This window comes from Myotis yumanensis, unplaced genomic scaffold (genome assembly GCF_028538775.1).
Source record: "Myotis yumanensis isolate MYYU_CA2020_CCGP unplaced genomic scaffold, mMyoYum1.0.hap1 SCAF_1, whole genome shotgun sequence".
NCBI classification, from domain to species: Eukaryota; Metazoa; Chordata; class Mammalia; order Chiroptera; family Vespertilionidae; genus Myotis; species Myotis yumanensis.
The window spans coordinates 94,536,431-94,608,160 of record NW_027223752.1 but is presented as its reverse complement, the minus strand read 5'-3'; the positions used below and the strand labels follow the sequence as shown (position 1 = coordinate 94,608,160).

The window sequence follows — 71,730 nt, the reverse complement described above, 5'->3', positions numbered from 1 at the left end:
TCAGATGACAAATCTGAGTGTAAATATCCCACGCTGTAAATAGTGGTTATCGCTGGGTGGTTGGCAGTGATGGCGAACCTTTTGAGCTCGGTGTGTCAGCATTTTGAAAAACCCTAACTTAACTCTGGTGCCGTGTCACATATAGAAATTTTTTGATATTTGCAACCATAGTAAAACAAAGACTTATATTTTTGATATTTATTTTATATATTTAAATGCCATTTAACAAAGAAAAATCAACCAAAAAAATGAGTTCACGTGTCACCTCTGACACACGTGTCATAGGTTCGCCATCACTGGATTAAAGGGTGGGCCTTTGTTTGTGTGTTTGTTTTTGGTAACTTGTTCTGGAGAATTTCTAACATACTAGTATACCAATGTAGAAAGAATATTAAAATGAACCCCCGTCTCCAGCTTCAGTTATCAGCTTATGGCGTTTTTGTATTTACACTCCCATTCACCTCCTTCTCCCCAGCTTATTTGAAAATAAACACCAGTCACCATATCATAGAAGTGTATCCTCAAATATCTTAGTACATATCCTTACAAGATAAGTACTATATTTTAAATGCATAACTTTAATGTCATTATCACACCTAAAAAAAAAAAGAATTAAAAATATTTCAGAGAGATTTCTTTTACTTTCTTCTTTGTGTATTTCTTTTACTTTAATTATCAGGGAAAATATAGCTCTTCCCATTTTTAATAAGTTTTCAAAAACAAATTAACCTACAGTTGAGCATGCCCAGCAAAACCAGGCCTAAGGAGAAAGGCCAGTCAGGGGACACCAACGTGTAACCCAGGAGACGGCGGGCATGATTTTAGTTACAAGTAACAGAAGCTCCTGTTCCCATGGCTCTGGAGGCCAGCGATGCTGAGGACAGTAAAGCAGCGAAGCTGAAGGCCATCAGAAGCCACCTGGGCCTCAACCTAGTCTCCTCTCTAAGGAGGAGCTTTGCCTGTTTTCTCTCTGTGTGTCCTGTCACCTGGCAGGGGATGCTGGCTGTGGCTGCCAAGATTACAGGTGATAGGCATGGAATGGAGACAGGCCAACCCCTCAACCAGCCTTGCTCTCTCTCTCACACACACATACCCTCAGACATATACACACGCTAATACACATACTCACACACTCACCCCATACATTCACATTCACACACACACACATACACACACACTCACACACACTCACTCACACACACTCACTCATACACTCCCAGGGAGAGGACTCAGACCAGTCTAATTATATCCTGAGAAGTGGGGCATGTTTATGTCTAAGCCCTGAGAGCCAGCCCTGAATCCCTGGGTGGATCCAGGCAGATCAAAGACAGTGAGCAGAAGGAGGGCCACTGTGAGCTGAGGAGCCAGCCTCGGGGTGCCCAGCTCACACAGGTCTGTGTGACAGACAGCTTGGATTTAGGGAGAAGACCTGGGTGCCAATAACAAAGAAAGCCATATAGAGCAGCAGGATGCAGGGTCAGGTGGTAGCCTGTGCAGCAGCTCACACGGGGGAAGGTTCTGTGGACTCCAGCATCACCCATTGTAGACTCTAAACCCTGGGCGGGCCTCATCCATGTGGCTGGAGTCGACGGTGAGCCTGTCTTTGGGGACCTGAGATCGATGTCTGTCTCCTTTTTTTCTGAGGCCCAACAATGCAAGCCCAACTGTGCGTATCTGGCCCACAGGGCTGTAATGACTAAGGAAGGAGAGAGAGGAAGAGGGCCTTTGGGTGGTCCCTCCATGTCCTCTGCCAGGGCTGGGGCCTCACAGAGAAAAGAGGTGAACAAAGGTGGGCGGGGCTTTGCATAGTATTTGTTCCATTGGGAACTATACGGAACCACCGCCAACCCCCTGATCCAACCCAGGCCTCCCAGATGACAGCAGCAGCCCTCAGGAGGGTCAGTGCCTGCCCCAAACCAAGGCAAGTTCCTGGGAACAGTAAACCAGATCCAGAGAGCCAGCTCCCAGCCCCAAATTCTTGCCAAGGTTTGGACAGACAAGAAGGGACAAGGTTTTCCCTCAGGGGAAGGTATTAAGGTGGGTGTTCATCTGGAGCCCCTCAAGGACAACACAGGGCTCCTATGGTGAGATGGCAGGGGCAGGACCAGGTGACAGAAGGTTATGGACGTCTGACTTGACCTACAGGCAACAGAGACCCACACTAGGTTCTCGAGCAGGGAAGTCAAGGATAAAGGGCAACAGTGATATTTAGCAGAGCTTGGAATGCAGAGTGAGCTGCAAGGGAGCTCAGCTAAGAAGCTGCTGCGGAAAACACAGATCTTTAAAGAAAGGCAGCTCTCAGCGAGGAAGAAGCTCCACTATCAAACAAAATGTTTGTGTATGTGTACATGTGTGTATGTGCGCGTGCATGCAAGCAAGAAGTAACCCAGCCTCAGAAATCCCCCCCCCCCCCCCCCCTCCTGCCAGTCCCAAGCTCTTGTGGTGCAGCAGTGCTGGGCTCGGTCCCCAGGCTCAGAGACCTTTTTAGGATTCACTGACAAGGCTTGAACTTCCTCAGATCTTCTAGCCAGGTCCACAGCAAACCATGCTGTGGTTGGCATCAGCAAGTGGGTGACATGATGTGACATGCACAGCTGGGATGTTCTAAAGTTGATTGCACTCTGGTTGACTGAAATACACCATATGTGAGGCTTGTGCAAAATTAGGACAATTATAGCATTGGTAAGGAAGGCATGACATCTGGAAAAGTCCTTTTTAAAAATATACAACTTACGTAACTTTGCAAAACAAGCTACTACAAAAACATAAAACTTTATTTTCATCCTTCCAATTTCTTGACTAATTATAGTTAGTATCCATATATGTTTTACAAAATACATTTATAAGAGCAAATGGATGTTAATGGAAAAACTGAAAAAAACATTGATCATGCTGTGAATGAGAGCTTTTTTTGGACACTTGCTTTTGATTGTGATTTCATGTCCTATTCACAGGCAGAATTTTGTTGGCAGTATTGCTTCTGGTTCATGAGATGGATTAATCGCTCAACATTGCCCTAGCCGATTTGGTTCAATGGATTGAGCATCTGCCTACGGACTGAAGGGTCTGGGTTCGATTCCGGTCAAGGTACATGCCTGGGTTGCTGGCTCAATCCCCAGTGTGGGGGTGGGCGGTGTGCAGGAGGCAGCTGATCCATGATTCTTTGTCATCATTGGTGTTTCTATCTCTCTCTCCCTCTCCCTTTCTCTCTGAAGTCAATAAAAATATATTTTAAAACATAGTTCAACATTTCCTGGTGTTCCAGAGGACGCCCTGCTACCAGGCCCGAGCCAGCCGGAGGCCCTCTGCAGAAGCGCGGCCTGTCACTCAGCCATCCTGGACTCAGCCGTTTCCGAAAAGGTGGAGCCCTAGTCCTATCAGTCTGAAAACTGACCCCTGGGTCTTCAGCAAAATGTTTGTACCAGTCTCCTGGTTTGATCCACTTATTTAGAGGGAACAATATTGTGTCTGCAAAATTTCTGGTTCCCTTTGTGAAATGAAGAAGTACTGAGTCACCTTACTGAAATATTCTTGCACTGTGTTTTCTAAATTTCCCGAGACTTTTTTATTTCTTTTTCCCTTGATTAAGAAATTAGTACAATGAATAGTCCAGTAAATGTCACAGAGGTAGAAAGACATTGGTGTGGACAGCTGGGACAGCTTCAGGTTTAGGAGGTTCCCAGCTGAACAGGCCCCTCCTGTTGGCTCCAGGCTCCATTCAGAGGCAGGAAAGATCGCCGTGTCCTGGGAAAGGGGCGGACTGGCTACCCCGTATACTTTCCTCCCAAGTTGTCTCCTTCAATGGCTACTTTGAGTTTTAATTGGAACTTTTTGTTCCAGCTGCTCAGTGAACCAGGCCTCCTGATCTTGATAAGAGAAGGCACCTTTCCTATTTTTTTCTGGATTCCTGGCACTGCATCCTGGCTTGGTTTCCAGCCTTGTTGTTTCAGTCTGTTTGAAGAACCAGGGACTCGGGCCAGGGTTTTATGGCCTACTCTCCAGTAGGCAGTGCCAGGGCCCTGCTGGACACCTTCCTCACAGTGTCCTCTTAACTCCCACTTCCCACCTCAGAGGCCCACTGGGCACCCAAGAAGGTAGGCCGGGCAATGACTTCTCATAGCTCAGGGGTCACTGGAACTATTGGAGTCCTATGGTGACAAAACAAATAAAAAGCTCCTTAACCTTGCAACCCAGCTTGCCCAGGCAGCCTTTGTAACTCTGCTCAGAGGACCCCTAAGCACCCCAACAAGGGCAGAGAGGCCCCCATGGAATCACTTTGGCGGGAGGCGGCAGTAGAGCATAGTGGTTAATGGCAGGCTTCTGGCCTTACCACCTGCCAGCTGTGAGACCTTGAGCACATCACTCATCCTTCCTGTGCCTTGGTTTTCCCATCTTTAAATTTGGGGTTTTGGTAGTTCCTACCTATGGGATTGAAAGAAACAATCCAAACATCTGACACCTGGTAAATGCTCACTAATACAACCATTAACAGTAGTTGCAGGGTAGTGGGGGAGAATAGGAAGTCTTTTCAGCTGCCCTGCTTCAGAAAATAACCTCAATTGGCCCCTGTTATCTGGCACCAACCCCCACCTTTCCCCCTCCAACCCTTCCTGGGTTGTGGAAGCCCTTGTCCCAGCTGGGAGGGCCCAGGCATCAGTGCTCAGACCTTCTGCAACCCCAGTCCTTGGAAATCTGTGGCTTCTGCCCCAGAAGGAGTGTCCATCCAAATTCAACACATACTTCTGAGGGTGGGCATGAAGGGGAAGGTGGGACTCGCTCAGGAATCGGTGCTCTGAGCAGGAAGCAGCAGCGTGACACAGAAGACATGGATTGATAGAGATGAATGAATGTTAACGTTTAAAATCTACCTTGGAAGACCCTGAGAAGCAGGAATTCAGAGAAGGGAACGATCGCTCCAGTGGGTGTCCCGAGGAAGGGCCTCAGGAGGGCACTGACTTTCTTTAGCGCCAGGCCACCCGCCTCAGTTCTGAACAGTCAGTTTCCAACTAAGCTTCTTGGGCTTGCGCCTCCAGGCCGTTGGCAAGGGGTTTGGAGCACAGCTCAGTGCCAGCGGAGAGCAGGGTTCACTGGGAGGTGCTCCGAGAGCTGGCCCTGGGTTCTAGCCCGGCTCTGCAACTCAGCCCCGCACCCCCCCCCCCCGCCCTTTTTTTTCTTTTTCCTTTTTTAAAGTTTCACTCTATTTATTTATTTAATACATTTTATTGATTTTTTTACAGAGAGGAATGGAGAGGGATTGAGAGTTAGAAACATCTATGAGAGAGAAACATCGATCAGCTGCCTCCTGCACACCTCCTACTGGGGATGTGCCCGCAACCAAGGTACATGCCCTTGACCGGAATCGAACCTGGGACCCTTCAGTTCGCAGACCGACGCTCTATCCACTGAGCCAAACCGGTCAGGGCCTCAGGGCCCCCCCCACCCGCCGCCTTCTTGTCTTAGGGTGATTAGGAAGTTGGTCAGAAGCACCCCAACATCTCTTCCTCTTGCAAAGTCTAGATCCTTTTCTCTCGTGTCCCTGCCCCACGGGCCCCACCCGCAGCCACCTCATGCACCGGGAAGAAGCCCCAACAGGGCTCAGCTGACTCACGTCAGGGTAACCGGATGCCTTTCATGTTGCTCTCCGGACCTGGAAACAACCGGGAGTGGCAGGGGCGGGCCGGCCTGTGAGCGTGTCCTGTTTCCCCGGAGCTGACAGGCCGCCCGCCAGCCAGCATCCCGGGAGCAGCTGCCAAAAGGACAGCATCTTCTGGGGCGGCCTCCTCCCGGCCTCCCGGGTTCCCCGGCCGCTCACGGGCCGCTGAGCGACACGGTGCAGGGAGGCGGGGCGGGGGTAAGGGAAGGGGGTGCGTCCGCAGCCTGGAGGCGCCTGAAGGGTCCTGTGCGCTCGGGCGAAGCACTGGGCCCCCCGCGAGGAGCTTCCTCGGGCCTGAGGTCTCCCGCCGACCCCGCTGGCCCCGACGGCGCCACCGCAGGAGGGAAGCACGCTCCGCACACGCATTTGTCCGCCTCCTGCCGGGCCTCCGGTTCGCCGTCCGGATGTGTTCACGCTTCCAGACACCAGGCCCATCACTTCCTTTAAAACACGGAGCTGGGATTCCCCGGGCTCGGGCCCCTCCGGCAGGGAGGGGGCGCCCGCGGAGGCCCCTTTGGCCAGGGTGCGGGGGGATGGGTGCGGGGGGATGGGTGCGAGGGGGATGGGTGCGGGGGGATGGGTGCGAGGGGGATGGGTGCGGGGGGATGGGTGCGGGGGGATGGGTGCGAGGGGGATGGGTGCGGGGGGATGGGTGCGAGGGGGATGGGTGCGAGGGGGATGGGTGCGGGGGGATGGGTGCGAGAGGGATGGGTGCGGGGGGATGGGTGCGGGGGGATGGGTGCGGGGGGATGGGTGCGAGGGGGATGGGTGCGGGGGGATGGGTGCGAGGGGGATGGGTGCGGGGGGATGGGTGCGAGGGGGATGGGTGCGAGGGGGATGGGTGCGGGGGGATGGGTGCGAGAGGGATGGGTGCGGGGGGATGGGTGCGGGGGGATGGGTGCGAGGGGGATGGGTGCGAGGGGGATGGGTGCGGGGGGATGGGTGCGAGGGGGATGGGTGCGGGGTGATGGGTGCGGGGGGATGGGTGCGGGGGATGGGTGCGGGGGGATGGGTGCGAGGGGGATGGGCGCGGGGGGATGGGTGCGAGGGGGATGGGTGCGGGGGGATGGGTGCGGGGGGATGGGTGCGAGGGGGATGGGTGCGGGGGGATGGGTGCGGGGGGATGGGTGCGAGGGGGATGGGTGCGGGGGGATGGGTGCGGGGGATGGGTGCGAGAGGGATGGGTGCGGGGGGATGGGTGCGAGGGGGATGGGTGCGAGAGGGATGGGTGCGGGGGGATGGGTGCGAGGGGGATGGGTGCGGGGGGATGGGTGCGGGGGGATGGGTGCGAGGGGGATGGGTGCGGGGGGATGGGTGCGGGGGGATGGGTGCGGGGGGCGGGTCTGGGCTGGCGGCCGTGCACACCGCGCGCCTCTCTGCGCAGAGGCAGGGCCGCTGCCACCGCACAGGGGCCGGGAGGGAGATTCACAGCGCGGTTGTCAGAAAGGCCAGGCGCCGGGCGGGGGGCCGCGAGGCCGGTGCAGGTCGGAGCTCGCAGCCGCGACTGTGACCCGGAGCGCGGCCCAGGGCGGAGAAGGGCCCGGCCCGACGAGCGATTGCTCTGTGGCGTGGTTTTGTCTGTGCCGGCAAGAGGGAGCCGGATAAAGTTAGCTGCATGCAGAAGTCTCAGGAGTCCAACACAGTCCCCCGAACGCCCGGCCCCGCGCCGGGTTTGCCGCGGGCCACTCCCCGAGGGCGCGGGCGCGGCGGCCTCCTCTCTGGCGAGGTCTCCGCGGCTCCGTCCGCAGCCCCTCCTCGCGCGGGGCCCAGGGCGCCGCTCCTCCCGCAGCAGCAGCACCGTCTCAGCCCCGAGCGCCGGGCCCTCCGGCCAGGAAAGTCCCGAATCACAAGCCCCCTGAGCGGCTCCGTCACCGTCCTTTCTCCGGCCACCCCCTGCAGAGGCCAGCTGAAGGAGGGAACCTAAAGACAGACGCAAACATACCTCTTGTCCCCGAAACATGAGACGGTACATGCTTGCACAAAATCGAAGAAGTCACCCGCAACCGTACCTCCGCAGCAAAGGCACACCTGTCTGCAGCCCAGGAATGAGGAAGCGGATGAGGACACCGACCTCATGTCCGCCGCCTTGAGGACCAGTCCTAGCTTCTGCCCACGGGACTGGCCTAAAAAGAGCTAGGGAAAGTAACATGTATTGGATACTTCCGAGCTGTTTGGCCTCCGACAAGTTTCTTTTTTCTCTTGTCAGTCCTCACCAGAGGATATTTTCCCATTGATTCTTGGAGAGAGGGGAAGGGAAGAGGAGAGACAGAGAAACATGAATGTGAGAGAGACACAAGGATTGGTTGCCTCCTGCACGAGCCCTGACCAGGGCCCGGGTCAGGGAGGAGTCTGCAGCTGAGGTACTGCCCTTGACTGGAATCGAACCTGGGCCCCTCGGTCTGCAGGCCGATGCTCTATCCACTGAGCCATACTGGCTAGGGCAAGGACAAGTTTCTTCATCTCTTTGTGCCTCCATCTTTTTATCTGTAAAGTAGGAATAATCATATTGCCTTTTAGGGTTTTGTGAGGATTAAAGGAGTCCATTTCTGGACAAGCTGTTCTAGATGTAACATCACAATGTGGAGTCTCCACTGTGCCTCCAACCCCTGACTGTGCTGTCTAATGCTCAGCTGGGGCTGGGATGGATTAAAATAAACCGGCTGCAGTGTGTGTGCAGGGGCCCCAGGGGAGCTCCTTAGCCATGCGGTCTGTCGCCACTGTAGGCTGCTGCAGGAAGGGGGCCCTTAGCCCAAGTGACCCCTTGAACTGCTGGTGGCAGGGACAGAGGGAGCAGATGCCCCATAACAGGTGGGTCCCCGGATCCAGGAAGAAGCAGGGATCCTCCCATCCAGCCTAAGGTGGAGTCTGGGGGAAGAAGGAAGTCTTCTGGGAGAGGTGACCCAGGCCGTGGGGCCTGCAGGGCTCAGAGGGAGGGGTGAGGTGACTGGATATGGAGCAACAAGTTCCTTTTGCAAACCAAAAGCTTCAAAGTGTCTAGCTGCAGCCAAATGTGGGGGGGGGGGGGGGGAGGGGGGGGAAGTGCCGGGGAGAGAAGGGACCCCGTGACTCGTCCTCTTCACTGAGAGAGGTAGAGATAGAAATAGAGCTCTCCCCACCCCACCACCAGGTGAGGAATGTCCTTGTAAAAAGCCACCCTGGAATTACTCAGAAGCAACCAAACAAATTATGCTGATTAAATGAGATGCCCTGAGCACAGGCTTAGCAGTGGCCTGGCATCTACAGGTGCAAACGAATGTGTTTCCCTGATACACGTGCGCACACACACACAACTGCACTCCGCCTCAAGACTTTCTGCAAACGCCAAGCACCTACTATGTGCTGGGCACTGTGCAAGGTTCAGGGGACCAGGCTCTCCAAGAGCTGGCCTCGGCCTCTGGGAGCTTTCTGTCTGGTAATTGATACAGACCTGAGCCCAGGATAGAACTGGAGCCCTAACAGGAGCCTGGAGAGGTGCCCTGGAGCTGGGAGTGCAGGTGAGTGAACCCCCAGGCTGAGGGGACAGCAGGCAGAGCAGGAGGGGCAGGAGATTGGGGTGACTATGGAGCCTGGGTAACGTGGAGGCAGGGTCTTTGGGTGGTATTTTCTTGTTACCCGCCCACTTGATCTATTCCCTTCGTGCCTCCTGGAGAGGAGAAGCTTGGCTGCTCGCCCTTGCAGGCCTCCACACAACCGTCACAGGGCCGTCCAGCACTGGCCCCTGCGTGGACGGGGATGGCAAGTGCGCAGATGGGCTGGGAGCATCTACAAAAGAGCCCTGCCGTCTGGGTCCCAGGAGAATATTCTACCCATCAGAGTCCTCATGGGGCTGAAGATCCTCCCAGCGGTGGCTCCTGGGACCAGCTCCAGGTGCAGGACCTGGGGTGCTGCCCGTCCCTTCTTCCCTCCCACCCTCTAGGCACCCTTCTCCCCACATTTGGGAGCAGGTAGCCTCTGGCTCCCAGAAGGATGTCCCTGGGGTGTCAGATCTGCAGGTGAAGGGAGGGGGGAAAAGAACCCTCCTCAGTGGTCTGCTCCTTGGGTGCTGTCTCAAGGTAGGCCGACCTGTGCGAGCAGGGAGCTGCCGCCCAAGGCACCGGGTGGAAGGCTGGCTTGGCAGGCATGGCAGCTCTGTCCCAGAGGGGTTAGGGCTAGAGGCTCCCTGCCAGTCAATGGGGAACTCTGCAAGGGGTTTTCACAGGTCACTCATCCCGACAGTCACCAGGACTAGCCTGAAGTTAGTGGGGGTCCCCACGCCTCAGATTCCAGTGTGGGTGAAGGCTGCTTCCCAGCTGATGCGCTTGGAAAAGTCCCTGCCTGTGCCACGGCCACAGAGTGCTGTGCAATTTCCTCTGTGGGTCAGTCCTCCCGGGGCCTGTGACGGGGCCATGAGTCAGGCCTTAGCTTGTCACTAACAAGCCACCGGCTGCCTGGCTTCCAGCTGGTTGGTGGCCACCAGAGTGGCTGCCCACTGCCTTCTCCCATCTCTGCTCTGTTCTGCACGGGAGAGGTGTGACCATGCCAGGCTCAGGCAGACACCCACTGTGGTTCTGGGGGGAGGCCAGAGTGAGCTGTGACCGGGCAGATGTGCCACTAGCTCCCCAGTAGGTCAGCCATGAGTTTCCAGGGTCAGGAATCACCAGCAAGTGTTTGAACTGGGCCAGATCGCCCCACTCAGCTCCCAAGTAAGAGCATTCTCCACCTCCGCAAGCTCAGGAGACTCTTAGGGGAAGTTGTTCCTCTCAGAAAAAGGCACTTAGCTTAGGTAATTCACAAAAAATCAGTGGTTACTTCAACTGCCTTCAAGGAATTCACCATGTACGGACAAGGCCTTGAAACTCAACAGCTGGCTTTCAGAAACGAGGGGGATCATCTTTGGATCCCTTGTTCTGAGCTGACAGTGGCTCACCCGGAACCCCCTCGGGGTGGGGAGGCGCAGGCTGGGTGCCAGTCATACTTCTGGGCGATGTAAAGCCACGTGCTCTGTGTCACCAAGACTGTGACTCAGCTGCGCGCTTGCCAAAGCTCATTTACAAGGCGCGAAACTGCTCTGTAGGCACTTTTCAAAGTGAGGGCCCTCCACCTCCGGGGGGGGGGGGGGGGGGGGACTGGAGATAGAACAGAGGTGGGCCTTTCCAGCTGTGCAGGTGGGGCCTCAGAGCCAGGACGGAGGTGCCCAGGCTGGTCCCCAGCCCCTCGGGTTCCCATGAATGTCTGTTAGATGACGGAACGAACAGCAGAAGAAACTATGAAGCTGCTACAAGACCGAAAGCCCATCCTTTCCCAGGCGGGTCCTCCCTGTCGAGTTGTGTCTTAGTGAAGAGGAGCGGTGCTGGTGTGGTCTCCCACGAGGGATCCTGGGCCTCCACAGAGTGAGCTGGCGGCTAGCTGCAGGCAAGGGGTCCATGTGTCCCGAATTATAAAAAGTTCATGCTGGCGGAGACCCTCAAAAGAGTGTTTCATTATTGTGCTTCTTAAAAAAGACAAAGGCCTGGTGGCAGGTGCTGAGATCCCAGGTGAGGCCAGCCTGCCAGGCTGGGGGGAGTGAGTAGCCACTCCTGGGCCTTGGTCAGGCAGCCCAGACGGAGGGGGCTGACCGCTCCCCACACTGCAGGCCCCACCGGCCCCACAGCATCTCCTCTGGGTCTCGAACTCCCCACCATTGGGGCTGTGGATGGGACAGCAGCTCAGTTATTCCCACTGCAGAGAGGGACCAGGCAGCTTGGCCTGGGTTGGCTCCTCCCCACCTCACCCCCCACCCCTGTTCTTTCCTTTTCATTCTTTGCTTTCTCCTTACTTAATCTGATTGTCTGCCTGGAAGTTGGGGATCAGAAGTCAGAGACATGAGGCACTGACCGAGATTTCCCAGCCTCTACCCGGGGGAGGGGGTGTCCCACAGAGCAGGAGCGAACAGAGGCAGGGGAGCCCCCAGTGGGTGGGTCCCTAAGAGAAAAGGGTAACAAGAAGGACAGAAACAGGTTAGGCTGATCACATCACAGCCAAAACACCGGAGCTGAGTGGCTCAGAAGTGCAGCAGGCATTGGCGGCAGCTGCAGAATTCCTCTCCTCTGGGCCGGCGCTCAGGGCCGTGACTCCCGTGGCAGGACTTCTCATTTGCTGGAGGCTTCCAGGGACGTGCACTTTTGCCGCTCTCTGAACCATGAACAAATGAAAACTCATGGAAACAGCTTTCAAAGGCTACGGTCTCTAAAAGGAAATCTGGAGCATTTTCCCACAAGAAGTTCAAGGAATTGTGATTACTCAGAACTCCCTCTCGACATTCTTGTGAACATTTGAGAAATTCCCAGTGCCTCCTGCTGCCCCGAGTGCGGGAAGCCAGGGATGTGCCGACTCACACGCAGCCCAGCCAGCGCTTTGGTGCTCATAGCAACTGCAGTTGCGTGTGTGTGTGTGTGTGTGTGTGTGTGTGTGATTTTCTTTGATAATGAAAGGAAATGCAAATAAAGAAGTAATGACTTCTGGTAAAATGATGCCTAGAAGATGACTTTCTACTCTCTACCCCTCCCAGCCCTCCAGTCCTCCTCTCAAGGTCTCTTCTGCAAGAGTGTATGTCCCAGAGCAGTTTTCCAGGATTAATTCTGCGAGGCCGCTACTCTGGGGATCAAAGCCCCTCTCAGGCCCAGAGAGGTTGTGGAGACTCGCCAATCGAGAAGACCTGTCTGGCCACCAGCCAACTTCCTATGCAAAGTGCAGCTCCAGTCATGAAGAAGGCCTGGGAGTCTTGCCAAATACTGAAGACTCTGCCAGAGAAGAATAAAGGGCCTGCCCACGCCTGCCCCCATTACACTGTGGGGAGGGACAGCTCACCTTGGTTCCGCCCAATCTGAGGGTGAGCGTGTGGGGGCTGGATGTGTGCAGCGATCCTCACCAGGGGTCTGCGGACATGCAGCCTCACTCCAGAAGGAAGAGCCACTGGACAGGAGGGGATTCTGGGAAATAAGGCTTCCCAGGATTCAATGCCTGGGTGAATGTTGCAGGCAGGTAGACTTATGTCTCAATGCCCAAAGAATAGTCTGTTTTTTCAAAGAAAGAAAGAAGGAAGGAAGGAGAGGAATGGAAGTGAAAAAAAGAAAAAGAAAAAAAGGAAACACAAAAGTTCTAGATCTGTACTGTTTGATATGGTGGCTTCTGCTCACAATATGGCTGATCTGAACTGAGATGTGCTGTAAGTAAAAAATATAGGCCAGATTTCACAGACTTAGCATGAAAAAGGAATGTAAATAAGTAACAATGAATAGTTCTTATAATAATATTCTGAAATAATATTTTGGGGATTTTGGATTAAACAAAATATATTAAAATTAATATCACCTATTTTCTACTCTTGTTCATGTTCTCCTAGGACATTTACGACAACCGTGGCCACACTCCATTTCTGTCACAGCCCTGCCCGAGATCCTTGCCCCCGCTGGAGCCCCTGGCCCCAGCCCCACTTTTAGTTCCCACCAAACTATAGAGGCCTTCAGCTCCGCCCCTTCCCCTGGACCGAAAGTAAACTAGCCCAGCTGTGGGGTGTCCTGATTCTTAGGTTCTCCAGATAAGATGCAAGCATTTCCCTGGAAAACCCTTCAAGTTTTGAGCAGCTGTTTTCTGAGTGTTGCTTGACCTTTTAAAATCCTCAGCTTCATGTGAAGACACAGGGGCTTTCTTGCGCACGTTTGAGAGGCGGCCGGTAGGTGACTGAGCGATGGCAATGGAAACTTTGAATAGCATGTGTGAATCGTGGGAGGTTTGGGTTAGGCCTTGGTGGGGACTAAAGCACTGACAGACACTGTTCAAGTTTGAATCAGGTCCACTGGTAAATATTTAGGAGAAATTTTTCAAGTGGCACTAAAGAACATCATAGCAACATTAATAAAACATTTCTTCCAAAATATATGTGGAGCACCCTCTCCATGCCCTGGAGTGACGAATTCACTGGTGGCTTTAGGAGCCAGATGAGGGAGGAAAGGCTGGGGTGTGATGGGGTGGGAAAGGGTCCAGGTGACAATGGCCGCTCAGTGTCCTAGGCCTCCAGCCCATGTGTACCTATTTCTATCGAGTCCTCATTAAAGTATAGTTCCATGTTTTGCTCTATGCTTCATTCTCATAAATGCTCATCAGCATTTTCCATGCTCCTATATAGACCTCATATCATCCTTTTTAGTAATTAAATAATATTCCACCAAGTGACTGTCATTTTGTTACCTTCTGTGGGACATTTAGTTGCCAGTTTTGCTCATTTAAATTAGAGGGCAGCAAAAATGCAATTTGCTTTCTTTGCTGTATTTTCTTGTGGATTTATATTTTCTTATTATTAATTGTCAGGAAAAAAAGAAACTACCATGTCCAAGGGTATTAAAGTTTTTCTAGTTCTTGACAGATATTGCCAAGGTGCTGTCCAAAAGGCATGTGAGAACTTACACTGCTCACAGCAATGGATGCATGAATTAAGTTTCTTGCAACTTTGCCAGGTCTAAGGTGCCATAGCATACATGTGTGGGCACGCACGCGTATGCGTGTGTGTGTGTGTGTGTACTATATATATGTATCCCTAGCCGATTTGGCTCAGTGGATAGGGCATTGGCCTGAGGACTGAAGGGTCCCGGGGTCAATTCCAATCAAGGGGACATGCCCAGGTTGTGGGCTCAATCTTCAGTAGGGGATATGCAGGAGGCAGCCAATCAATGATTCTCTCTCATCATTGATGTTTCTATCTCTTTTTCCCTCTCCCTTCCTCTCTGAAATCAATCAATCAATATATATAAATTAAAAATAAATAAATATAACACATTTATATATTTACGTTTAAATTAGCAAATCCATACATATAAAAGCCTAAGCGACTGTTGCAACCAAAACAACTGAACAGATGTCCGAAACGGCTGCGTGGGGCCACCAGGCCAGCAGAGGGGTTAGTGAGGGCCAACCAAACAACTGAGCAGCAGGCTGCGTGAGGCGAACAGACCAGCAGAGGGGGCAGTTAGGGGTGACCAGGCTGGCGGGGGGAGCAGTTAGGGGTGACCAGGCCATCAGGGTGGGCAGTTAGGAGTAATCAGGCAGGCAGGCAGGTGAGCAGTTAGAAGCCAGTGGTACTGGATTGTGAGAGGGATATCCCAGATTGGAGAGGGTGCAGGCTGGGCTGAGGGGACCCCTCCTACCCCCCCATGCACGAATTTTGTGCACTGGGCTTCTAGTGCATATATAACTGGATACATATACATATGTATGTTACATGTATAAATGTATATACATATATACATTTGCAAACTTAAATGCAGTAAATATGACAACTCCCTTAGAGTTTTAAAGCTTTTCTAAGCAAAATATTTATAGACAAGTGACACAAATATATAATTTTTTCTGAAAAAAACTGAGACATTGTCTTGAGCATTTCTATACTTCGTGTGCATTTCTGTTTTTATATATATTCCTTTTTTTTTTTAATCCTCACCCAAGGATATTTTTCCATTGATTTTTAGAGAGGTGGAAGAGAGAGGGAAAGACAGAGAGAAATATCGATGTGAGAGAAAGACATCGATTGATTGCCTCCTGCATACTTCGGGCCAGGGCCAGGGCCAGGGTCAGGGAGGAGCCTGTAACCAAGGTACGTGCCCTTGACCGAAATCAAACCCAGGACCCTTTGGTTCGCAGGCCGACACTCTATCCACAGAGCCAAACAGAAATGGCTGGGCCATTTCTGTTTTTAAATTGTTCTGCACAGAAGATATGTTTCTTCCTCATTCATTAATTTATTCAATCATTGATTTATGTTAATATGGACTCATTTTATATTTTGGGTTATAATCCCATCCTGCCCCAGCCATGCTTGAGTGCACCTATTTCCCTCAGTCTCACCAGCACTGAGGAGCAGCAATCCTTACCCTTTTACTAACCCGGTCGGTGGAACATGGGATCCCCTGTTCGAATTTGATGTTTGCATTTATGTTTCTAGTTCCCTCATTGCTTGTCTGATATTAGACTCTGACTGTCTTGTTTTATCTGTGCAAACGTTTGCACTCTTCCCAATAATAATCTGAAATGACTCTAAAACTCCTTGCTGATTTCACCTTTGAGATTAGGTAGATTTTGCTAAGAAACAGGAACTCTTTTGGCAGAGTGACAACAACCCAGTGGGGACAAAGGGCTGCTTTTCTGTCTTTCCCGGCAGGTGCTTCCTTATCGATCCTTCCCAGCCCCACCCCGGGCCCCTCCAGTGCTCCTTCCTGGAGGAGAAACCGTCTGGCACACGTCAGCAGAGCCTGCTCGCGGAAGGCTGTGGGCTGCGTCACAGCTCCCAGGCTGGCTGTGACTCAGCCGCTGTCCTTGTAGTCTGAGGCTGTCCACGTGGAAAGCACTGATTCCCAGCACAGACGCACGGCCTCGGGCCCCGGGCCAGCAGAGAAGTGCTGACCGTGTGTGTCTTCCTCCCACTGCTCCTTCGTCCTGCCCCCCTTTACCTCACTGGCTGCTATAAAAATAGAGCATCCACTCAGCAACCTTTTTGGGTCCCCTCCCTGCAGCAGTTTCTGTAATAAAACTTTGCTTTCGCTCAAAAAAATAAAAATAAATAAATAAATAAAGCACCCACAGATACTGAACCATTCAAACACTACAGAATTATCCAGTGAGAGTATATAGATGTGCTTAGCCTCTGCGCCTTTTTAGAACTGGCTATGCATAACCACGCACGCATTTACATGTGAATTCTTTTTAAAGATATAAATGGCAGACAACTATACGTAGTGCTCTGCACCTTGCTTTCCTTTTACATTAACAATGTGGCTCCAAGATCTTTCCCTATCAGCACACACAGATCTAACTCATCTGAATGGCCACATAGCATTCCAGTGATGTGTATGTATGTATGTATGTATGCATGTATGTGTGTATGTGTGTGTGTATCTATTCGGTCCCCTATTCATAGGCATTTGGTTTTGGGGGGATGAGTTTTTGTTTTTTGGGTGTTCGTTTTTTGTTTGTTTGTTTTTGCATCTACAAATAATGCTACTGCGAATATCTTTGAACAAATACTCTTGTGGACATGTGGGGATATACCTGCAGGGTAAATTTCTAGAACTGGAATTGCAGGGTCAAAGGAAAGTGTACTTTGATTTTGATAGATATTGCTAACTTGCTCTCAAGAGAGGCTGTGCCAATTCACCCTCCCATCTACAGGCATGAAGAAAGGCTGTTCCCTCACCCCTCTCTCACCAGCCAAAGGCTTTGTTAAACTTAGAAATCTTGCCCGTCTGATTGGTGGGAAATGATGTCTTATTGTAATCTTAATTTTCATTTATCTAATTATGGTTGAGGAGTATGTCTCAAATGTTAAGAAGTTATTTGCATTTATTTTTATGTGAACTGCCTATTCATATTTTTTTATGAATTATCCTAACAGTTGTCAGTCTTTATCTTATTGACTTATAAGAGTTCTTTATATATGAAGAATATTAGTACTTTTTGTCATGTATGGTGTGATAATTACCCCTCCTTACTGTCTGTCTTTTGTTTGTAGGTTTCCTTTTCATGTATATATTATAGATTCCGGGTTTTCTGTCTTACAGCAGATTAGCATTTCAATACTCACATTTTGGTGTGCAAGAATTGGTTTTTGTGCCTTGTCCTCACTTTTACACTGTGGTCTCCATTCCCCTGAGGTGGCAGGCCTTTCATTTTGTCAACTCGAAGGCTGGCTGGCCCTCTCAACCCCCACAGTCCCTGGAATGGTCCTGAGCGCAGGTGGGCTTGCTCAGCACCTGGGAGGAGGGCGGAGCTCATTCGCTCCTCCGGGCCAGCTCATCCGGCACCCACCGAATTCCCTGTCCGCTCCCTTCCGGCCCACAAGCCCCTGGCAGCTGCTCTGCCCCCGTGCCCCTGCGCTCCTGAGTACACGGGACTCTTCCTGCCACCCACAGCGATGCAGAGCCATCTGCCTCACACCCCACACAGCTGCTTCTAACCTCGGCCTCGCCCCAGGAAACTCGGGGAGGGCCCCTTCTCAGGGCCTCACCAGTCTGCATACAGCTTACGACCCGCCTCTTCCCCCCAACTCTGTCCTCTTCCCAAGTCAGGGAGAGACGCGCAAGCCTCAGGATTCTCATCGAGCAGCTCCTCACACCCATGCCTGTGTCCTGCAGGCCTCTGAGGAGTGGGGGTGGGGGTGGGGGGGTGGGGTTCTGGAACTCAGAGGCCAGGGAGACTTCTATACTTTTTCTCTTTCTGCCATCACATCCCTGAGGCCAGAAATTGTGTGTGTGTGTGTGTGTGTGTGTGTCGCACACGCATGTGTTTCCTGGGGAGCCGAGACCAAAGCTTCTCAGGAGGAAGCAGGTGGGTCCCAACGCTCTCAGCCCCGCCCCTCGCTGCTCCAGGCCTCTTCTCTCTTGGACCCTCCTCTGGAACCACCTGAGGCTGCTGTGGTTTGTGTGCTTGCTGGCGCCCCTTCCCTGGAAGTTCTTAGTGGGCGGGGGCTGGCCCGTCTTGCTACCCTCGGTGGCATCTACCCTGTGGCCTTGATGTGTGGTGTTGAAGCAGCTGCTGGTTTTAACCAGCCAGGCTGTCCTTGACCTTGATTCTCTCCAAGACGCTGGGAAAGGCGGGGCATCCGTGAGGTGGACGTAGGGTGTCCCCCCCATGGCCTCCCGGGGTTCTGCTTTCTCCTGGAGCCTTCCCTTGGCCGACACCGGGAAGGTTTTCTCCCGAGGGCCCCGTCTGTGCATGAGCCTCCCGCCCTGTCGAGCTTGTGCTTCCTCGGGCCAGGGGGCTGGGCGGTGCACCCGGCCTCAGGCCTCCGTCCCAGGAAGGGCAGCTGCAGGGAGGTGCCCGGCACCCATCTTCCTGTGAACACAGCTGAATCCATTCCCCACAGTGTCTCCATCCCATCCCGGCCACATCCCTGCTTCCCTCCTCACTGTCTGCAGCCGAATCGAAGCTCCACCTCTAAGCCTTTTGGACATGAAGAACAAGATCCCTCTCTGAGTGCCACATCTCCTGGAAGCGGGGATGGCAGTATCATCCAGGCACTCGCACCCGAGAGGGTTCTCCCTGCTCAGGACCCCTCCCTGCCCCTCTGTTTCTTTCCCGGGCAGGGCCAGCTCTCAGGACAGCACGGGAACACCTTGAGCTGCCCTCCAGCCTTCCACCCCCTCCAGCCTTCCACCCCTGTGAGCTCAGCCTGCAAGCTGACCTAGTTTTGCTGGGCCTGCTCCCCCACACCTGCGCTAGTTACCCCCAGGGCCTTGCTGCCTCTAGTTTTTTCTGTTAATTAATCCGCTCCTCAATAACACCATCCACCAGCAGGCTTGGGGTGGGAGTGGGGTGGGGTGGGTGTACAGGCCAAATGCATCTGGGGAACGCAGGCATTCCTAGAGATTTAGAGTCAGGAGGAGGGTCCTGCCCCACCTCTGACACTGACGTCAGAGCCCTTTCCTCATCAGTAAGGTGATGAGAGAGAGCAGCACAGTACTTACCTCATGGGGGTGTGAGGGTTCACGGGCATCATGTGCGTATTTATAAAACATGTGCTCTCTATTATTAGTAGTACTATCTGTAAAGCACTTTTCATTGTAATTCATCCTGCTCCATATAGCATAAATCTTGAGTCATATTTTTTTAGAGAAAATGGGGGTTTTCTCTATCATGTTCTTTGTCTTTTTTCCTACAATTCCTTTTTGAATGAGAAGGTGGAGACGGTGATGGCAGTGTTAGAGAGGAAAACAGGATAAGGTGTGGATGGAAGATGAACAGGCTCGCAGTGGCCTCACCTTTCATAGCAGGTGCCAGCAAATTCGGCTGGGACTGAACGGAATTTGGAAATCTAGTGCCAAGCCTTCACCCCCGCAGACCCGAGCAGGCCCCGCCCCCGCAGGTGCCGTGTGGACACTCCCCAGGAGCTCAGGTAGGACAACAACCCCACCCAGGGACTCCTCAGAGCCCTCTCCGGTTAGTGTGTCACTGTGGTTTGTCACGTCTGTACATCGGCTGCCAGTGGGGCTGCTGGGCCCAGGAGACAGGGCCCAAGGAGACATGTGCAGGGGTCACGGCAGAGCCAGGGCAAAGGAGCAGGTAGCCTCCCGAGAGAGGCCAGCAAGTCTGAACCCCGGCTGGAAGGCCCTCAGTGGTGGCAGTGATTGGTTTCCCTGTAGGGAGGTCATAGGCCTGTAGGGAAACGGGTTAGAAGCGAGCCACAGCACATATTGAAGACACCCTGTTCCATCCGTGGGGGAAGGCCTGAATGTGTAGGAATAGCCATACATAGGGAGGCTGAGCAGAAGGATGGGGAATTGCATTATATGCTGATGTGAAATGATATCCAAGATGTATTAAGTGAAAAAAGCAAGATGCAGACAGTGTAAAAAATAAGCTACCCTTCGTGTTTGTATTTATATGTATTTGCTTGAATATGCATAAAATGGCTCTGTAAGAATTTATAAAATAATAATAATAATAATAATAATGAAAACAAACAAACAAAACCTTTTAGGGAGTTGGGGAAGATGAGACAGTTTGGTGAGGGATGGTTGCACAGCAATGTACTTAATACTACAGCTGAATACCTGAAAATGATTTAAATCAGCAGTTTTCAACCTTTTCATCTCACGGCACACCTAAACTCATTACTAACATGCTGCTAAATGATATATTCTTTGCCGATATGAAAAATTTTGATTTATTCCCACCAGACAGCTGTTGCTATTTTTTATTTGACAATCTAAGGGAAACAAGGTCAGTGCCCTGACTAAATAGCCAGGTATTGCATGTTTTAAAAATTCTTGAGGCACACCAGTTGAAAATCGCTGGTTTAAATGGTTAAATTTTATATCATGTGTATTTAACCACAATAAAAAACCAAAAACAGCTCTCACCTGGTAACTATCAGTCTGGTCTCTGTGTCTATGACTTGGTCTCAATTCTGTTTGTTCATTTCTTTTGTTCTTTTAATTCCACATATGCATGAAATCATGTGGTGCTTGTCTTTCTCTGACTGACGTATTTCCTTTAGCTTAAGGCCCGCTAGGTCTATCTATGCTATCGCCAATGGCAAGATTTCACTCTTTTTTTTTTTTTTTTTAATTCAGGCAGTGCTGGGGTCCAATCCCAGCGGGTCCAGGGGTCCCCAAAGGTGTGGATGGAGTCGGCGAAGAAGGAATGACACGGAGACAGCCTTCAGTTGATCAGCAGCCTAGTCAGGACCTCTAGCCAGGATCTCCAGCCAAAGTTCTGGTCGGAGTCCTGGTTAGGAACTCCAGCCAAGCTCTGGTTAAGATCTGATGAGGATCTGATGAGGATCTAATGTTTATTTTCTTGTTACATCCGTATTTATACCAGCCGATTTTAATCCTGTCAATTTCTATTACAAAGGTTAGAGTGTTTCTTATCTCCATTCCAGGGAGTAAAGATTATGTAGCTTAACTACCCACCTGGCACTTAATTAAGGGGTTGTATCTCCTCCCTAACCTCAGGGAAAAATCCCCACCTGGGGAAACAACCTTTCTCAGAGAGGTGACCTTGGTTAAAACACATGGTGCTAAGGAGAGCAAACATATTAAGAACAATATGCCATATACGCCAGATCCCTTGAAACATATGCTGTGCAGATGTTTCTTCCCTGCAGCAACTGTGTCAAGCAGCAAGGATGTACTGGCTTCCGGCAAATTCCCCCTTTTTTATTTTTTAAGTGATAGCGCATGCAAATCAGTGGCCACCTCTCAGATTGGGCTGTTTAAGAAGACTAGCAAGCAATGACAATAAGCATAGCTATAAACGTGGTGGATGAAGCGCACAAGGAGCCCCGTTCCTTAGGAGGTTGACGGCCTCTTCAGTCAAGAGATTTCAGCTGTCCTCAAGTTGTTGGTTTGGTTGTCCTTCTTGATCTGGCTAGTGGGCGGTGTCATTGGCGATGGGCTTCCCAAAGCATCAGCGAGTTGAAGGGCTGCATCAAAGGGTCCATCAGGGCCGTGCTTGATGGTGGTGTCGGTGTCCGAGGAGGAGTAAGCTGTGTCCTCTGGGTTGGCCGATATAGATGATACCGGAGAGGAGGAGGATGAGGAGGAGATGGAGGGTGGTGTGACATAAGGTCGGATTAGATGGTCTGGAATCCACACAGGTGAGTCTGCATCCTGTGGAAATATACAAGCATCTCCTCTCCCCCAGGTTAAAAGTACATCAGGTCCCTTCCAGGCTCCTGTAAGTAAGTTTTTCCATTTGACGAAATAAGTGAGTTTCTGCTAAATGAAAGTTTCTTTTGCTGATTTACTCAGAGTCCTCGGACTTGGCTGAGATATTAGCTTCCACTTCTTGCTTTTCTACCATCTGTTGGGCCTCAGTTGTTAACTTCTTCGGCTGACCCCATGTTGGCACCTCAGTCCCTTGCATAGCCTTTCTTTTCTTCTTTTTTCCACTTTCCTGTCATCGGGGCAACTCTAAGTCTTTGGAACGATGGGACAAGGAGCTTCTCTGGGTCCATTGTGGTGATGCACGTAATGCATTTACTCAATCCAAAGCAGGCATTAAAAAGAAAAACCCCAAATGCTTTTTTGTATCCATTTAAGAGTAGGATTGGCGCTTTCCGCTATTACCTGAGTCCTGATCTATCACCCCAGGGAGAGCTTTCCAATCCTGCACTTTTCCAGGGTGGAAAGGCTGCAGTGGGGTTAAAGATAAGGCTCCTTGGGCCTACCTTCTCCCATGCCTTTATATTTACCTTTCTGGCACCTTTCCTTCCTCAGAAAAGCATGGACACACTTCTTGTATAAAACATTCCATCTGACTGGGAGTAACCGTAACTCCTCTGCTAGCAAGCATATGTGTTAAAAGATCAATACAGAGTCTTTTTTCTTTAGACTCAGTATGGCACATCTTCTTAATCTAAAGATCAATACAGAGTCTTCTTTCTTTGGATTCAGTATGGCACATCTTCTCAATCTAAGGATCAATACAGAGTCTTCTTTCTTGGACTCAGTATGGCACATCTTCTCAATCTAAGTTCTGTACTATCCACCTTCTTACCCTACTTTCCTCTATAGGGGGGTCTGTAGCACCCTGGTGGAGTCTTATCCGTCCCGAGTGTGGGGGTTCTCAATGGGGGGGGCTTACCTAGGGGAATCCTGTTCCAGGGGTTCCCAAAGGTGTGAACGGAGTTGGTGAAAACTATCCACCCTCTTTCTACGGTGGAGTCCTATCCGTCCCGAGAGTGGGGCTTACCTAGGGGAATGGGGGGCTTACCTAAGGGTCCCTGTTCGGACGCCAGATGCTGGGGTCCAACCCCAGTGGGTCCAGGGGTCCCCAAAGGTGTGGATGGAGTCGGCGAAGAAGGAATGACACGGAGACAGCCTTCAGTTGATCAGCAGCCTAGTCAGGACCTCTAGCCAGGATCTCCAGCCAAAGTTCTGGTCGGAGTTCTGGTTAGGAACTCCAGCCAAGCTCTGGTTAAGATCTGATGAGGATCTGATGAGGATCTAATGTTTATTTTCTTGTTACATCCGTATTTATACCAGCCGATTTTAATCCTGTCAATTTCTATTACAAAGGTTAGGGCGTTTCTTATCTCCATTCCAGGGAGTAAAGATTATGTAGCTTAACTACCCACCTGGCACTTAATTAAGGGGTTGTATCTCCTCCCTAACCTCAGGGGAAAATCCCCACCTGGGGAAACAACCTTTCTCAGAGAGGTGACCTTGGTTAAAACACATGGTGCTAAGGAGAGCAAACATATTAAGAACAATATGCCATATACGCCAGATCCCTTGAAACATATGCTGTGCAGATGTTTCTTCCCTGCAGCGACTGTGTCAAGCAGCAAGGATGTACAGGCTTCCGGCAAGGCAGTAGGTTTTAATTGACTGTATTTAACTGAAAATGAAAATTGGAATAGCACTGCAAATTTGAAGTTGAAATTGAGCAAATAATTTTTATCATGGAATTGAAACAAAATAGAAATAAATTCCCACTCTGGAATTCAGAAGTGATTAACCAAAATATTAACATTAATTGAATAGAAAACCCGATCTTTATTCAAAGAGTCAGCTGACAATTGTGCAGCAGCTTGAGAAAAGCTCTTCTCCTGGTCTGATGTCCCTGAGAGCAACGGGAACGACACATGGGAGCGGCCTTTGCTGGGCTCAGCTGTCGGTGGTGTTGGGAAGGCCCTGCTTCAGTTCCTCAGGGAAACCCGCGGGCACATCCGACTCCTGATGGCGGACGTTCGCTGGTCTGTCTGTGCACGACTTTCCATATTCCCTTGTCATTTCCATCCATGAGCACGCCATCCAAGCATCTAAAAATAAGTGGGTTTCCAATCGACTGGAAAAAGATTGGCTCATATTTCTGATATACTGTACCTGGGGTTGTGACTGATGTTCAGCGCGACCCAAGGGACGAAGCGGTACCGGTAGCTGTGCCAACAGCCAGGCAGGCCCTGCAACCAGGAGGCCCAGCACCAGGCGGCCCCGCAGCGCCCGACCCCTGCGCGCCCAGCGCGGGCGGAGAGGGCAGAGCGCAGCACGAGTCCCGACCTCAGCTCGGCGCTGGGCCAGGCCCGCGCGCCCCAGGCTCCTGCCGATGGTCATGTTGACGTGGATGTGGGAGGGGCTGTACCCGCCGCCACCATCCCGACCGGAAACTGCTGGTCTCATTCCCGAGCTGGAAGCGCGGGGTGTCGGGCCGGTTGGCCTTGAGATTTCACTCTTTTTATGGCCAGGTAATATTCCATCATATATTTGTGCCACCGATTTTTTATCCACTCATGTATTGCTGGGCAGTTGGGTTGCTTCCATATCTTGCCTATTGTAAATAATGCTGCAATGAACATAGGAGTGCATATATTATATCAAATTAGTATTTTGAGTTTCTTTGGCTAGATCATAGGCAGTTGCATTTTTTATTTTTGGGGGAACCTCCATACTGTTTCCCATGGTGGCTGTGCCCGTCTGCATTCTCATCAACAGCGCATAACGGTTCCCTTTTCTCCACAGCCTCACCAACAATTGTTTCTGGATTCATTATTGATAGTCATTCTTTCCGGGAGTCAGTCCACCCTTGCTGCTGTTGCAGGGAAGAAACATGTGCCCAGCGTATGTTTCAAGGGACCTGGCGTATATGGCATACTGTTCTTAATATGTTTGCTCCCCTTCTTAGAGCTATGTGTTTTAACCAAGGTCACCTCTCCGAGAAAGGTTGTTTCCCCAGGTAGGGATTTTCCCCTGAAGTTAGGGAGGGAATAAAACCCCTTAACTAAGTGCCAGGCAGGTAGTTAATCACTTTAACTACGAACAATCACGCTTAAGCTACATAATCTTTACTCCCTGGAATGGAGATAAGAAACGCCCTAACCTTTGGAATAGAAATTGATAGGATTAAAATCAACTAGTATAAATACAGATGTAACAAGACAATAAAACACAGAACCTGGCTGGAGATCCTGACTGGAGAACCTGGCTAGGCTGCTGATCAACTGAACACTGTCTCCGTGTGATTCCTTCTTCGCCAACTCCATCCACACCTTTGGGAACCCCTGGACCTGCTGGGGTTGGACCCCAACGCATTCTGACTAGGAGCTGCATTTGTGCCAAAGCCACTCCAACGGGCGTTTCTGCTGAAAATGAGACAAAAGCCAGGTTTGACCAGAACAGAGGTTCTGAGCAGCAGAAAGCAAAAATCAAGTTGGAGAAGACCTTCGGTTCTGGGGACTGAGGAACAGAAGGGCCAGCAGGGAGTGGTCCCATGGGTGACTCAAACAGAGGCAGGCCGTGCCCAAACACAGCCTAAGTGCCACAGCTCCCAGGAGGCAGGTACGGGGGGCCTGTCAGCCCCCACCCCTCCACCCATCCTGAATCCATCGTCTCCCCCCATCCCCATGGTTACCGAAGATGCAAGGAATAGAGACATTCTGCATTCCTGTGTCCTGCTTTAGCAATAGAGTGGAATCAATCACAAGAGAAGCAAAACAACAACAATAAAACAAAACAAAACAAAACAAAAAACCCAAAAACACTTCATTCATTGCCCGTGGGGAGAACTGGGTGTTCAAAATAAAAGGGGAAGGGAGATTTTCACTGCACATCCTTTTGTGCCCATTGAAATCTTTTAAAAAAATAAGAAACCTTAAAGGAAGCAGCAGCTGGGAAGGCCCAAGGACAGACTAAGCCTTGCTGGATGGATGGCTGATAAGCAGTGCAGTGTGGTGGCGGCTCATTTACAAAGATGTGAAGGGCAAGGAGACACAGGGCATGGATCCGCCCCCTGGGGCCACTAGCAACAGCGCTCCTACTCCCCACTGCCTCCCTGAGAGACTCCCGGAGGCAGCCTCGCAGGCTGTGTGTGACCTTCCTTCCAGGGCACAGCCAGCCTGATGACCTTGCAGGGAGGAGGGCAGCGGAATTAATACAGACCCTCCTTCTTCCCACCCTCTGATCACTCTTGGGCTTCCCATTGGCCAACCTGGACAGGCAGCCAGAGGGCAAGGGCTTCAATCCGGTAGGATCTAGCAGGGTGGGCCTCCTCCAGACTCGGGGCAGGGTGGGAAAGCGGGGGAGAGGCTCTGGAGAGACAGAGGGATGATCTCTGAGACACTGAGACAGCCTGCAGACCTCTAAGTGTCAGCACTGAGCTGGGCCTGCTGTGTCCATTGTCATGAAGCCCTCACCACCGCTGCCATTGGGGTGGAATCACAGGCCCTCACTGGGAGGGATGAGGGGGACGGGGGACACAAAGAGACCCATGTAGAGAGGGGCTGGGGATGAGGTTGGGAGGGCAGTTTGGGCTGCATGGGAAAGGCTCTGACAGGAGCTGAAGAGATAGGATTTTACCCAAGTGGCAGCTGCAATCTGGGCTTTAAGGGGGACTTATCTCACCGAGGAATGAGGAGAGGTTAGAGAAAGGATGGTGTCGGGGTCACCACTGGGGGGATCCAAGTGTAGCATCTTGGGAGGGGCAGGGGAGGGAGGAAGGAAGCCAGAGGTGGTAAAGAGGACAGACGGAGGGACGGATGGGATCTGGTGGATGCCTGAGTGGAAGGGGCTGAGAATAAGCCTACCCCTTTAGAAGCACCAGGGGCGTCGGCCTGTGGGAAGAATCCTTTCCTCTCGGAGTTGAGGTGATGCCACCAAACTCCCAAGGGTGAGGGGGTGTTGAGATTCATTCTAAGGCCAGGACCCCGTCTGAGGCTGGGCATCCACCCAGGGCCTGGAGCGGAGGACACCAAGGCCACAGTATAGGTATGTCCTCTGATGCTTTCTGCAGGGTGAGGGTCTGTCCCCTCCGGAGTGGCTTAGGGAGCCACGGCTCCTCCCTCCCAGTCCTCAGACTCCAGTCCAGCAGGCAGACCCTGGTCAGAACATTCCTGGAGATGTGTCCGTGCACCTGTTCTGAGTGTATTTCCAGAATCCCCAGGGGGTAACTCAGCCACCTGAGACCGTCCTGCTATGCTGAGTTGTGAGAGGCTGGGGCAGCACTAAGAAGACCCTAGATCATCTCTCACTCCTGCCTTGAAGGTCAAAGTTCAAACTGAACTGGACATTAGGGAGAAGACAATCCACAAAGGAGGGGGCTGCCCTCCATGGTGGAAAGAGGCCGAGGGGCCACAGACCAGGAGCTTCTGATTCTTGTCGGCAAGGCCAGCACTGGACAGAGGATAGCTTTTCCAGCAGCCCCTTCCGGGATGACAGGGATGATTTACGATGCCTGTGAGCTCTGCTCCGCACATCTTGGTGAGAAGGGCAGGGACAGTCCCTCGCCTGAAGGAAGCAGCCTCAGGGACCTCTGAAACAAAGTAGCTATTTTCATATTTCAAATGAACTTCCCAAGTGACCAAATGATCCTCTCTGCCTGTTCCCCGCAGAGAGGACAGGGCCAGCTCACAGGCTCAAAGATGTGCTGGCATTTCATTCATTCAACACATATTTATGCAGCACCTATTATTCAACATGCACTGTGTGGGGGGAAATAACAGTGAGCAAAACAGAAGAGGTCTCGGTCCTATGGATCTTATATTCTGTGGTAGAAGATGCATAATAAACAAATAAGGCCCAGCCAGCATGGCTCAGTGGTTGAGTGTCGACCTATGAACCAGGAGGTCACAGTTCAATTCCTGGTCAGGGCACGTGCCTCGGTTGTGAGCTCCATCCCCAGTGGGGGGCGTGCAGGAGGCAGCCAGTCGATGACTCTCTCTCATCATTGATGTTTCTATCTCTCTCTCCCTCTCCATTCTTCTCTGAAATCAATAAAAAAATATTTTTCAAAACCCACAAAAAAATGTGTAGGATTATTTATTTATTGCAGCAGAAAGCAGACAGCCTGGGTAGGAGGAAAGAAGATTAAAAAAATAATAATTTAATTTAATAAAAATAAAATTATGAGAGCAGAAAGCTACATTTCCAACGTACCAAACCCGCAACTGGCTCATTGAGTGGAGCCTAGGGATCCAGGAGCACAGAGCGTGTTGCTGCTGGGCAGGGCTCTCGCTCCCATCCCCTCGCACAGCACCGTCTTTCATTTATCCTAGGCCAGCAGCACTCTGCTTACAGTTAGCAGAGTAAGACATGCAGGTCTCTGGGAGGGAGTCTGATGAAAGGGTATCTAGGCCCTAGCTGGCTGGACTCAGTGGATTGAGCGTTGGCCTGCAGACTGTAGGGTCCTGGATTTGATTCTGGTTAAGGTCACAACCCCAGCCCAGGCCAGGCATGTGCAGGCGGCAAACAGTTAATGTCTCTCTCACATCAAAGTTTCTCTCTCCCCCTCCCTTCCACTCTCTCTAAAAATCAATGGGAAAATATCACTGGGTGAGGATTAAAACAAAGACAAAACAAAAACTTAATACAAGATTATTCCAAGTACGTGTGGACTAAAAAGAAATGTTTTAGAATGAGTTATATTACTTTGTTTTTTATGTCTTTATTTTATGTTGAGAAGCTGCCATTCAAAGCCTGATTAATTTGAGGTAGAAGAGCTTTTGGTCTTTATCCTTTTCATATGTAGTTAATGTAAATCGAATGAGAGTTTTCTTGTGTTTGCTAGAACAACTGTGTAAATCATATAGGATTTCTTTGGTATCTGCTGCCTATGTACTTTGTTATTGTGTTCAACTTTCCTGATAACTATCACACAATTACTTTTACAAATAAAATATTATAACAAAGTTGTTTGGATTTTAAAAGTGACTTACCATATAGCTGGGGATTTGTTTTTAATGAAAAATAAATTAAAAAATTTTTAATGTGAAAAAAATATATGGTACATATAGACAATGGAATATTATTCAGCAATAAAGAAGAAGAAAATCTTTAGAAAAAATAATGAAATCTTGCCATTTGTGGCAACATGGATGGATCTAGAGCAGGGGTGGGCAAACTTTTTGACTCGAGGGCCACAATGGGTTCTTAAACTGGACCGGAGGGCCGGAACAAAAGCATGGATGGAGTGTTTGTGTGAACTAATATGAATTCAAAGTAAACATCATTACATAAAAGGGTACGGTCTTTTTTTTTTTAGTTTTATTCATTTCAAACGGGCCGAATCCGGCCCGCGGGCCATAGTTTGCCCACGGCTGGGCTAGAGGGTATTATGCTAAGTGAAATAAGTCAGGTCAGAGAAAGGCAAGTACTGTGTGATTTCAGTCACATGTGAAATCTTAAAAAAAAACAAACAACAAATGAATAAACAAAACAAAATAGAAACGGACCCACAGATATAGAGAACAAGTTGATGATTGCCAAAGTAGAGGGGGTGGAGAGATGGGAATAAAAAGGAAAATAAAATTTAAAAAAGAGCAGTGAGCCCCAGAAAGGGTGGTCCCCAGCTTACAAATCCCTCAGAAAGAAGAAGGTTGCCCTAGCTGGTTTGGCTCAGTGGATGGAGCATCGACCTGTGGACTGAAGGGTCCCAGGTTCAATTCCGGTCAAGGACACATGTCTGGTTGTGGGCTTGATCCCTAGTAGGGGGTGTACAGGAGGCAGCCTACCAGTGATTCTCTCTCATCATTGATGTTTCTATGCCTTTCTCCCTCTCCCTTCCTCTCTGAAATCAATAAAAATATATTTAAAAAGACAAAAAGAAAGAAAGAAGGAGGTCAGCCTGGGTGGCTGGCGCCCTGGCTGTGTGAGAAAGAAGACCCAGTTGGTACCGAGAGGGACCTCATGACGTCCCCAGTTGCCCCTACAGTGGGAAGGGTGTGCTCCTGTTCTCTTCTGCACAGTCCCTGAAGTGACAAGTTTTGGGCCATCATTTCTCAAGGAGGGGAGGGTCCTTGGGACATGTGAGTAGGTGTGCATGTGGGGCCTTTGGAAATTAGGGGTCATTGTCAGGGAGTGACAGTTCGTTGCTGGAGGTTTAGGCCTCAGAGTAATCCCGGTTCCGCCCATCTTCCAGAGTTCCAGCAGAGCCCGGACTCACTGCTCAGGCGCCGGAGCCGGGGCCAGCAGCAGGTGGGCAGGACGGCGGGTGGGGAACAGCACGGTGGCCAGTGGAGGCCTTGAGACATGCATGGGCCAGGGAGGCCCTGGAAGTCCTGGGCAGCCGGTTCCTCAAAAGCAAAACCACTTGAAACATTATTGGGGTCAGTTAAGGCCTCTGACAGCCCAGGAGGCTTCTGTTGTGGAAATCCCCCACCGGCACCTCCCCCTCCCCCACCCCTGCAGGGGGGCCTGAAAAGGCTGAGGCAAGGAGTGAGGAGGTGACCTTGGGGAGATGGCCACTCCGAGGCCGCCCCTGGGCTCCGGGACCCAGCCCAGCCCGAGCTCCGGCCTCCCCATCTTGGCTTTGTTCCCCCTTCTATTCTCAGCTCGTGCTGTTCCCTGAGTGGAGGAGGCTGGGAGGCTCGACTGCCTGGAGGCGCTGCCAATAAGCCGCAGAAGCAGGGGCTTGGCAAGCACAGTGTCGCCTCTGTGGGAGGGCGGGCCTCCTTCTCCTCAGCTGGCCGCGGGGCGCGGGGGAGTTTCCCAGCTCGCCTCCTTCTTTGTGGTAAACACTGTGGGGACAGAGGGCAGGGCGGTGCTGGCAGGAACCCGAGCCAGGCCTTGAAGGGGAGCCAGGTTGGGCAGCCCAGCCAATCGCTGGCTCCAACTAGGAACTCGACTTAGAATCCTTCGATGTGGGGCAGGTCCAGCCCCTTGCGTCCAGGGGCCAGGGGCCAAGGTCCTACCAAGGGGGAAGTGGCCCCAGGCTTGCCCAGCTGGGATGTGGCAGAGCCAGCTGGGGTGGAAGCTCGGGGAAGACCCAGAGAAGGCGCCTGCTGGAGAATGTACTGTGTGTGCCTTTCCTCTTCCTACAAAACTTGGGGACTTTCCTGAGGTCAGAGCTGCTGTGTACAGCCGTGCAGGTGTGGACTGAGGTGTGAGCAGGGGCTGACCTGGCTCGTGTTGGGCTGTGTCCATCTGGACGATGGGTCACCTTTTCCCAAACCACACAGAGGCCCTGCGCAGGCCGATGACGGTGCCCACCGGGCTGGGGTCAGAGGGCATTGCAGTGAGAAATGAGCCCTGTGCATTGGAGTAGCTGGGGCCTGGGCTGCTCTTCCCCAGAGGATGGGACGGCGCTTTCAGGGCTGCACATCTGACCTGGCACATCTGTGTTTCAGGCTCGCAGCCCTGAGGTGACTGGCAAGTTTGCAGAGTCGTAGCCCGAGGCCCAGACTCCTTTCCTCCCCCCAGGCCATGTGCTTCCCCGTCCTTTCCTGACTGTGGACTAACTTCTGCCTCTGCGGCAGGGTCAGCTCCACACCATCAGATGTCATCCGAGTGGCTTGAGTCGCACAGAATCAGGATGCAGCACGAGGAAGCTGAGGTCAGGAGTCTGGAAGGAACCTGCATTTGATCTGGAAAATAGAGACTGTGGGGTCTATGTTTTGCCTGTCAAATGAGGGCCAGTGGTTTAATTTCATACTTACTAGTATCCTTACACAAGGATGTTTAGATTTACAAAAGCTAATCTCAAAACCCTGTTCGCTCCATCCACAAACATTTCCTAAGCACTTCGTGGTCTCACCAGCACCGTCTCTGAATACTCCTCAGTAGGGAAGCAAGTGCACCACGTCCCCGCTCACATCCTCATGGGCAGACAGAGCAAAACCCATGCAAACAAGCAGAATAATTGCAAACTGCAATCACCACAGGGAGCAACAGGCCAGAACAGAGTGACGGCCCCCCTGGAAGGCTGGAGCTGTGACAGCTGCCTTGCTTCACTTCTGAAATAACATAAGAAAAACTCGCCCAACCCACTGTCCGTGGGGCAACAATCCTTGAACTCCATCCAGACCACAGAACCAAATTGAGATCTACTTCCCTGCACACCTTCTCTGAGGGCGGCTGCTCACCCAGGCAAGGCCGCCAGAGGCTTTTCACGCCCTCGGACGTGAGGGACGTGACCACGGATGTGAGGGACCTGCACCTCTGAGGCGCTACCGGAGGGAGAGAGCAGTCCTCTGACAGGTGTCAGGAAGGACTCAGAAAGGGCGAGGGCGTTGAGATCCGTTTTGAAAGATGAATCCACATTTTTGCAGACTGGCGAGCGGAGGTCTGCCCAGCACAGAGGTGCAGAGGAGGGGTGTGCTCTGCAATGGGGTGCAGCGGGCACCCCGAGGAGAGAAGCCGAAGGCCTCTGCCTGGCCTTGCGTGGCACTGCCCACTCTGCCTCCTCTGTGGCGCCAGGCTGCACGGGATTTTCCCACGCTGTCAACCTGGTGGAAGCCCCACAGGGCAAGGTCCAGGCAGGGTTATGAGGAAGGAGGGCCCTGCAGTGGGCCCTGGGAGGACGGGCTGCTTCTCCTAGGGCCTGGTCACGCATTCCTCTGCAAAGAACACCAGGATACGGAGAAGTGCTGCCCCTGCTGACGGCCATTCACAGACATTCGGGAGTCGGGGAGCTGGCTGGGGAAGAGGAAACAGGCTCTTTGTATAGAGTTGCCTCCCTGCTGGGGTCTGATCTGAGTTTGCAGGGCGACGGTTCTCAAACGTGAGGGTCCCAGAGGCACCTGGGGGCAGAGGAGCCTGTTAGCACGGAGACTCCTGGTCCTCCTTTCTCTCCTCTGGGATCAGACGTGTAGGGTGGAACCCAGGCGCCTCATACAGGCAGCCAGGGGTCCTGAGCTCTGGCAATGTGGCTGCTGTGGGACAGGAGCCCCAGGGAGGCAGGAGCTGGGGCTCACGGCCAGACTGGAGACCCAGGAATTTCCCTTCAGGCCACGTCTGCCCCACAGCTGCCTTACAGTCTCACTGGCACCCCACCGGCTCCTCCTGTGCTCCAACAGACAAACAAGAGTCTGTTTACGTAGTCTAGTCTACGCTAGAGTCTTGAGAGCCCCCCCGCCGCCCCCCGTTCTCAGTAAAGGTTTTACACCAGAAAAACAGCCTGAAGGAATCAAATGTGAGGATTTGTGTAGCCTTGGGTCTGGGAATCCAAGGCTGAAAGGCACTTTGCCTGCATGGAAGTCCTTGACTTCTCAGCACTCACACCTGATGGTGGCGTCGTCAGTGGGCAAAAATGAACATTCCAGAAGGAAGACTTGAAACCACCAGGCAGCAGAGAGGGTTCACAGCTGCTAAGAACCCGAGGCATCAGGTCATAACTTCTCTGCCCACTCCCCCAGCTGTTGGGCTACAGACACATCTCCAAGGTGAGCACCCCGACGGTGAGGAAGGTCAGAAGCAGGTGCAGAGGCCCAAAGGGGACTCAAGGAGGTCAAGGATAGTGCCCTCAACCAGCTCCCTCCCTCCAGGGCCAGAGGCCAGCCGAGCAGAGGTCCGAGCAGAGATGCTTGTCTGTGGGCAGGTGGAACTCACCGCACAAGCTTTCAGTTCTCAATCGAGATTTATACTCACCGGTAGCTGGCTGTCTCCTTGATGCTGAACTGCAGCCTGGGAATGGGGTGGGGGTGCCCCAAGGCCCTCGCTGAGCAGCATGAGGCCTGTGTTCGGACTTACCAAACTGCACAGTATTTCAATATCCTTTGTGGGAGTGTTGCACACGGAAGGGACTTGCCACCTGGGGTGCTCTATTAAAATATGAAGGTGCCTGCCCTAACCGGTTTGGTTCAGTGGATAGAGCGTCGGCCTGCAGACTCAAGGGTCCCAGGTTCGATTCTGGTCAAGGGCATGTACCAGAAGGGGGTGTGCAGAAGGCAGCTGATCGGTGTGTTTCTCTCTCATCGATGTTTCTAACTCTCTATCCCTCTCCCTTCCTCTCTGTAAAAAAAATCAATATAGTATGTTTTTTGTTTTTTTTTAATATGAAGGTGCTCAGTGGTTGAGTGTCTACCTATGAACCTACGATTCCAGGTCATGCCTAGGGGGAACGTGCAGGAGGCAGCCAATCAACGATTCTCTCATCACTGATGTTTCTCTCCCTCCCGCTTCCTCTCTGAAAGCAATACAAGTATAGTTAAAAACAAACAAAAAAGGCCGAGAGGTGGTTGTCGCCGAAAGTAAAGGAGACAGGGGATTCCTATCCGAAGCTCTGCCTCCCAGAGGGGAGTCTGAGCTATTGCCTAGAGCACACACTATTCGGTCAGTCACACATGGATTGCAGTTGGCTACACTTGTTGGGTTGGGCTCCTGTCAAGCTCATTCTGTTTACAGCTGGTTTGCAAAATACTGTGCTACATGTTAATATTTAGCAAGAATAGCATTTAGTAAGAATGGCCCAGACCTTGAGACCCTGGTCCTATCTAACAGGAGGAGATTTTGCCCTGATAATTCCCTCCCCCTTCCAGCCCGGTCCTAGCTCTGGCCTGTGGCCTTTCATCCCCAAGAGCTGCCATGGGTGAGGGGAGGCAGGCCCACAGGCTCAGCCAGAGCCCTAACCCCTTCCTGGCTTCTGGCTGATGAAATCCACAGAGCTGACCAGCTGCATAGATTTAGTCGAATCATACCATCCAACATGAGGCCAATTCTGCTCTGAAATCATGAGGCAGAGTTACCTTAGCTGGCTTCCCATTAGGACTGAGACCCTAACTTGGAGGGAAACCTTCGCCTGCTCTGTTGTTCGTCCCTGTCATTGCTGGTTCCCACCAGTCACTCCCAGGCCATTCCAGGAAGCTGAGCTGGGTGCAAATACCGGTGTCTTCGAGGGGCCTCAGAGAGCCTCTGGGCTCCCTTTTACAGGTGCAATGACGCCTTGAGCCTTGGAGTTTGCAGGCGAGTGAGCATGTGGATGAACTGTGCCAGGTTTCACAGGCAGGAGCTGCGTGTTTGGGTCCACGGCAGCCCTTTAACCTGGAAAGACGCCATGGCCACTGAACTCCAAACAGAACTGGCTTTGTGTGACCACCTGTGTGACCTGGGACACATCCCTAACCTCTCTGAGCCTCAGAATCCATCTGTCAATTGGCGTAAAAACAATTACCTTACGGGATTGCTTTGAGCGTCAACGGAGGCAGTGTTTATTTTAAGTACCGGTCTGAGGGCCTGGTACCGAGCGGATGGTCACGGGTGTCCCTGCCACCTCTCCTTCATTAGGAGCGAGAGGACCTGGGATTCCATTCCTTTACTGAGCAATCATGGCCCCATCATGGAGGCGGCAGCACCAAGAAATGAGGAGAGCTGGGGGCGAGTAACATTCTCATCAGACCCTCAGCCCAGGGACCACAGGCAACGGTGCGGAGAGCTGCAGGGACACACGGCTGAGAGGGTCTGGGCACCAATCCATTCTGCCAGGTAACTGTTTATGCAGATCCGCCTCCCTCCTGCCCCCCATTCTCCTCTGGAAATGGCAGTCCTCGGCCCGCACACGGGTCACCCCTACCTCCTGCCCCCTGCCACTGGAGGGACAGGGGGAGCCCAGCAGGGCACAGCCACCTGGTGCTGCTGTTGATCTTTCTCTGGTCACAGGCTCCTGCCCCAGGTCTCAGGTCACTGTGACAGGGCGCATAGGCCAGGCTTGGGCCCTAAACAGCCAAACAGCCAGGACTTGTTTGCTGTCCTCCTTTGTGTCCCTGCATTTGTCACTACTCAGCTCCGTGGGGCTTAAAGGTGTTTGTCCTCTAAGGTGGGTGGCTGGAGTGGGGCACTGCCTGCCCTCTCTCTCCAGGTCTCCAGGACACAGACTGCTGTTGCCTGGGCAGCCCCAGAAGCACATTTGCATTATTTCATGGCAACAGGCAAATTTCCTGGAGGGGTTTTTTGGAAGAGCTGGGAGCCACCCAGAGGGAAAGGCAAGGAAACAGGAGAGCAGGAGGCCAGGAGGAAACAGGCCCGGGCAGAGGCAGCAGGTGTAGGCAGCGGGGCTCGGCCTTGGCCTGAGGCGCCGGCCTGAGGGTTACCTGCGGCCCTGAATCCCTCCTCCACCCATCTCAGCTGCAGAGGGGGAGGCCAGGCCCCAGCAGGCCCCGCATGGCTGCCACCACCCCTGGTGTCCTGCAGGAAAACTTGCCCAACCCAGGCCTGTGCCATTGGCAGGATGATGATCCAAGGAGGAGCCAACCAGGCTGTAGAGCAAGATGGAAAAGTCCCACAGCGCTCCTGCCCCCGAGGCTGCACCTGGGGAGGGGGCACGGGTACTCGGCTCTATTCAGGCCCTGACTGCACTGGGGAAGGGCCGGCCTCTGGGCTTGGTGGGCAGACACTGGGGAGGCCACAGCAACCGAACAACTTCGAGGGGAGGGGAATGATATCCTGGCCTTTGACCTTTCTCTTTGTTTTTGCAACTTGAGAACTGGCCTGACTATGGGCTGAGTGGGTGTGTTGGGTGGGGATGGGAGGCCATTAGGAAATGAGAGCAGACAGACCTGCTCTGCATTTAACTAAGGTCCAACAATGCTTCCAAATAGGCTGAGAATCTAAAGAAGGGGGCGGGGGGTGGGGGAGCATGTTGGTTTAAAAAATTAAGCAGCACTCCACAAGCATACCAGGAATTTTAAGTCACTTTTTAAGCTCAGGTGCAGACATTCTAAGGTTCAATCAATGCTTTGCTGGGCCTGGGGCCTCGAGGAGGAGTGCCCACGGGGCCCTGCTGTGAGCCCCCGGCAGGCCGACATGCGCGATGCAGTGCAAGGAGAGATGGAACTGCTCCTGACCAGTGTTCTTCCCCCGTTTCTCCCAGAAAGCCAGGCTAGGGCTGTCTCGAGGCCCTGGAGATGCAGGGGTTTTCCAGTCAGCTGGCCTCCAGAACAGAGGCCTCGCGCTGTTCCCTGGGCCGTGGGAGGTGAGAGGGCCCAGGTGTCGGGAGTGTCCTCTGGACACTTGGCTGGGAGCCCAGCCGCTGGGTGCCAAGGCCAGGAAGGTGTCCCCACCCTTGTGGGCCTCGCCAGAGGGAGGAAGGAAGGAAGTCATGCAAGATAGGATTTCCCCATCGCAGGGCTGCAATCTCCCTCCCTGACCCAATCACCTGATAAGCAAGCTCCTTTATTAGCTGACCTGTAGTTTTCTATGGGACAAAAGCCACTGGGAGGTTGCAAAATTCCTCCCATACAAATAGACTTCAGGAGGCCACTCTCTCAGCAAGGATCTGAAGAGAAGGTGGAAGAGCCCTGGGCATGATAGGGGCTGTCTCACTGCAGGGACCCCTGGCTTGGCCCAGAGGCACACGGAGGAGCTGGGCAGCACAGAAGTTTCCCATCTCCCCTGTCTCTCTTCTGCCTCCTAGGGCTCCTCCACCTCCGCCCCTCCCTCCCTGCTCACCTTGACTCACACACTCCCTGGGAGAGACGCCCTGGGGGGCGGGGGGAGCCCCAGGGAAGGCAGGCCAGGGCCTCCCGTTCTGTGCTGGGGTCCAGCTGAACCAGGACCACCAGCCTCTTGAGGACTGCAGGTCCTGGGAGCAGAGGGGAGGGGGGACTGATCTGAGCCCAGGAGACTGTTTTGGTTCATGGGAGGGTTGGAAGCAGCTTGCTTCCTGACGCCATGGTGTGTGCTCCTCCAGGAATTGCCCTAACAGCCAGGGCCCCCCATGGGAAAAAGCTGAGACCTGTGCGTGTCATGTGTCATGAGGAAGTGAGTGACAGAAGGCCCAGGAAGGAACCTTTCCACTAGAAAAATGTGGGAAGTTGGCTCCCTGGCTTGTGCTGCTGGTCCCTGGGGGTGTCTCCAATGGAGCCATCAGGAAGGAGGCCTGGAGGTTGGTTTTGCACAAGACGCCTTCATGCCAGTCTGCTCCTACGAAGGGGCGCGCCCCCACCCCGCTGGACGCAGACAGGATGTGAAGATGCCACAGATACCTCGGTGATAGTGCACTTGGAGGAGATACTCTGCAAGAGCTGCAAGGGCCAAATTCTCAGTCCCTGGAGAGAACTAGCCCGTGTTGCCTTGTTCATCACGGTCTCACACCCAAGGGTCGCACTTGTGGGAGGGGCTCAAAGATATTTGCTGATCAATCGAAAGAACTAAGAGAACTTTTCCTACAGTGAGAGGATATAGTGCAATAGCACGGCCCCTGCACATCACTCCCTGGGTCCCTCTTGAAGCACATCTTCTCAGGTGGCTGCTGGGCACAGGCACAGAGCAGCCGGAGGCCTCTTCCAGTCACCCTGCAACGGTGAATCTCTGCAGCCATGCTATTAGGATCGATGAGCTACTTTGTTGGAGAAGGTGATTTAGTCCTGGGTTGTGTCCACTGCCACTTAAGAAATGCCAGCACGGCCATCTTCACAGAAACTTTTCTTGCCTTCCCTCCTGGTGAGAACGTATTAAGCTCTCAGAAACACATACCCGTCAGGCCCCTGGAGGCTGCCCAGGTAGGGTGGCCACCGCTTACTGACGCAGGCGAACGTGGTCCTGACGGTAGTTACCAACTAGGCAGCTAGATGCAGCTGATAACCAAGTTGCTACTCTCGGCCTCTCTCCCTGGAAAACCCCGGCTGGGCCAGGCACTTGGAGGCTGTTAGCTGGGGCTCCCCCCAATTCATCCCTATTCTGCCCAGGGAAACCAGGTCTTTCCTGTTCTGCTTCTTCTCATCGTCATTCCAGTCCCCAGTGGCGGCTCAATCCCCGCTACTCTTGGTAAAACCTACTCCACCGGGTTAACCTCGCGGTTCTCACCTCCTGCAATAAGGTCAGACGTTGCTTTCTGTGCGAAGGATACCTCTAAGCAGACAGTCTTCTTGTGGTAACAGCTCAAAAGGTCACCCATCACTTCAAGTTTCGGCAACACCACTTGCCTTCTGGGATCACGGCATGTTCCCTTCTCCTAATGAATGGTTCCCTGGACTCCTTTCCTAGCCCTCTGCCTCTGGGAGAGCCTCTCACGGGGAGGCGTCTGCAGAAAGCCCTGGGGATCTGCCTTGAGCCCTTGCAAGGGGAACCCCAAGGAGAGGTTGCTACAAGTTGGGCTGCTGGGAGGGGTTAATTACTGTTAGACATTTGCATTTTTTGTCCACTTGACTGGCTTTAGGAGTCAAGGACGAGGTCAGCAGAGCACAGATGACATGAACTTATGCACAGGGTTCACTTCCCGAAAACCTGCTCGACTCCTCAGCACATGGGCCGTCTCCCACTGACCAAAAGAGGAGTGGAGTGGGATGAGCTACACTTGACTATGATCATGCCACCTGCAGGTAGTGACCTCTTACACGGTTTCCTAACCAGCACCCACACCAAACCTGAGGCAACTGCACTCAAAGCACACGTGCCCAGAGCAGCACCCTGGGAGCCTCTGATTTGACAGCCCAGTCTGGGGCCAGGCTTGTATACTTCTAAAAAGTTCCCTCGTGGTTCTGATGTGAAACTCTGACTACGAACTGCTAGTCTGTCCCGTTTTGGTTTAAAAGTCTCCACTGCTTACGTTTGTGGGATGCGGGCATGGAGAGCGGTATTGCAGAGAACTTCAAACCACACCGAACTCAGTGATTTCCTTGTTGCGTAGAGGGGTCAGGAGGCAAAAAGTGCTTTTGTTACAGGGAGCTCTTTTTGAGTCAGAAGCAAGCACCAGGACCTGATGGTGTGGTTTTGTATAAAACTAAGGGGAGGCAGGGTCCTAGGGCTAAAGGTGAGGCTGCTCAAACCTGAAGCCAGAGAGATGGATCACAGGCAGCCAGGCGAGATTGCGCACCCAAGAACGTTGGCCGGATGGATGATGGCTTTGACCCAGGAATTGTGAAGGCACATAATGCATGTGCAGAGTTTGGGCCACCTAAGTCAGGGCTTGTCTGTGTCCCGAACTAGGGAAAACAAATGCCTCACACAGGGGTCGAACAAGGGTAAAGATATTTAAAGTTTTAAAGACATTTTTCTTAGCATTTGTGTAAGACTTCTGCAAACCCTTGTTATCCATCCCAGGTTGTTTAAATAAACAACACAGATTTTATGTTCACAAACTTAAATTGACTTTATTTCTTCTAGTTTTTTAAAAAATATATACTTTATTGATTTTTTACAGAGAGGAAGGGAGAGGGATAGAGAGTTAGAAACATTGATGAGAAACATCGATCAGCTGCCTCCTGCACGCCCCCTACTGGAGATGGGCCCGCAACCAAGGTACATGCCCTTGACCAGAATCGAACCTGGGACCCTTCAGTAAACAGGCCGACGCTCTATCCACTGAGCCAAACGGTTAGGGCTCTTCTAGTTTTTTTTAAAAGCATAAACAATTCAACATCCTTAAAGCTATAATAGACTAAATTACTTCATCTAGATTTTGCATTACAATTCTAAAAGCCTTATTTTTCTAACAGAGAACTTTTGTTTGCTATCTCTAGAAGGTATTTTGTTATAGGAAGATCGAGTTATTTGCTAGTCTCTAACCCACGATTCCAGAAAGATAAACTTGGTACAAGCACCAGAAACACCAGCAAAGGTGTGTTTGGACCACCGTCTGAGTTGAAGGGAGAGGGCTGTCCCCTCCTGTTCTTGTCTTGTGAGAAAGAATTCAAATGAGTGACCACGGACAGTTGCGTTGTAGTAAAGCGAATTTATTTATTTTTTTTAAAATATATTCCACTGACTTTCTACAGAGAGGAAGGGAGAGAGGCAGAGAGCCAGAAACACCGATGAGAGAGAAACATCGATCAGCTGCCTCCTGCACGCCCCCCACTGGGGATGTGTCCGCAACCCAGGTACATGCCCTTGACCGGAATCGAACCTGGGACCTTTCAGTCCACAGGCCGACGCTCTATCCACTGAGCCAAACCGGTTTCGGCGTAAAGCGAATTTATTAAAGTAAAGCAAGTAAATTTATCAAAGAAGCAAGGCACGCAAATCTTATCAAAATACGTCTGGCTTATGAAATAGGCCCTCTCAGCTAATCTGTGGAGTGCTGCCTGGTAGAGGTTTGGCTTTTATACTTTTCTGTGTATAGGTTTTAAAATTCCTTGGCCAGATCTCCTTATACAGACCAGATCTCAAGGTCTCCTTTTGTTTATGGCTCGTCCAGAATTTGAGAAGCACTTGGCGATTTTGTTTTTTAAAAAATGTTTTTATTGGTTTTAAAGAGAGGGAGAGGGAGATAGGAGTTGTGAGAGTAGAACACTGATGGGTGCCTCACAACCCAGGCATGTGCCCTGACACAGAATCATCTCAGTACAACGCTCAACCAACTGAGCCACAGGGGCTCCTGGGGCGTGGTGATTTTATCCTGACAAGCTGACACTGCTGGCTTCTCTGTTTAAGGAGATAAAACTATCCTTTCCCCAAGACGGCTGACTTGTTTAGTGAGTGATAAAACTCTTCCTTTTTTCCTTCCTCCTCCTCCTGCCTTAACAGTTCCAGGGTGATTTATGCAATGTATTTTCTGGTTAGGGAGAAGAGGCATTAAAACTCCCCCTTTTCCTTCATTGTTTAGTGAGGAGAGGTATTAGCCATTTGATCTCAAATTAAGATTTTGCTGCAAGCTGCACAAACTGGCCTTGTTTCATTTTCTTGTCTGTTTCCCTATTCCATTTAGGAATTTTCCTAGCTTTTCACTATCCTGTAACAGTCAGTCAAGGTTCTATGATATAGAACAGTGGTTCTCAACCTGTGGGTCGCGAACAATGAAAATACATCCTGCATATCAGATATTTACATTACGATACATAACAGTAGCAAAATTAGTTATGAAGTAGCAACGAAAATAATTTTATGGTTGGGGGTCACCACAACATGAACTGTATTAAAGGGCTGCGGCATTAGGAAGGTTGAGAACCACTGATATAGAATGTCATGGTCTGTTCAGAAAATTTCTACAGACTCCACTTTCAAAATGATGGCAGCCTCTTTATGGAGCCTAGTGGATTTGGGTGGGTAGTCCCAGAGCAGTAGCCTCTCAACTGGAAGAACCCTGCTTCCCTTTTAGGACACTTTACAACTCATGACTCAGCTACGAAGAGGATGTGGTTGGTGAAGTTTCCTGCTTCTGGTGGTCACAAGTTCACATGGCCTTCCCTTGTGTGGGCCTGGTGGCTACAGAAACAGGGGCAACTGACTCCAGGGACTGGCATTTAGACCAACCACCACACTCACCTGTGTGAGGAAACACCAACAGCACCAGTCTCATCCAGCACAAATGAAGACATGGAATGTATCAGCCTTAGACACTCCAAAATTTTTGAATCATCCAAAAACAATTAGGCCACCAGAGGATCACTCTGGGAATTTAAAAAACTTAATTCTGTACATAAATAAAGATTATTCTGAATATATAGTTTGCTTTTTTCCTTAACATTGTTTATGATATATCTACGATAGACCACTCCTTAGAGTAGGATTTAAATAATTTTAAGGCAACATAGAAAATACACATATCCTACAGCTTTTCTAGCCCTACTATTTCCGAAAGGTAACTACAATCTCTACTCTTAAAAATACTGGTTCCTATTGAATATAGATTAAACGAGTATCTCAAAACTACTGAATATCAATAATGCTAATCTTTTTACTACAAAATTAAAACTTTCAACCAATAGAACAGTGCACGAAATTTGTGCACGGGGTGGGGTGGGGGTTCCCTCAGCCCAGCCTGTCCCTCACAGACTGGGAGCCCTCAGGGGATGTCCTACTGATGGCTTAGGCCTGCTCCCCAGTCTGGCCTCTGTCTGTGGGAGGCGACTAGGCTGATTTAGGGGAAGGCGCCAGCCCCATCACCCCGCTGTTGTAGCCACTGCCAGCCACCAAGGTGTTTTCTTTTCTTTTTTTTAAAAAATATATTTTATTGATTTTTTACAGAGAGGAAGGGAGAGAGATAGAGAGCCAGAAACATCGATGAGAGAGAAGCATCAATCAACTGCCTCCTGCACACCCCCCACTGGGGATGTGCCCATAACCAAGGCACATGCCCTTGACCGGAATCGAACCTGGGACCCTAGAGTCCGCAGACTGACGCTCTATACACTGAGCCAAACCAGCCAGGGCACACCAAGGTGTTTTCATCAACACGGACTCCAGTCCCTTAACCATGAAAAAATGCCAACTTTCTTTAGGCATTTTCAAGATGTGTCTTTCATAGGATATGACATTTCTTTCTTTTTAATCCTTACCTGAGGTTATGTTTCCATTGATTTTTAGAGTGTGGAAGAGAGAGGGAGAGACAGAGAGAAACATCAATGTGAGAGTGACACTTTGATTGGTTGCCTCCTGCATGAGCCCTGACCTGGGCCCCGGCCAGGGAGGAGCCTACAACCTAGGTACATGCCCTTGATCATAACTGAACCCGGACCCTGCGGTTGGCAGGCCGAGGCTCTATCCACTGAGCCAAACCAACTAGGGAAGGATATAACATTTCTTAGCCCCTCCAGCAGCGGACCTTCGTTTTTTCCTCCAGGGGTGTGGTGGAAAAATCCTAGATCACCTTCTTGGATTCTTATAATCCATGTTACCAAGAACACTGCGAGTGGCGGTGTACAGGGAGCTTAGCCAATGAGTGGTCAGAAAAGGTGTTTACGCTCGAACTGGTTTGGCTCAGTGGATAGAGCGTCGGCCTACAGACTGCAGGGTCCCAGGTTTGATTCCTGTTAAGGGCATGTACCTTGGTTGGGGCACATCCCCAGTGGGGAGTGTGCAGGAGGCAGCTGATCGATGTTTCCAACTGTCTATCCCTCTCCCTTCTTCTCTGTGTTTCCTCTGCAGCTCATACGCAGAGGACCCCCTGTGTTGTGTCCACTGGGCTAGGGGCGTATCCCTGCTGCTGGGGGGACACGCCCCCGAGGCCGGCAGCCAGCCCTGCGCCTTGTGGGCACTGGGCTGGGGGGGCGTGGACCCAGGCCGCCGCTTGGCGCCGGTGCATGAGCAAGCAGTCACAGGGCAAGAACATCCGCTTGGCGCCTACGCACAGGCCTACTGACTAGGAGCGGCCTGGGTCCCGAGGATGTTCCCGGGACCCAGGCTGCTTGGCACCTGTGTATGCAAATTAACCCACCATCTTTGCCAGGTAAATTTGCATATTCACTCCTGATTGGCTGGTGAGCATAGCGGAGGGATGGTCAGTTTACATGTTTCTCTTTTATTATATAGGATGCCATTTAGCTAGAGTATAAATTTCTGGCAATTATGTTTCTTTAGCCACAGAAACAAAATAAATAAAGTCACAATGTCAAGATGGTGAATATTTAACAGTCTACATGTACTAATACATAAAACTGGAGGTAAAAAACACAGGATGCAATTCTTTTCCAAAAGCACTGTTTTTATTTATATAGAGCCCTAACCACTTCAGTGGCAGGAGTGGGAGAGGTTCCTTTTTCAATCCAAGGGCCTCCATAATGTTCATCTGTTGTTACCAAACACACAGGCAAGTGGCATAATGGATTTGGTAAACTGACTACAATGTTTAGTCTCTCTCTGCTAGAGCAACAAGATGAGTGTCAATCTCTGCTTCTGTAAGAATCCTAAAAAGCAAAGGGAAAGAAAACCAAAACTATTTACTTTTTGAAAAATTTTATTATGCAAAATTCCAAACACACACAAAATAGGCTAGTAATGAATACACGTGTACCTAACACCCAACTTCACCAATTGTCAATTTATAGCTAATCTTTAAAAAAATCTATACACCCACTACTCATTCTTTTCGATTATTTTGAAGGAATTCCCAGATGTCATAGCAACTCCTTCTATACACAAATATTACTTGACATCAGATCTAGAATTAGGTCTTTTGAAAACAAAACCCTTTTAGTTGCAGCTATGATAGAAAATATTTAAATATAAAGCTAAACTACACATGAAGCATTCTATTTTAGCTCTTATGTCAAAAATGCCTTTATACCTAGTATAACTCAAGTTTGTATTAGCTGAGAGATAAGAAGGCACTCCATGCTGAGCATATGGTATTTTCTAAATGATGTTTGCCCAAAAGAAATCAACTGCTTGGTAACCTTTAATGTGACCTACCACTGCAGGACCACTAAAAAGTAAAATTTGTCAAAGTGACATTATTTAATGCATTTTGGGGGAATAGAAGCAGCTTATATAGTTGTTGATGTTTATGTTATATAGTCTAGTTATTATTTAAGTAAACTTACTATCACAGGATTCATAAATGATACAAGGGCTTTTTGAAAACACAGGATCTTTGGTTTCTTATCTATTTAACTAATTGATGGAAATAAGAATTTTAAAGGTTATAGGAAGGTCTCAGAATAGAGAAGAAAACAAAAACTAATTGCAGGTCCATTAGAGATATCTGTAAATAGTTCTTGATGAAATTTTACTGATAAAAAAAAAAGAATTGTATTTTACCTTAAAAAAAAAATCTTTTCATACAGAAAACAAAAATGTTAATTTTTCTTAAATCTTTCATGTTTGTATCAATTACCTGCAGGCAACAAAAAGAATAGAAAAAGGCATACTAACAAAAAACTCTTCAAGGCTTGGTCTACCCCTAACCATAACCATGTGTACTTATAATTGTGACCTAAAAGTAGATATACATAATAGTTAATATGCCTTCCCTTCCAGCAGTTTCTCGCATCTGTGGACTTAACTGAAGTATTTTCCACTACTCAAAAAAGCAACCAAGTTCATGGTAAGTAATGACTTCAAAGGGTTGCTGGGAGGATTAAGTGAGCTTATATGCATTAAGCATTCAGTACAGATTTGACTCATGGAAGCTGTAAGGTTAATTTGTGGTAATTAGTCACTTAGTTCACTTAGTAAGAACAGACAGACATCCAGCATCTGTAATTCAATGAGCTGTATTCAAAATTTGGGGCTTCCAAAGATCTCCAGATAGGGTTTGATGTATATTAGTATTTCATATTTGCTCTTCACATATATAACCACTAAATAATTGAGGTTCCACCTGAAAAACTTGAAAACTACTTTGACAGTTGAATTTCTATTGACTTTAAACTAAAAAAGGAAAAACTCTTATATTTACTTCTTACTTTATGAAGGAGGTTATTTTATATCATCTATGGTATTAGATAAAAAATCACTCTGAAACGAGAAGAAAAGCTCTTATATCTGTCTTAAAGAGACATCAGTTAAGTTTAAAAACAGATCTCTCAGGTGCTAAAGGGAAAATACTATAACTGTAGTACAAGAAAATGTTTCCTTTCCCCACGTTATAGGACAAATGAACCCCACATGTCTAACTTTTTAGGCTGGAATTTATCACTTGGCAAACTTCTTAAGTACCTGGTCAACAATATAACTCACCTGAATTTAGGATTTTCAACTGTAACTACTCCAACTTCTATTTCTGAAGGTTTGAAATCAATTGATAGAACAGTAGACAGGCAGGTAATTGCAGTCTGAAAAAAGTTATCAACATTAAAATATAGTATTTTTCAGAGATTCCAAGATTTTCTCATTCCAAGCTTATTCAAATCATGAATTAACCACATGCTATCCATTTTTGCTTCATTTTTCAGTGATGCACTTCTAGAGCTATTAACAGATTGCTTAATTCTAATATGTTGCCTGCCAATGAAAAGAAACTTGTTTATATCAGTTCAGCCATAAATCAAAGGGGTCCATCAAGCAAAATAGAAAGATTTACACGAAACTATTTGGTTAATGACCACTACATGGCAGGCCCTATGCTTAGCATTTGAAGTGAGATGAGGAGAGGATGAATGATATAGTCCTGGCTGGTGTGGCTCAGTTGGGTGGGCATCATCCTGTGCACTGAAAGGTTGTTGGTTTGATTCTTGGTGAGGGCACATGCTAGGGTTGTGGGCTCAATTCCCACAAGGGGGTGTGCAGGAGGCAGCCGATCAATGTTTCTCTCTCCCCTCTCCCTTCCTCTCTCTCTAAAAATCAATAAAAACATTTTTTTAAAAAGATGAATGATACAGTCTTTTTTTCAAGGAATTTATAGTAATAACAATTTAAGAATGTTTTAAGTGGCTCTGTATCTGATGTGATTACTTATGTAATTATGAACTGCAATAAGAGAAAACCTTTAATAAACATCTAAACAGAGCATAGTGCCTCCCAGATGAAAACAAGCTTTATATCACCTGTTAGTATAAATACTGCCAACCAAACATAAAAGTACTAGAGGCCCAGTGCATGAATTCATGCACCAGTGGGGTCCCTTGGCCTGGCCTGTGGGATCAGGCCAAAACTGGCTCTCTGGCATCCCCTGAGGGGTCCCGGATTGCAAGAGGGCGCAGGACAGGCCAAGGGACCCCACCGGTGCACAATTGGGGCCATGGAAGGACACGGGAGGCTGGCCAGCCAGGAAGGGACCGCAGGAGGCTCCAGGGTGTGTTCAGCCAGTCTCGCTCAGTTCCAACTGGCAGGACCCCAGCAACAAGCTAACCTACCGGTCGGAGCATCTAACCCTGGTGGTCAGTGCACGTCATAGCAAGCGGCTGAGCGGCCTTAGCATATCATTAGCATATTATGCTTTGATTAGTTGAACGGATGACTGGACACTTAGTATATTAGGCTTTTATTATATAGGGTTAGATGGTAATTTTCTCTTTGTCATTTGTCAGAATCATGTTATTAGTCTTTAGAAAGGGCTGTATCCCAGACCCTCATTCCAATATCTACTAAATATTTTGTTTTTAACTTCTTGGCAATAAATAAGAGGCTTCTTTAGTCTAAAATTGTTAAATATTTGTCAAATTTTAGCTTGTCAAAAAGAAAAAGAACCTTAGCTTGTCCTAACAAGGTAAAGTTCCCAATCATAATACATAATCCCCTCAAGAACCCTGCATAAATCTAGCTCTATTTTTGTATCTCAGATATAATTTCTCTACCAAGTCATCCTGTGAGCATATTCTTTTACCAGAAAGAGCATTTGGCATGTGGCTATTTATTTTTCCTTTAGCACACCATAAGAGCAACATTAATGACTCAATTTTTTCGCTTTTGCTACTGAGAAGTGTAAGCCTACTTTGAGTGATAACCATGCAGGCTTTTAGGTCTAGTCTTAGATTCCTATTCTTAGTTATATTTTTCCATCTTATATGTGTTTTGTTGAAAGCAATTTCAAATACATTATGGAATGAGATAAGAAATTAAGTAAAAAGCAATCCTCATTGTTCCCATGTCCGCTGAATGACAGCAATTTTACTATTCAGCTAACAAACCTGGATCTTGTGATATAACTCAGGAATAGAGTTTATAGACTGTCAAGTATGCAGTGATCTTCACTATTCCACAGAGCATTAAAAAAAACTTAGCTTCTTTTGGCTAACTTACTTCCACTGTCTGTTCAAATGTCCAATCAAATTTCTTCTTCACTTTTTTTTCAAGAAAGCTGGTTGACTCAGTTTGTTTAACGCCTGCTGCAGTGGCTTTAAACCCACAGTAGTAACCTGCAGGATCACACTTGTACACCTGAGGGCCTTGTTCTTCATCTATACCAATTAAAATCATACCTAAAAAGAAAGAAAGACCCTCATTAAATATCTTATACCTTTATACAGCAAAAATTCTTGTGTTGTCATATAGCTCTTGTTAATCATTACTCTGGCCAACTATTTTAGAATATGTGTTTTGTTCTAAAAAAGACCTGATAAAACAGTATAGCCAGTGTGGCTCAGTGGTTGAGCATCGATCAACCCATGAACCAAGAGTTCGCCGGTTTGATTCCTGGTCAGGGCGCATTCCCAGGTTGCTGGCTTGAGCCTCAGTGGGGGCGTGCAGGAGGCAGCTGATGGATGATTCTCTCTCATTATTAACGTTTCTCTTTCTCCCTCTCCCTTCCTCTCTCTCTAAAATAAATAAAAATATATTTAAAAATAAACAAAGGAGGAAAAAACAAACAAAAAACCACCAACAAAACAAAACAAAAAAACCCCCGATAAACAAAATACAGGTAAACACTGCAAAAGGTTTTAACACAGATTTTTAGAAAGTTCAAATTATCACAAATGTAATCCACAAAAAAATTTCTGAATCCTTCCTATTACTCAAAGCATGTGTCTTTGAATCCCAATTCCTCAAGATATTACTTGGTCAAATAAATTTGGAAAATATACTTATCATATAATTCTTTTGGAGAAAATAATATACAATAGCATAGGTGTTCTAAAGTGTTCTGCTGTAGGTTGACTTACTTTTAGCTCAGTAGTCCTTAAATTTACTTAACCAAGAAACACTTTTCCTCTTTTCTTAAATTTAAGAACTAGTGATGAAAGTTCCAAGGACCTAAAAGTATATGTAACGCACCTTGGGAATGCTGGAGCAAAGTGAAATACACATAGGGGCTAATGTTCATGTCTACACTGCCCATCTTTGTTGCTGTTGGTATACATTCCCCTAGAAGTCAGTATAATTAAAATTCTAAATTCTGTACATAAATTTATTACAAATCTAATGTTATTAGATTGACATATGACGTGGCAATTAACTTCCATCAAACTTCCATCAAACTTCTTTCTACTCAGCAGTATGTATTTAAAGAATGGCTTAACTCCTGCTTTCTTACATTCCAGATCTGAACCTCTTTTAAAGTGTCTTCTTCTAAAATTCAGTATGAACTGACTACTTTTTTCACATTTATATATGTTTTAGAGTCTCCTAATGCGGAATTTTCAACCTTATTTTATTGACAAATACTATCACGGTGATCTGATATCTGCTTTATTCAAAAGTTATGTTACCCTGTAATTTTCTTTACATTTCATACTTGATACAGACAAAGTACAAGAGCAACATGAAAGAGATATCCACTTACTGCCTGGGGGAAGCAAGAAACACTTCTCTACTCCAGGGTCTTGCAAGATGAACAGGGTTTAATAAATAGGTGATAAGGACATGCAAGGCGATCAAGGCAAAAGGAACAAGACATGAAAGGTCAAGATAGACCCAAGGAATGAAAAATGATCTGTGTATAACTGGGTCTTCAGATGAGGGAGGAAAGCAGTACAAGAAAGAGGCAAATTGGGAGTAAACTGTAAGAGGCCTTGCATATCATATTAAGGAGTTTGGGATTGACACACTAGCCAATAGTAATCAGTTTTTCCAAGGGAGCAACAACCAAATTTGACTTTAGAATGATTAACTCATGCAGCAACAGGAAAGACTCAGAAAGAGTGAGAAGGGAGAGAAGAGACAAGTAAATCTAGTGGCAAAGGCAAGAGAAAATGAAAAAGTAACCAGAAATGGAGAAGAAACATATTCTGAGGAAAAGCCTGATGACTAATCAGATGACCAGGGAAGGTGGGGATACAAAAGAAAAGGATGAAAGTAGGAAAATAGTAACGATTTTAAATTTGAAGTATCTGTGGGACATAGAGGAAGGGACTGGGCTAGACCTAATGTGACAGTGGGTGAGACCATACAGACAGAACAAAGAGGGAGAGGACCACAGAGAGAAACTGTTGAGCAACATTCCTAAGAGACCAACAGAAGAGGATGAGCTAAGGAAAGTGAGGTGCAGGAAGAGTATCACCAAAGAAATGGAGAATTTGTGAGAGGTTAAAAAATAGGATTAGATGCTAAAGAAAAATCACTACAATGATTGCTTTAATTTTCATAAATGAATGAATGACACTATGCCAAAAGCAACTTGTGTTGCATTTTTCAGGATAATTTACTACATTAAGTCTAAAATCAGTAAACCATATCCCTCTCCCAATAAAAATTTCCTTGTTTTTTTAAAAAAGAAATTTATTCTAAAAATATGAATCAGGCATATGTGTGTGAGTCTGATTCTTTAGAGTGGTCAAGAAACCGACTACATTGCTAACATGCCTAATTTAGGTATTTCATTTGAACAAGTAATCTAGAATTGCCGTAGAACCCCCATTACAAAAGCCTAATGTAACAATTTGGATCTTTCAAATCACACACACTAAACAAAAATATTTTGATAAAAAGTCTAATAGCATCTAAAGTTTTAAGATAATACTGTAAGTACTGTTGTGAAACCTATCCTTCATTGCTGACTAATGATAAATTATAAAGATTTTCTCACAATTTCCAAACCATATGTTCAGAACCTGAAATAATTTTCTTTATGCATCTTCTCTAAGAGTAATTCTAAATTCATCAATTACTTAAGTACTTCTTAGCATACTTACAACAACCAAGGGGCCTCATTTCAGCATTCTGTGTGTAGACCTGAGAAATATCAGCAATTCTTTTACACAGCATGTCCACAGGAATCTCATAGCCATACTTGTATTTCCAATTAGCTGCCTCATAGCGTGCCCTCTGTACCTGTGATCTGCTGTCAGCTAAAAGCATAAAAAAGGTTTAGTTCTTTAGAAGCAAAGAAAGATCCCCCAAGTCAGACAATTTTCTATATATCTCCATTATGACTTAAGGAAAGCAGAAGTAGTCCACTATGGCTTTTTATTCTACCAATGAATAGTCAATGATCCTATTTAATAAAGAGAGAATATGCTAATTGACCCTCACACCATCGCAAAGATGGCGGTGCCCACAGTCACAAGATGGTGGCGCCCAATCTCCCCAGCCCTGCTGGGGTGGCAGCCGCACATCAAGGCCAGGCCCACCCCCAGGCAGGCCCGGCTGCTCCGCGCACCTGCCTCTGGAGTCCCCCAGTCCCCTCAGCCCCCCAGAGCCGGCCCGAGGCGCAGGCAAGCCTTGAATGGCGGCAGCCCAGTCGCCCAGGGCCGCCCAAGGCACAGGTAACCAGGGCCAGCCGAGGCTTGTGCTGCTGGCAGTGGCAGCAGTAGAGGTGTGATGGGGCGTTGCCTTCCCCTGATCACCAGGTTGACTCCCGCCCTTGAGGGCTCCCAGACAGTGAGAGGGACCCCCAGCTCCAGTGCATGAATTTTCATGCACCAGGCCTCTAGTAAGTATATAATAAAAAGAAAAAATTTTAAGATGAAGTTCTATACACAGTACTGTCGTTTTATTCTGATCCCTTTAAAGGGCAGTACTGTGTATAGAACTGCCAAAATAGTTTCTGTAACTGATAACTCCCAAAGAACAAATTTTAATGAGACAATATTTCTCTTGATCTTTTTTGGTAAGCCTGAATTTTCCCTTATTTCAGAAAATAGAAACCCAAAGTAATTTTTTATAATTCTCACCTACGTCTAACCAATGCCATTATTACTAGGTTTGAGATTTACTGACTTACATCTCCTTACACTATTAACTGCATGTGAAATAAATCATCTGTGAGAGGGGCCCAGTTTCCCTAACAGTAGTATGGATATCTAATTCTATTATACTTTTAAAATTAGTACAAAACTCAAAAATAATTAAAAGAAAATAACAAATCCAAGTAGACATTGAGCCAATTACCTGTCATTCCTGTCATCACACAGCCAATGTTTTCAGTTATCTTGAATAAGTGAGTCACTGTGCTGGAATCCAATAGTTTGTCCTAATGAACAAAATAAATTAGATAATTTTTTAAAAATCTCTGTGTAGTGACAAAAATACTGTGAAATTAAATAATACACTATGTAATAAATAATTTTTGTTTGCTTTACAGTTAAAACCAATCAGTAAATACTAGGTAAACAGAGTCAAAGCAAGAATAAATGTTATTACCTAACATTTATAGGTAATAATAACCCTCTGTACAAACTTGTGAAAAATTCTGGTATTATATTCTGCAATAATCGGCTATCTGGGCAGTATTACTTACAGGTACTTTCTTCTGTGTGACAATTACTGCACAGTCTTTCCCTCTGACAGCTACTGATGTAAGGCCACCCTGGTTAATAGCCTTAAAAGCATATTCTGGAAGACAGAATAGTTTTTTAAAAGGCAGAATAAATTATCATAGGTTCATGCAATGGGATAATAGTCATTAAAAAGAATGAGACAGAGCTATACAAGCTAATATGGAATGCCGGCTAAGACATGAAAGGTCAAAATAATGGTAATAATAAATCATAGTTAAACCAACTCCATTTCTTTCCATTTTAATTTTACTGAAATCTTTTTTATCAGGCTCAAGTACCAAATTTCAAATAAAGATTTAGTTAATTTATTATATCTTTGTCAATTATGTTTAATCATTGGAAAAAAAATTTTTAAATCCTCACCCCAGCATACTTTTTCCATTGCTTTTCAGAGAGTGAAGGGAGGGAGGGGGAGAGACAAAGGAGATAGAAACATCGATTTGAGAGAGACATATCAATTGGCTGCCTCCTGCAACAACCCGACAGGGGGCCAGGGATCAAACCTGCAATCCAGGTATGTGCCCTCGACCGGGAATTAAACCCGTGACTGGGAATCAAACCCAGGACCTTTCAGTACATGGGCCGACACTCTCACCACTGGAAAACACCAGCCAGAGCTATGTTTTATCATTTTAAAAGTGGTTTTTGTGGCCATTATTTCTACTAAGTCTGGTTTATGTAGGTCAAATTTAGTTGCTCTAGATTTTCTCAAGATTTAATATTTTTGTTAACTTTTGGTCAATAACTAATTTGACCATATGCAGTTTTAATTGCTCTTATGTTATTTTGTATATTTTTCCCCCCACCAAGCTGAATTTTTTGGGATCACTTTTTTTTTTTTTTTTTGTATTTTTATAGGATTCTTTAGTTTGTCTATAACAAACTTCAGCTTATATACTTCTAGTTGCTATCAAACTATTACCCAGTTACAAATGCTGGATCAACAGCCTATATAATAAAGCCCTAATATGCAAATCAACCAAACGGGGGAATGACCGGTTGCTATGATGTGCACTGACCACTAGGGGGAGTGCTACTCAGCCAAAAGCTGGGCTCACGGCTGACGAGCACAGTGGCGGTAGCCTCTCCTGCCTCCGCTGCAGGTGGAGTAAAGAGCGAGGGGTCCCGGTCTGCGAGAGGGCACAGGCCGGGCTGAGGCTTCTCCCCGCCCCCCGCCCCCACCGCCGCTCCAGTGCACGACTTTCGTGCACCAGGCCTCTAGTAGTAACATAAAAACAAAGGACTTCGGCACCATGTAGCTGATAATGACTGCCTTTGGAAAGTAAAATTACAGATGAGACTATCCCTTTCTATGTTATGTATTTCCATACATTTAAATTTAATCTAAACATGTATTTTGTAATTAGGAACACAGTAACATAAATTAACATATGCTCATTGTAGGAAATATGAAAAAAGATAAAAGAAAACATTACTCATAACTCCAATCAGTATCTTTATTTTATTTTTTTAAATATGTTTTTACTGATTTCAGAGAGGAAGGGAGAGGGAGAGAGATAGAAACATCAATGAGGAGAGGGAATCATTGATTGGCTGCCTCTTGCACACCCCCAACTGGGGATTGAGCCCGCAACCTGAGCATGTGCCCGGATTGGGAATTGAACTGTGACCTCCTGGTTTATGGGTTGATGGCTCAACCACTGAGCCACACTGGCTGGGCATAATAGATGCTTTTAAAATTCTGTGAGTATTACTCTGGGAACTGGGTCTGAGGCCTGGCCTCATCTGTTCATAAAGCCATTGGTGATGAGGACCAGCTAAGGAAGAATTTTCTTTGATAGGAGCTATAATAAAAATCCTTTATCAAATATTTCTAAATGGCTATATACTGAAGAGAGAACAAAAGAATAAAAAGATTCTAGAAAATCACTAAAGGAAATCTTTAAATCTAGCTTAGGTTGGCTAATTATAATATTTTTACCATCCCATTACATTGCAAATAACTTCTAAAATATGTTTCAAAATGCTCTTCAGTTCTGCTTCGTGTCATAGGTTCGCCATCACTGCCATAGTCTCTTCTTTTTCACATCTTGCTGAAGTGGTTTCGAAAAACAAAACCACACACTCAACTATTCCCCAGAAGAAATTTGTTATCAAAGATAATCTCCAAGGGAAAATAACTCTGGCTGTCAAACACATGTCAATTCAAGATGCAAAACATCTTGCTCCTTGTTACCCGCCTCTGGAGTGACTGAGCCCCTCAGAGAATATTTTGTGGTCTTAGAGAGGATTTATGAATTTGACCCCAAAGGTAATGAAGTAAAAACAAAAATAAATGAATAGGACTAATCAAACTAAAAAGCCTCTGCATAGCAAAAGAAACTGACAACAAAACAAAAGGGCAACCAGCCGAATAGGAGATATTTGCAAACAACAGCTCTGACAAGAGGTTAGTATCCAAAACATATAAAGAACATAGGCGACTCAAGACCAAACAAAAAAAACAATTAAAAAATGGGCAGAGGATCCTAACCGGTTTGGCTCAGTGAATAGAGCGTCGGCCTGCAGACTCCAGGGTCCCGGGTTCGATTCCGGCAAAGGGCATGTACCTTGGTTGCGGGCACATACTCAGTGGGGAGTGTGCAGGAGGCAGCTGATTGATGTTTCTCTCTCATCAATGTTTCTAACTCTATCCCTCTCCCTTCCTCTCTGTAAAAAAAATCAATAAAATATATTTTTTAAAAAAATGGGCAGAGGACCTGAAGAGACACTTTCCACAAAAAGACCTACAGATGGCCAACAGATATATGAAAAGATGCTCAACTTCACTATTAAGGAACTCATTCATTGCTGGTGGAATGTAAATTGGTACAGCCACCATGAGGAACAGCATGGCAGATCCTCAAAAAATTAAGAATAGTTATCAAATGACCCAGCAATTCCTTTTCTGGGTATCTATCCGAAAAACTTGAAAAACATTTATTCAAAAGATACATGCACCCCTATGTTCACTGCAACATTATTCACAGTGGCCAAGTGTGTTCACCACTCTTATTCAGCATATTACTGAAAGTCCTAGCCACAGGATCAGACAAGAAGAAATAAAAGGCATCCAAATTGGAAAACTGATTATTCACAGTTGACATGATATTGTACATAAAAAACCCTAAAGACTCAGCCAAAAAAACGATTAGATTGAATATATGAACTTGGCAATGTAGCAAGACACAAAATCAACATCCAAAAATCGATGGCTTTTTTACACACCAATAATGAATTCTCAGAAAGAGCAACTAAACAAACAATCCCATTTACCAATGCAACAAAAAAATTAAGATACTTAGGAATAAACTTAACCAAGGAGGCAAAAGATCTGTACTGGGAAAACTATAGGACATTGGGAAAAGAGACAGAAGAAGATATAAAAAAAGTGGAAGAATATACCATATTCATGGATTGGTAGAATCAACATTATTAAAATGTCCATACTACCCAAGGCAATCTACAGATTCAATGTAATCCCTATTAAAATACCAATGGCATATTTCACAGAGCTAGAACAAATACTCCAAAAATTTATATGGAATCAAAAAAGACCCGAAATAGCTGCAGCAATTTTGAAAAAGAAAAACAAAGTTGGAGGAATCACAATATCAGATTTCAAGTTATACTACAAAGCCACTGTAATAAAAACAACCTGATACTGGCACAAGAAAAGGCACATAGATCAATGGAACAGAAGAGAGAATCCAGAAATCAACCCAAGCCATTATGCTCAATTAATATTTGACAAAGGAGGCAAGAGTATACAATGGAGTCAAGACAGTCTCTTCAATAAATGGTGTTGGGAAAATTGGACAGATACATGCAAAAAAAATGAAACTAGACCACTAACTTACACTATACACAAGAATAAACTCAAAATGGATAAAAGACTTAAATGTAAGTCATGCAACCATAAAAATCCTAGAAAAAACCACAGGCAGCAAAATCTTAGGCATCTCTCATAGCAATATGTTTACTGATACATCTCCTAAGGCAAAGGAAACAAAGGAGAAAATAAACAAATGGGAGTCATCAAAATAAAAAGCTTCTGCACAGAAAAATAAACCATCAACAAAATGACAAGAGAGCCCACTGGGAAAGATGGCAGCATAGGTAAACACCGGAGACTGCTGCCGCAAACAACCACTTCAAAAATACAACTAAAAGCTGAACGGACATCACCCAGAATCACAGGAAAGCTGGCTGAGGAGAGATTCTTCAACTAGAAGGAGAGAGAACAGCATACCGAGGCTCAGAAGAGGCGCAGTGTGGAAAATACAAAGGTGCGGAGGTGCGGGCTGGTGGCTGAGGGCGCGGTTGTCGTTTTCAATCAGGAGGGAGTCTCAGACTCTGAGCTCCAGATCCGGGCGAGTCTCTAGGGACTCAGACTCAAACGGGAGAAGTGGGATTGTCTGGCATCAGTTGGAACGTGAGGGCAGCTTTCTCTCCGGGGTTTGCAGCGGTTGCTGGGGTTCTGAGAAGCAGAGCCTCTGGGAACGAGACTGAGAGCAGCCATAACTGCTCCCTCCACCCGCCCTGTTGATCCCCTGCGACCCGCCCCGCCCAAGCCCTGTGCAGAGCCATTTGCCAGATAGTCTCAGGCAAAAGCTTTATTAGCACCTCTCCAGAGGACAGAAGTTTTCCCACGGCAGACACAGCTGATTCTCACAGCCAGTCAGCCTGGTGGTCAAATCCCTCTAGTATTAACTACAACAATCAAGGCTTAACTAGAACAAGACTGCGCACAAAGACCACTAGGGGGTGCACCAGAAAGCATAAAAAATGCAGAGACAAAAAAACATGACAGAAATGGAGGATATAGAGCTAAAAAACGCAATTTTGAGGGCTTTCAATAATGTGCTAGAAGCTGCCGATAAACTTGATGAGAGCCTCAAGAAAACTAATGAGACCCTCGATGTTGTGATAAAGAACCAACTAGAAATTAAGCATTCACTGACTGAAATAAAGAATATTATACAGACACCCAATAGCAGACCAGAGGAGCGCAAGAATCAAGTCAAAGATTTGAAATGCGAAGAAGCAAAAAACACCCAACCGGAAAAGCAAAATGAAAAAAGTATCCAAAAATACGAAGATAGTGTAAGGAGCCTCTGGGACAGCTTCAAGCGCACTAATATCAGAATTATAGGGGTGCTAGAAGATGAGAGACAGCAAGATATTGAAAACCTATTTGAAGAAATAATGACAGAAAACTTCCCCCACCTGGTGAAAGAAATGGGCTTACAGGTCCAAGAAGCGCAGAGAACCCCAAACAAAAGGAATCCAAAGAGGACCACACCAAGACACATCATCATTAAAATGCCAAGAGCAAAAGACAAAGAGAGAATCTTAAAAGCAGCAAGAGAAAGAAAGTCAATTACCTACAAGGGAGTACCCATACGACTGTCAGCTGATTTCTCAACAGAAATGTTGCAGGCCAGAAGGGAATGGCAAGAAATATTCAAAGTGATGAATGCCAAGAACCTACAACCAAGATTACTTTATCCAGCAAAGCTATCATTCAGAATGGAAGGTCAGATAAAGAGCTTCACAGATAAGGAAAAGCTAAAGGAGTTCATCACCACCAAACCAGTATTATATGAAATGCTGAAAGGTATCCTTTAAGAGGAAGAATAAGAAAAAGGTAAAGATACAAATTATGAACAACAAACATGCATCTATCAAGAAGTGAATCTAAGAATCAAGTGAATAAATAATCTGATGTACAGAATGAACTGGTGATTATAATGAATCAGGGACATAGAAAGGGAAGGGACTGACTATTCTTGAGGGGGAAAGGGGAGTGGGAGATGCGGGAAGAGACTGGACAAAAATCGTGCACCTATGGATGAGGACAGTGGGTGGGGAGTGAGGGCGGAGGGTGGGGCAGGAACTGGGAGGAGGGGAGTTATGGGGGAGGGGGGGGGGGAAGAGGAACAAATGTAATCTGAACAATAAAGATTTAATTAAAAATTTTTTTAAAAAAAGAAATGACAAAAAAGAGTCCACTGGGAGAACATATTTGACAATAATATCTTATCTAATAAAGAGGGAATATGTAAATTGACCATCACACCATCACAAAGATTGCGGTACCCATAGCCACAAGATGGCAGCACCCAGTCCCCTCAGCCCTGCTGGAGTTTCCCAGTACTTTCAGCCCAGCCGGGGGAGGGGAGGGGGGGCGGCAGGCCCACGGTGTGGCCGGACCCGCGCTCAGCCCCCCAGCTGCCCAGGGCCAGCCTGAGGCTCAGGCAAGTCTCGGATGTTAGCTGCCCAGCCACTCAGGGCTGTCCAAGGCTCAGGTAACCAGGATCAGCCGAGGCTTGCGCTGCTGGCAGTGGCAGCAGCAGAGGTGTGATGGGGGCATCATCTTCCCCTGACCAAGGGGTCGCTTCCCACCCCTGAGGCTCTCGGACTGTGAGGGGGGCAGGCCTGGCTGAGGGAACCCCCTCTAGGGCCTGAATTTTCATGCACTAGGCCTCTAGTCTATACTAATAAAAGGGTAATAAGCTAATTAGACCGGATAGACCGGATGTCTTCCAGACATCCTCCGGACAAAGATGTAGCGGCTGTGAGGGCCGAAGAGGGCCAGCAGCCGTGGCATCTGGCAATGGCAGCAGCAGCGGGGTGATGGGGACAGCACCTTCCCCTGATCGACCCAGGTGCCTCCTGCAGAGAAAGGCCACACTGCAGCTTAGGCATGCTTCCCCTGGAGCAGGCCTAAGTCATCAGTAGGACATCCCCCGAGGGCTCCCAGACTGTGAGAGGGGGTAGGCAGGGCTGAGCCGCCCCTGCCCCCCCCGCCCCCCGGCCGTGCACAAATTTTCATGCACCGGGCCTCTAGTATCTGATAAAGGGTTAATACCCAAATATACCAGGAACTCATACAAGGTGACAAAAAGAATATAAACAACCCAATTAAAAAATGGACAAAGGACCTAAATAGACACTTCTCCAAAGTGGACATACAGATGGCCAAGAGACATATGAAAAAATGCTCAAAGTCACTGAACATCAGAGAGATGCAAATTAAAATGACAAGGAGGTATCACCTCACACCTGTGAGAATGGCTACCACCAACAAATCAACAAATGACAACTGCTGGCGAGGATGTGGAGAAAAGGGAACCCTAGTACACTGTTGGTGGGAATGCAGACTGGTGCAACCATTATGGAAACAGTATGGAGTTTCCTCAAAAAATTAAATATGTGGAACTGCCATTTGACCCAGCAATCCCACTTCTAGGAATATATCCTAAGAAACCTGAAACACCAATCAGAAAGAATGTTTGCACCCCTATGTTCACAGCAGCACAATTTACAATAACTAAGATCTGGAAACAGCCCAAGTGCCCATTAGTATACGGGAGGATAAAAAAGTTATGGTACAGCCCTAACCGGCTTGGCTCAGTGGATAGAGCGTCAGCCTGAGGAATGAAGGCTCCCAGGTTCGATTCCGGCCAAGGGCACATGCCTGGGTTGCGGGCTTAATCCCCAGTGGGGGTGTGCAGGAGGCAGCCAATCAATGATTCTCTCTCATCATTGATGTTTCTATCTCTCTCTCCTTCTCCCTTCCTCTCTGAAACCAATAAGGAAATATTAAAAAAAAAAAAAAAAGTTATGGTACATGTATACCATGGAATACTATGCAGCAGTAAAAAAAGACTCTCTTACCCTTTGAGACAGCATGGAGGGGCCTGGAGAATATCATAATCCTTTCTAATAAAGAGGGAATATGCTAATTGACTCTCACACTGTCACAAAGATGGAGGCGCCCACAGCCAATAAGGAGGGAATATGCTAATTGACTGCCATGCCCTCAAAGATGGTGGCGCCCACAGCCACAACATGGCGGCACCCAGTCCCCTCAGCCCCGCTGTGGTGGCAGGCGTGCAGGAAGGCCGGGTCTGCCCCCAGGCTGGCCCGGCCACTCTGTGCGCCTGCCTCCAGAGTCCCCCAGTCCTCTCAGCCCCCCAACCACCCCGGGCTGGCCCGAGGCACAGGTAACCAGAGCCAGCTGAGGCTTGCGCTGCTGGCAGTGGCAGCAGCAGAGGAGTGATAGGGTGTCGCCTTTCCCTGACCGCTGGGTTGCCTTCCGCCCCTGAGGGCTCCCAGACTGTAAGAGGGGGCAGGCTGGGCTGAGGGCCCCCCCCTCCCCTCCAGTGCATGAATTTTCATGCACCGGGCCTCTAGTCAGTCAGAGAAAGACAAGTATCACATGATCACACTCATATGTGCAATTTAAGTAACAAAATAAACTGAAGAATGGAGTAGATACAGAGACATGGAATCATGGAACGGAATGTGGATTCTTAGAGGGAAGGCGGGGGAGGGTGGGTGGGTGGGAGGTAACTAACTGAAAACCTTGTATGCATATATGCATAACCCATGGACACAGACAATAGGGTGCTGAAGGCCTGGGGCTGTGGGTGGGGGTAGGTGGAGTGGGGCTGGGGGTGGGCTGGAGAGGGTCAATGGGGGAAAAAGGGGGATATATGTAATACTTTCAACAATAAAGAATAAAGAAAATAACAAGAGAACTAATCCTATATAATAAAGAGGTAATATGCAAATTAACCATCTGACCATCACACCCTCACAAGATGGCCACCCACATGTGGTCACAAGATGGCCACAAGATGGCCAGCAGGGGAGGGCAGTTGGGGGCAACCGGGCCAGCAGGGGAGGGAGTTGGGGTGACCAGGCCAGCAGGGGAGTGGTTAGGGGTTGATCACGCTCGCAGGCAGAAGTGGTTAGGGGCAATCAGGCAAGCAGGCAGGCAAGTGGTTGGGAGCCAGCAGTCTTGGATTGTGAGAGGGTTCTGGCTGGGCTAAGGGACACTTCCCTCCCCCAGTGCACGAATTTCGTGCACCAGGCCTCTAGTCTATATATATATATATATATATATATATATATATATACACACACACACACACACACACATATATATATATATATATAAAATAGAACGGTAATATACAAATTGACCCTCACTCCATCACACAGTTGCAAGATAGCTGCACCACAGAGTTCCCGTAACAAGACATAACAAGCAATCAGCAGGGACCTGAGGCTCCGTGGTGCGGGGCCATGGCAGGGGACCTGAGGCTGTGCCCCCTCCTCCCGGTGGGGCTTGATGGGGGACCTCAGGCCGTGCTCCCCGCCCTGGCACCAGGCCGGGGGACCTGAGGCTGTGCCCCTCACCTGGCAGGGCTTGACAGGGGTGGGGCTGGCCGGGGACTTGACTCTGGGTCCCACAGCATGCCTCAGACTCTGACAAGAGGAAGACTTTCATATATATTTTACTAATTTTCTTTCATCTCTGACACTTCTATTATAGAGAAAGTGCAAATAGCAATATTAAAATATTTCCTCTAATTAATTCCCTTTTAACGTGCACTGGGCCGCTAGTGTGTGTGTGTGTGAATATATATATACACACACATATATATATGCATGTATGTATGTATATATACATATAACCCTAATACACAAATAGACCGAACGGCAGAACAACCATTTGCTATGACGAGTGCTGACCACCATGGGATGTGCACAGAACATGGCGGGTGTTGGCTGCAGCAGGATGGTGGGACAGTGAGCGGGGGTGCCAGACCAAGGCAGGGCACCAGTCGCTGTCATTAGGGCAAGCCTCTGGTGGGTACTGAAAATTCTTTGCTCCCGCACACCGCGGTCCCACCCAGTGCTCACACCTGCTGTGAGATAACAAGTGTGTGTGTTTTTTAAGCTGCTAAGTTTGTGGTAATTTTTAAAAAATATATTTTATTGATTTTTACAGAGAGGAAGGGAGAGGAATAGAGAGTTAGAAACATTGATGAGAGAGAAACATTGATCAGCTGCCTCCTGCACACCCCCTACAGGGGATGTGCCTGCAACCAAGGTACATGCCCTTGACCGGAACCGAACCTGGGACCCTTCAGTCCACAGGCTGACACTCTATCCACTGAGCCAAACCAGGTAGGGCAGTTTGTGGTAATTTTTATGCAGCATAGAAAACTAATACAATAGTCTTAATTGTTTATATTAGAAAAGGTTTAAAATCAAAGATTTAAGTTTCCAGGGTAAGAAACTAGAAAAGGGCAAAGGTAAACCCAGATTAGAAAAAAAGAAACAATAAATATCAGAAATCAAAGAAATAGACAAAAGAGAACGTCAGAAAAAAACAAATAAATAATAAAATGAAATAAATAATAAATAATAAAATAAGTAAACTTTAATCACGTCAACAACTGCATTAAATGTTAATGGACAAAATACTCCAATAAAAAGTAGAAATTGCCAGAATGGATAAACTACACAAACAAACCAACAAAATTATAAACACTTTGGTGTGCTAAAAAAAAATGGTCCCTAAGTGATATCCATGTCCTAATCCCTAGAACCTATGAATATTACCTTTTATGGCTTAAGAAAAAAGGATCTTTGCAGATGTGATTAACTCAAGGACCTTGAGAGGGTAAGGTTATCCTGGTGGGTTCAAAATGCAATCATATCACATGTATTAGAGAACCAGAGGGAGATTTTACACACAGAGAACGAAAAGGTGATGTGAAGAGGCAGCAGAATAAGATTTGACAATGATGCTGGTCTATGAAACTGAAGTGATGAAGCCATAAGCCAAAGAATGCTGGGAGCCTCTAGAAGTGGAAGAAGTGAAGAATACATTCTCCCTAAAAGCCTCCAGAGAGAGCACAGCCCTGCATGACACTTTGATTTTGATCCAGTGATACTAATTTTGGACTTCTGGTTTCCAGAACTGTGAGAAAATACATTTCTGTTGTTTAAGCCACCAAGTTTGTGGAAATTTGTTACAACAGCCAGAGGAAACTAATATAAATCTCTAGCTAGAATAATCAAGGAAGTGAGAACACAAATCATCACTATCCTTAATATTGCCTAATTGTCTACTGCTTGCTTTTATTACCCAATTGTTCAGAACACAATTTTGGCCTAAAAAACATTCCATCTATGGCCACAGAGAGCTATTAGTTTGTAATACTTACCAACTCTCCTCTTACATTACCCTTCATGTTTATAGATCCTGATTCTTCCCACACTCATGTCTTTGTTTCTTTATGTCCAGCCGGGATTGCCTTCTCACCCCTATGTTCACCTAGCCAAAGCTTGCCCTTCCCCTTTAAGCCCCTGCCATTTCCCATGGACACTTTCTCTGGATTCCGATAGAATTTCCTATTTCACCACTAAGTTTAGCATTTAAAAATGTGTATTTCTACCTTCCACATCCAAACTGGAGAGTCAAAGAAAGTAGGAACCAAGAAACTTTAAAATTAAATTTGCAACCAGAAGATGCTAAGTAAAAGCCAACTTACTGAAGTTGGCTTGGAATGCATGGTTTTCTAGAAAGATTCAAATTAACTAAAAGTCAGATAAAATAAAATTAGGATTTAGTTTTTCTTAGGGGAAAAACATCTGTTAACACCTGCCCCTCATTCGCACATAGCAAAATCATCTAGGGCTGGGACGTATTTTGCAGTTTTCAAATTCCCACCAATCCTTGTCATATCTAACCTAGCATGTTGCACTCATTTGTATTATTTATCTGGTCTGCTTACATACAAAATAGAAAAGCCACAAAAGATAAAGTAACCCTCCACCACAGAATAAAATCTTGTCCCACAAAATAAAAAATATTTACATATTAAAAAATGTTCAATAGAGAATGCACTTGTGAATTTGCCAGAATTCATTAAAGTAGTCCTCTTCCTCCCTCCCTCTCTATATAGACTAGTGCTAACCAAAATAATCTTCTGTGATGACAATGTTCTATATTTGCATTGTCCAATATAATAGCCATTAGCTACATATGGCTATTGAGTACCTGAAATGTGGCTAATGCAACTGAGGAACTGAATTTTGAAGTTCTTAAAGAATATCATCCCTACTTCTCCAAACTTCCCTTCTCATCTCTTTCATTGCTTCCACCTCTTCAGCCAGCTCCTTAAATTGGTATTTCCCAGAATTCTGTCATTTCTCCCTATCCCTGGGTGATTTTATCTTATCACTATTGTCATTTTTACCTCTGAAGCTATACTTGCAAATTTCATGCCTATTTCACCCACAGGCAAATCTGCTACTTTTCTTATAGTCCTTATCTCAATGTTATTACTAACCACGCAGTTTTCCAAGCTACAAACCTGGGTACCATCCTTGATTCTTCACCCCTTCTCTCTCAAATGTCCACTTTTATATCTACTCAGAGTCTCCTCTTTATCCTTTCTTTCTCAATACCTCATTAAGATTTATATGGATTAGTTAACAAGTTTCTAGTTGGTCTTCCTGCCACCAGCCCCTTTCTACTGTAATTCTAATTCTATACTCAACCCTCCTGCATTCTGACTTAATAATCCTTGATAATGACTTTTGCTAGCTATGTCCAAAACCCATGGGACAAAGTCCAAACCCTAGCATGGTACCCAAATCTCTTTAAAATTTTGCTACAATCTATTTTTCCAGTTGTCACTGTCTATGCTCCAGTCACACTGAGCTATGCACTGGTCCCCCAAAAGTTCCTTATCTAATCTCCATCTAAATCAATTCATCTTCTCCGAGGAACCTTTCCTGGCTCTACCTGGAAGTGTCACTTCCTCCAGTGCCTTACTTTATACTGTTATTTTAGTACTCACCATGTTATAAATTCCAATAAAATTTTATACACTTGAATCCCCATTATAATACTACTACCATAAATTTATATTTTGTAATAATTTCCAGAAAAATAGAAACTGCCAGGTAAAGGATTTAGAGATAAGGAAGGCCACTTAAGAAAAAAACGGAATGGTTTATGGGCAGCATTGAAAAGGCGTATTTATTTTTTAAGGCCAGAATTCAAATGCTGGAAATAGTAATTATACACTTTATTTACATCACTAAAGATTTTATTTTATTTGGACAAAATGTCAGAAACGTGCAAAACTAGCAAACACTATTATGGTAATCTTAGTAATCTGTTCTTGAATGCCCAAGACTATACAGGAAAATGATAACTGATATCCCATTTCCCATTTTAAAAAATATATTTTATTGATTTTTAGAGAGGAGAGGGATAGAAACATCCAACGGCTGCCTCCTGCATTCCCCCTACAGGGGGTTGAACCAGCAAGCTGGACATATGCCCTGACCACGAATGGAACCATGACTTGCTGGTTCATGGGCCAACGCTCAACCATTGAGCCACACTGGCTGGGTCCATTTCCCATTTTTTAAAGGGGATAAATTATAATGAATTACACTCAACCGTTGAGTCCCCATTTTTTTAGATTGTAACTTAAATAATAGTAAAGTATGTACCTATATGTAAATATTTGGTTGAACCACACAAAACAGTCATTTTATAGGTAAAAAAATGATCAAAACCGACCTAACAGCAAACCATAAGATTAGAATGCTTCCTTGATCACTAACAAAATGGTTAATGAATTGTTCTGTATAGAGACCTCTTTCCACAGTAATCTCTTACTCTGCTTCCTTTCCTACAAATTTCCCCAACACGTTCCCAACATTTCTGGGACTTATTTGTGTAATACTGGGGGAAAACAGGAACTAGATATAAAAGGCACTGTGACAAAGTGTTCAGGACAAGCACACAATGCCAGACAATGGCTCACAGTAGGATGCCACCAATAGTGGAGAGGCACATCCCCTGTATGGATGCTCATCAGCATCTACAGGTGATTTTGAAGTTCTGCCAATTATAGGAATGCACCTCAAGATTTTTCTCACTCATAATTTTGTTTAAAGTGTTGTACTGAGTTTTGGGAAACAAATAATACCATCCCCTCCCCCATATAAACACGGGCTGGTGAAAAAACGAATTGAAAGATCCAAACATTCTATGAAATTTGGTTATTAAAAGAATTGTTCTGGGGCAAGAGGTAGGTTGATACTCTGCAGGACATGTCCATGTTCAATTTCAATGCCATATGACTAGAAACTTTCTGTTAAGGTTTTTGGAAGTTGTTCATTCTGCCTTTCTCTAACCTTGTAACCTAAACAGGAAGTTTGTTTCATTTCAAGTGTCTCCAAACATTACACTTTCAAACAGTGACCTACAAGCAGATGGAGTCACTAAAATTCTTGGCACTGGTGGGAAGGGGAATATCAAGTTTCAAAACATAGCAGTGTTTGATCTCGTTACTTTTTTGTATGTAGTTATAATAAGTATGTATTTATGTATACATATAATAGGTATGTATTTATGTATGCATACATACAGATGTAAGCATGTGTACACACCGACATTAAACTTCAAATCAGATTCAAGGAAGGCATGAGAAGTCTGGGTTGAGAAACACTATTTTAAAACAAGAGTATTTTTTTTAACAGCAAAAGAGGCAAACAAACAATTAGTACTTCTGAGTCCATTTATTTGTAAAATCCTGATTCCATTTTTATCACTTATTTCTTCCTGACAGCATCCTTCACAGAAACAATTATTGAGCACTTACTATGTGACAGACACTGTTATAAGTACTTTACATCTATTAACTCATTAAATCCTTACAGCCCCATAAGGTAGGTGGAATTATTATCTCTATTTTACATATGAAGAAAGTTCTCAAAGTTGGTGTGGAGCAAGGACTCGAACCCAGGAATCCTGGTTTCAATCTCTTTAGTCTATCTCTACCAGTCCATTTCTTTCCTGTCCTTTATCAATATGCTCCTTAGAAGCATCCAGGCAGTGCTCACATCCACCTGGCAGGCAAATTCAAGTGACTGCCCCTCTCCTCTCTTGCCAGACCTATGCAGCAAAAGATCAGCAAGCAGAAGGGAGCTTTGAAAATAGCCAGGCTTATTTGCTCCACCTGGGCCTTAGTGGCCCCACTGATAACTTGGGGAATTCCTAAAATTAGATTTCAAAGGTAGGTGCTCTGTATATAGCTCTACAGATTTTCTACACACATGCACGGTCACACACATGCACACACCTTGAATACATATGTCAAGAGAAAACTTTCAATAGTTACATAGGGTACAAATGACAATCAAAAATCTTTCTTGCACCACCTGGTTTGGCTCAGTGAATAGAGCATTGGCCTGCGGGCTGAAGGGTGCAGGGTTGGATTCTTGTCAAGGGCACATGCCTGGGTTGCGGACTCGATCCCCACTACAGGGCGTGTAGGAGGCAGCAGATCAATGATTCTCTCTCATCATTGTTGTTTCTCTCTCTCTCCCTCTCCCTTCCTCTCTGAAATCAATTTAAAAAAAAAAATCTTCTCCCTGCCCTGGCCGGTGTGGCTCAGATGGTTAGAGTGTCGTCCGTACACCAAAAGGTGGCAGGTTCAATTCCGTCAAAGCGCATGCAGAAGGCAACCAATTGATGTTTATCTCTCACATCGATATTCCTCTTTCGCCCCCCACCCCCCGCAATTCCTCTCTCTAAAATCAATTTTTAAAAAAATCTTTCTTCCTACTCCCTGGAAGCAAACACTGTCAACAGTTTGTTTATAATTATGGTTAGCATTGTAACTTTAAATTTATACTTCTATTTTTTGATTTATCAACTTTAGACTACATTTATCTCGAGTCCCAACTATGAAAGATGAGGAGGATACTCATTTTTTAAAATTATTGATTTTAGAGAGGAAGGGAAAGGAAGAGATAGAAACATCAATGATGAGAGAGAATCACTGATTGGCTGCCTCCGGCACCCCTCCCCTCCCACACACACACACACACACTGGGATAGAGCCCACAACCTGGGCATATGCCCTGACAAGGAATCCAACAGTGACCTCCTGGTTCATAGGCCGATGCCCAACCACTGGGCCATGCCATACTCACTTTTCCATTAATCTTTCCTTCCCTTGTCATTTTCCCACTTTTGTTATATTATTTTTCCATTATCAATGTTAAAGTTAGCATTCTAAAATTTCTATATACTTTATCTTAGGCAGGTTCTAAAGTTTATACACTAATAAACAGTATTTATGATATTAAGATAATGTACATTTATTTCACTAGAGAACTAAGCATGCATGGACTATAAAAAAGGATATATTCCAGGTCTACAGAGCAACTAATCTAATACACCAAAAGAGAAAAACAGGCATCTAATAATCCTTACTGAGCACTTAATACTGTACAATTACTCTACATACATCACCTTGTTTAATCCTCAAAACCACCACAAGGAATTATCAGCCCAATTTTGCAAAGAGAAACTAGACTAAAGTTATATCATTTGGATGGCTAGTATGGAGCAGAGCAGGTGTCTGAACCCAGGTTACGGCTCCAGGGCCTGAACTCTTCACCACAATACTGCTTGCTCATACTAACTATTCTTTCACTTTCCTTTTCCTAGCAATGTCTAATTAGTGCTCTGAACAGCAATGGGAGCGTGTTATTTTACAAGGCAGAGTTTAAAATCATCCTACTAGATATTATTGATCATATTTCTGTCTAGATATTGGTCATTATTGATCAAAATATTGATCATATTTTTCAATTGGGGATGAGTTAAAGGGGTTACTGAATTACCCAATATGATGTTGTTTTCTTACTACATTATATTAAGTATGTAGCCATATAGCGGACTGGTCTGATTCCAAATTAACTTTATTTCTAAAATGTACAGGTGAAGAGAACCTCATTTATAGGCCAACTCTATCCTTATGCTTTCCAAACACAGGTTATATTACTGTCCTTGCCAAGGCACTGAGGTGCTAAACTCCCTCAAAAATAAAACCATTCTGGGCCACGTGTAAATCAGGATCTCTTGATATTAAATTCTCTATGGCAAGAGATTAAGGATCCGAATTAGAATCACAACCTAAACGCTGGCACCACTTAGAGCCAATAAAATATACTGTAATACTGAACAACTGATAACGAGTACAGTGTTTATTCCCACTAGAGTTGTTACAATTCCGAACCAGCTTGTAAACTACAGAGTCAAACAGATATGGCTTAAAAGGGGATGTTTCACCAGCAGCTCTACAACTGACAATCATTCTTTCCACCTACCAGTTTTCCAAAGATGTCCTGAGCTCTGCAAATACCAGTAAGTTGGTATTTTTTTCTTTGTCTCCGTTTGTTTACGTTATCTGGCACTCCCTTTAAGTTCAATATAAGAGAGGCTGTGGCATCTTTGTATCCCTTAAGACTAGCAGAATCTGGCGCATAGAAGGCCCTGAATGCCTGTGTGGAAACAACTACCTCAGGACAAGGAAGTGCATGCTGCAAACCAAGGAAAACGGAGAGGGAACGTTTTAAGTGGGAGAAGTACAGACATCGAGTCCACCTAGGGCTAGGCCAAAATGAAACAAGTTCCTAAGCCTCAGGAAGTCAGGAGGCAGACGTTTAGGTCCTGCCTTCCTTAGCTCTTCATTGTGTCCAGGCGGTGCGGCCGCTCGCCCTCCACAGCAAGAGGCCTTCAGCCTTCGGGCCCCGGACCCCTGCCTCCAGTCTGGGGTGAGACCACCACGGGACGTCCACCCAGACGAGGCCCTTCTCCCGTCCCAACTCCGGCCATGCTTCAGCCCCGGACTAAACTCCGGGCCGCGCCATGACAGAGCATTTCGAGTGGACCAAAGGCGGACCTGGTTCACTCACCTACTTGGTAGAGCCGGCCCTCGGGTGAAAAAATGGTAATGTGGCGGTCAAAACCTGCGCTGGAACCGCGGGACATGTTGATGCAGCCACTACTTCAAGAACGGTCTCTGGGCCCGGTAGCTCCCTAACCAGGCGTACAAGCCCCTCCGGAAGTCGCAGCGACTGCTTCCGGTGCATCGGCCAGATTCATCCGCTCTTGCGCGCCGAACTCACGACTCCAGCGTCGGTTCGCGCGCGGAGGGAGCTCCGACCCCGCCCCTGGTGGGGGTGGGGCAAGGGACGTAGGGGCTCGGCGTGCGCTTGCGTCGGGGTCGTGTCTGCGCAGGCTCAGGGTGCCCGGTGAAACGCGGTGGTTGTGGTTTAGAGCTGTCATCTGGAAAATGAACTGACTGTAACAAGAACGAAAAAACTTTCTGGGGTCCAGAGTAGTGATTTGCCATAAAGTGTGACCTAAATGGATCGTGTATTCCACAATCTCTCGTTAGTTTTGGGCCCTGTATAACCAGCCTGCGTCTAGATTGCTGGCGTCATTTCTAACCTATTCTTTAAATAAAAATAAAAAAAATATAAAAAAATATATATATATTGATTTCAGAGAGGAAGAAAGAGAGAAAATAAACCATCAATGATGAGAAAGAATCATTAATCGGCTGCCTCCTGCACGCCCCACACTGGGACTCGAACCCACAACCCTTTCTAACTTATTCTTTACCCACTCACTTTCCTTCATGCTGTGGGGAGAAATGGATTGCAGCCGTTAATTTTAGTTACAGAAGGGAGCGGATTCTGGTAGCCACTGGCAATAGAAAAAGTTTCTTCTGAGTATAAAATGAAAAACATGATGTTAGGCTTGTGCGCCCCTCCCCCCTAGTTTGTGCACCAGGAAGGCCAGATATACCAAGGTTTCTGGCACTTTAATGCCTGCTGTAAGTACATTCTTAAGGAGGGATTCTTACCTCTTTAATGTATTTCCTCTTAAATTCACCTTCCATTTAAATGAAAAATTTGTAAGGACTTCTTAAGCAGTTTCTTGAGGAACCTCCAGTTTCTCAAGAGTGTTTTTAAAAAATAAATAAATAAATAAACCTCTATTTTATTAACCTGAAAAAAATTCAAAACTGAAACATGATTGAGAAAATACTTAAGTGCAAACAGCATCTCTGGCACACAGGGTACTTTCCAGCTCTGCCTAATTCCCAAGTGTCCTGATAAAAGTCCCTTGCTTTGGTTCAGGTCCCTTCACTCAGGACCAACCCAACCCCTCCTGACCTTTTTTTTTTTTTTTTTAAATATATTTTTATTTATTTCAGGGAGGAAGGGAGAGGGAGAGAGAGAGAGAAACATCAATGATGAGAGAGAATCATGGATCAACTGCCTCCTGCATGCCCTTTACTGGGGACTGAGCCCGAAACCCAGGCATATGCCCTTAATTGGAATCGAACCCGGGACCCTTCAGTTGCAGGCTGACACTCTATCCACTGAGCCAAACTGGCTAGGGCTCCTCCTGACCTTTTGAGTATTTTTTCCCTCAGATTCTGAGTGAGCTTCATGCACTATAATTCCTATAGTTTTC

The 71,730-nt window shown here is 47.3% G+C and overlaps 1 protein-coding gene and 1 pseudogene across 1 annotated transcript; both read right to left on the bottom strand.

Moving 5' to 3' along the window:
* Nucleotides 1–23,673: 23,673 nt before the first annotated feature.
* On the bottom strand, nt 23,674–24,219 carry LOC139009442 (SET domain-containing protein 9 pseudogene; annotated as a pseudogene).
* Nucleotides 24,220–44,143: 19,924 nt separating this feature from the next.
* Nucleotides 44,144–70,324, bottom strand: PSMA6 (proteasome 20S subunit alpha 6). Its single transcript, XM_070428013.1, has 7 exons — nt 70,158–70,324; nt 52,517–52,611; nt 52,168–52,249; nt 50,970–51,125; nt 48,142–48,320; nt 46,141–46,235; nt 44,144–44,366 (listed from the first exon to the last, which is right to left on the bottom strand). Exons 1-7 carry the CDS (start codon nt 70,231–70,233, stop codon nt 44,309–44,311), a joined length of 741 nt encoding a protein of 246 aa, XP_070284114.1. The 5' UTR covers nt 70,234–70,324; the 3' UTR covers nt 44,144–44,308.
* Nucleotides 70,325–71,730: the final 1,406 nt, after the last annotated feature.

What these genes read in the sequence shown, in the direction of transcription:
- PSMA6 (XM_070428013.1), bottom strand. Translation starts at nt 70,233, where the DNA reads ATGTCCCGCGGTTCCAGCGCAGGTTTTGACCGCCACATTACCATTTTT. An exon ending in GGGCCGGCTCTACCAAGTAG is followed by an intron (nt 52,612 to 70,157) that starts GTGAGTGAACCA and finishes TCTGTCTTCCAG; the next exon opens with AATATGCTTTTAAGGCTATT. An exon ending in GTTGAAAATCCTAAATTCAG is followed by an intron (nt 44,367 to 46,140) that starts GTGAGTTATATT and finishes TTTGCTTTTTAG; the next exon opens with GATTCTTACAGAAGCAGAGA.